The sequence below is a fragment of the Apodemus sylvaticus genome, chromosome 2, assembly GCF_947179515.1.
Source record: "Apodemus sylvaticus chromosome 2, mApoSyl1.1, whole genome shotgun sequence".
Lineage (NCBI taxonomy): Eukaryota > Metazoa > Chordata > Mammalia > Rodentia > Muridae > Apodemus > Apodemus sylvaticus.
In genome coordinates, this window is record NC_067473.1 from 178392418 (window position 1) to 178463968 (window position 71551).

General features: G+C 45.0%; 1 protein-coding gene across 3 annotated transcripts; it reads left to right on the top strand.

The window, feature by feature from the left end:
- The first annotated feature begins 9120 nt into the window (after nucleotides 1-9120).
- On the top strand, nucleotides 9121-42316 carry Aebp2 (AE binding protein 2). 3 transcript variants are annotated; one of them, XM_052175196.1, is made up of 9 exons: nucleotides 9121-9931; nucleotides 19378-19585; nucleotides 23623-23730; nucleotides 27072-27258; nucleotides 28932-29056; nucleotides 33863-33930; nucleotides 35160-35273; nucleotides 37568-37594; nucleotides 38117-39623. In XM_052175196.1, exons 1-9 carry the CDS (start codon nucleotides 9282-9284, stop codon nucleotides 38160-38162), a joined length of 1533 nt encoding a protein of 510 aa, XP_052031156.1. In that variant the 5' UTR covers nucleotides 9121-9281; the 3' UTR covers nucleotides 38163-39623. The 3 variants fall into 3 exon arrangements, with proteins under 3 accessions (XP_052031156.1, XP_052031158.1, XP_052031157.1); XM_052175197.1 differs by lacking the exon at nucleotides 38117-39623 and adding an exon at nucleotides 40572-42316 and having other exon boundaries at nucleotides 9122-9931; XM_052175198.1 differs by lacking the exons at nucleotides 37568-37594; nucleotides 38117-39623 and adding an exon at nucleotides 40572-42316.
- The last annotated feature ends 29235 nt before the right edge of the window (nucleotides 42317-71551 follow it).

Genomic DNA, 71551 nt, shown 5'->3' on the forward strand with positions numbered 1-71551 from the left:
CACGCCGTCTTCATAAACGTGCAAGAGCAGAGCAAAGCGATCCAGGAGCCGGAAAAGCAGAGCTCTCTAAAAATGCCTACTCTCCCTCCAAAATCCAGCCAGCACCTCCACTTTCGTTGCCGACTCCCTCTTTCCTCACCCCACACTAATTCCTGGTTAGAGTGAGTGAAAGGGCTCACTGTGACAGGGAGCGAGCGAAACCTGGTCGCGTAGAGCGATCCACAGAGCGCACGCTGGTGTCCAGTGCTCGCTTGACTCTTCTTCATTTTGAAGGGACGTCGGAGGAAGCACTCCTCAGGCTATTGTCCCTTTAGTAAATCCACCGAGAGCTGGGATTTCCTGACAGCCAAGTGGCACGGAAAGAAGAGATTCAACCGTTAGAGACAGACCTCACATTGTGTGTCTTCCTCCTTTATAGAAGTTTGTTCTGGCAGATGCAGCCGATTTACCTGGCCCCTCTCCCAAAGCCTCCCCGGGCCTCTGGAATACCGCTTTCCCATTAGCTCAATCGACCCCTCCCCACCCTCCAACCAAAGCTTTCTGGACTCTGCACCGGCTCTCAGCATAGAGAAGGTGTTTAGTTGTATTGATTTATTGATGAAATAACTCAGCCATTTTTAGTAATGTCTCACACTATGTAGCCCTGGCTAGCCTGAACCTTGCTAGTAGACTAGGCTGGCATGGAACTCACGGAGATCCTCCTGTCTCTACCTGGGAAGTGCTGAGATCAAAGTCATGCACCACCATGCCCAGGTAACTTCTTTTTTTTTTTTTTTAAGATTTTATTCTCTTTGATTTATTTTCTGTCTGAGTACTTTCCCTGTATATATGTATGTTATGTATGTATGTGCGCCCACATGTGTGCTTGTGCCCACACACACTGGAAGAGGAAGAGGCAATTGGAGCCCCTAGAACTGAAGTAACAGATAGCTGTGAACTGCCCAGCGTGGGTGCTAGGAACTGACCTCTGGTCCTCTGTAAGAGAAGGAAGTACTGTTAGCCACTAAGCCATTTCTCCAGCCGCAAGTGTTGAGTGAATACTTCTGGAGTAAATACAAATGCCAGTTATGGTCACAACTGACCAGCTGTCCAGGTGGCTATGCGACCAGAACTCTTCTGACTCATGACTGCATGTCTCTCTGGCTCTGGGTTGTGCTGTAGGCTCCTAATCCCCTAACAGGAGAGTCGGGAGTTTAAGAACATCCTCAGCTACACAATGAATTCTTGGCCAGCCTGGCATACTTAAGATCTTGTCTAAAACCAAACCAAACCAAACCAAACCAAAAGAATTCTGAACAGGGCCTGCCTTTAATCCCAGCACTTGGGGAGGCAGAGGCCGAAAGGTCTCTGTTAGTTTGAGGCCAGCCTGGTCTACATAGTGAGTTCCAGGATGGCCAAGGCTACACAGAGAAACCCTGTCTCAAAAACCAAAACCAAACCAAACCAAAACAAGAAATTTCAGAACTGGAAACATTCAAAAGAATATTCAAAACACTCAAAACATGACTTTTAAGCCTGGTCTACAGAGTGAGTTCCAGGACAGCCAGGGCTACACACAGAAACCCCTGTCTCGAAAAACAAAGAACAGAAGAATGGACTCTACCACTGAGCCAACTCTCCAGCACCATGAATTTTTTTTTTTGGGGGGGGGGGGATTTGAGACAGGGTTTCTCTGTATAGCCCTGGCTGTCTGTCCTGGAACTCACTCTGTAGACCAGGCTGTGTGTGTGTGTGTGTGTGTGTGTTGGGATCCTTGCTTTATTATAGTACAGTCTGTCTTAGAATTTACTATATTATCCAGTCTGATCTGGAATTTGTTACCTTCTTTTGAAAATTCAGTGCTTGCCAGGTATGGGGATACACACACCTGTGGTCTCAGCCTCTAGATGCTCAGGTATTCCAGGCCAGCCTGAGCTACATAGTGTGCCCCTGTCTCAAAATTATCATGGTTAATTTTTCTTACAGATCTGTCTTATTTTATCGTCATCATTATTGTTATTATTATTGTTTAAGACAAGAGTTTCTCTGGGTGACCTTGGGTGTTCTGAAACTTGCTCTGTAGACCAGGCTGGCCTAGAACTCAGAGATTCACCTACCTCTGCCTCCCTAAGGCCGAGATTAAAGTCATGCGCCACCACCTGGCTATTTTATTTTAATTCCATGTTTCTGTGGAGATGGGTGGGCGTGCCAGTGCGGGGGGGGGGGGGGGGGGGGGGCTGGAGGTGCAGAGACTTCCAAGGTGCCCTGCGAATGTTGTGGTCAGAGTTGTGGTCCTCCTTGGTGAGAGCGGCACGTGTTCTTAACCACTAGGCCATCTCTTCAGTCCCTGAAGGTAGTACAGGTTTTGATTTACAAAGTGATTAAAGGGTATTTCAGGGCTTAGGATATAACTCAGTAGAAATTACTTAGCAAGTCTGAAGGAAGGCCTAAAGTGAAGCCCTAGGCCTGAGAAAGAAGCCAACAAAGAGACAAAAAGCTAGACATTTGTTGAATGAAAAACTTTGAGGCAGGACATTTTTCATTTGAGAGATTAAAAAGATATATATATCTTTATATATATATTTTATATTTATATATAGTCTTTATATATAAATATATTAAGATAACATAGTTATATCTTTATACATATATATTTATATTTATATATATTTATAATGTGTGTTATATATTTTTATATGCATATATTTTAAATATTTATTTTATGTATATAAGTACACTGTAGCTGTCTTTAGACACACCAGAAGAGGGCGCCAAATCTCATTACGGATGGTTGTGAGTCACCAACCATGTGGTTGCTGGGAATTGAACTCAGGACCTTTGGGAGAGCAGGTATATATATAAAAGTTATATATATATATATATATATATATATATATATATATCACATTTATTTACTTTGTGTGTGTGGGCATGAGCTATGGCACTGGTGTGGAGGCCAGAGGACAGCTCTGGTGACCTTGTTCTCTCCTTCTACCATGTGGTACCAAACTCTGCTCTTAATCTTGGTGGCCAGCATCCCCACCCACTGAGCCATCATGTCGGCCTTGTCTGGGGTATTTTATTTTCTTCTCCTGGAGTCTTGTCATGAATTTGAGGCCAGTGTGGGCTAGGTAGTGAGTTCCAGGACAGACTGGATTCCAAAACAAGACCTTTTAGCTCAAACAGACCACAAACCCAACAAAACACTAAAAAGCAGCAGCACCTCGAGCTGGGGAAGGATACAGTTCAGCTCCTAGAGGGCTTGGCTTTTGTGCACAGAGGGCCTGGGCTCAATCCTGAGCAACCCACATGTGGCTGTGGTATTGTACAGCTCTCTACAGAGCAGGTAGGGCAGGATATCAGGAATTCTAAGTCATCCTGGGCAATATAATGAGTTCAAAGTCATGCCAGGATACAGGAGAACTTGTAAAAATAAAATAAAAATAAAAATTGGTTTGTGACTCTGTAGCTGAGGGAATCACTCGTTCAGCCCTAAAGTCAGGCTTCTCTGCTGTAATTTACATTAAAATACTTCCTTACAAACAGTATAATGTATTTATGTGTAAATTAACTTTAATCTCCCCTCTAGGGGAGGTGAGTTCCCATTAGAGTTCTATTAAGAATTCACACTCCAGGGGGGGTTAGCTGTGGTCTGAAGGGCCCTAATCAGGAGTCCAAGCTCCCCAGGTAGCTACTTAAGCATTTCAAGAATCTTTATTGAAATTTATACCACAAGGTTTACTAATTAGCAGAAATGATGTCAGAAAAATATTTTCATTGATGAAATGGATGGTGTCCCAGATCTGTGGTGCCCCAGGGAGGCTTCATCACTCTTTTGTGTGTCACTTGTGAGCGCAGGACCAGAGCGGAAGCTTCAGGAGAGCAGGCTCTTTATTGGCTTCATCCGCCGCTTACCGGGAGCAGAGAGAAGAGTTTGTGGGGCTGTGTTGCCTTTCAACCATAGCTGCTTTACCTGCCATGACTGAGGTCCTGCTTTCAGTACACAGACTAGAGGAACACACGAGTGGGGTGGTGTGTGTGCCTACACCAGTGAGGAAAGGCACTCACCAGCAAGTCTGACAGATGTGGGTTCAATCCCGAGACCCACGTGGCAGAAGGAAAGAACCAATGCCTGCAAGCTTTCCCCATGGCATGTGCAAGGACACACAGACACACAGACACAGACAGACACACACACACACACACAAATACATGTTTTTAAAAGCAATTGTATCAGGGCTGGAGAGGTGGCTCAGCAGTTAAGAGCACTTCCAGAGGTCCTGGGTTCAATTCCCAGCAACCACATGGTGGCTCACAACCATCTACAATGGGATCTGATGCCCTCTTCTGGTGTGCCTGAAGATAGCTACAGTGTACTCATACATATAAAATAAATAAATCTTTAAAACAAATAAAAAGATAAGCAAAACCAACTAAGGCAAGCCAAGCAGTAGTGGTCCACATGCCTTTACCGTTTAGGAAGCAGAGGCAGAATCAACTGAGTTCCAGGCCAGTCTGCTCTACAGAGGGAGTTGCAGGACAGCCAGTGTTACACAGAGAAACCCTGTCTCAAAACAAAAGAAAAACAAAAATGAAAAGGAAGGAAGGAAGGAAGGAAGGAAGGAAGGAAGGAAGAAAAAGGAAGAATATACTGTACTGAGTTTGCAGAAGAAGCGAGTTTGATTCTTAGCACCCAACATTGGGTGGCACACAACTTCCTATAACTCCAGCTCCAGGAGGATTCGATGCCTTCTTCTGGACTCCTTAAGCACCTGCACTCACCCAAACACCTATTTAAAATTACGGGCTGGAGAGATGGCTCAGTGGTTAAGAGTACTGACTGCTCTTCCAGAGGTCCTGACTTCAATTCCCACATGGTGGCTCACAGCCATCTGTAACAGGATATGATGCCCTCTTCTGGTGTGTCTGAAGACAGTGATAGTGTACCCACATACATAAAAAAAAAAAAATCTTAAAATTAATTACACAGTCAGGCAGTGGTGGTGCATGCCTTTAATCCCAGCACTTGGGAGGCAGAGGCAGGTGGATTTCTGAGTTTGAGGCTAGCTTGGTCTACAGAGTGGGTTCTAGGACAGCCAGAGAAACCCTGTCTCGAAAAACCAAAAAAAAAAAAAAAAGATAATCCAAAGTCATTCTCACCTACATACCAAATTCAAGGTTTTTTTTGGTGACGTAAGACTCTCAAAAAAACATTAAACAGGATTGGAGAAATGCCTCAGCAGTTAAGAGTATTAATTGGTTAATTGTTCTTCTAGAGAACCGAGGTTTGTTTCCCAGTATCCACATGGTGGCTAACGGCTGTCTGTAAATAGTTTTGGGAGACCTGATACCCTCTTTTGTCCTCTGTGAATACCACACACAAATATGATGTACATATGAGCAAAATATCAGCACACATAAAATAACACAAACAACAATAACAATAAATTGAATGACCTGATCTTTATCCTGGTATTTGGGAGGCAGAAGTAGGTAGCTTTCTGTGAACTGGATGGAGGGCAGCCTAGTCTACAGATCAAGGTTCTAGGCTAGCCTTCCAGGGCTACTTAGTAAGACTCTGATTCAAAAACAGAAAAGAAAAATTAAAGGAGACAGAGAGCCGGGTGGTGGTGGCGCACACCTGTAATCCCAGCACTCTGGGAGACAGAGGCAGGCAGATTTCTGAGTTCTAGGCCAGCCTGGTCTACAGAGTGAGCTCCAGGACAGCCAGGGCTATACAGAGAAACCCTGTCTCGAAAAAAATCCAAAAAAACCAAATAAATAAATAAATAAATAAATAAATAAATAAAGGAGACAGAGATAGGCAGACAGAACAAGAGCCAAACAGAGGGCAAACAGAGAGAAGTTCAAAACTACTCTCAGCATATAAATTCTACCCAGACATATAACCTCTTAATAGGACCTCTTAATGGGGATGAAGTTTAAAAGTAGTCAGGCTATGCTGATGAAATTCAACGTCAAATTCTAGACCTATGAAAGGTGCCATGGACTCCTTGTTCTAGCTTTACCACCTATACGATGCTGTCTCTCTTCTTGTGTGTTTCCTTTCTACGCCAAGTCACTCAGAGGATGAGGTCCTCGTGGTACTATCTTGCTCACTAGGACAGTATCCAAGCATAGAAACTGAATAAAGGGACAGAAAACCAAGGTGCAAAATATAACTGGCTGCCAATTTTAGAGAGATTTTAGAAGCGTCTAATTTGCAGTGTGGCAGGAATCCCAGCTTAGAGCTGACACATGGGTTTGTCGCTCCCTGGTCAAGCACGCCTGGGCATGTCTGGTGACCTGAGGCAAGACTGAGGCACACTGGCTGACACGGGTGGAGGCCGCTTCCTAGAACAGGACTTAGTTTAGTGAAGAGAGAACGAGAGAAGCTGTGTGAGAAAGACTTAGTCACACGATGAAGAGTCATAAATGCAGCTTGGGGTAGCTGTGACTCAAATCTGTCTCAGGTCTAGGGCCCTGAAAACCCGTGTGGGGCTCTAAAGGAAACAGAACTCATACAGGGCTGTTTCACAGAAAGCCTGGGTCACCCGGCACAGCAGCCCACCCAGGTTTCTGCTAACAGCAATACTCAGCGCAGTGATCTCCGTTTCTCCGGAGGGCGTCCTGGCTCTGCCTGTTTGGTTTGTCTCTCAGATTCTGGCAGGCAGAGTTGGTGCCTGGAACAGCAGAGTCAAGTGTGGAAAGGCCATGGGATGGAGTGTTAGGTGTGAGGGGTAGAATCAGTGGGTGTGAGGGGTAGAATCAGTGGCCCCATCAGTACTGTGCTCCGTGCATTTGAGGACAGTGCCTAAACCAAAAGTGATGCACCATTGGATAACTGATATGCATATATGCAAGAAAGTTGGGGGTCACAGAGACCAACTGTCTTCACAACGGAAGGGGCCAGACAAGGCAACCACTCTTGATCAAGAGGGCGTGCTCATGACACAGGACACACAGCAACAGGAGGTGCATTTTAACTCAGGTGGTGGCTGTGTTTCCCCTTTGGCTGGGCTCAGGAAACTGAGGAATTGGGTCACTGTTCCAAGGAGAAAAAGGTCACGGCTACAGGCCCTCTAGTTCCTAGAATAGAGCTAAGGTCATTATTTAAACAAAGGTTTATTATGTGGGGGAGGATTAAAACATTAGCATAACATTCTGATGGGGTGAGTGTGTGGGTGGGTGGGGGGTAATAAAAAGATCTGAATTTCTCCCACTGAGTTCTAATCTCTTATGTTAAACCGAGCAACAGCCAGGTACAATGATTCTATGCTTCATTTCAGTCCTGTTGTGGTGATTCTTAGTGTACAATCCAAGATGACAACACATTCCTGATCTGAAGGATGACTTTGAGACTTAGTGCTTGAGGTTAAGGCCTGGCAGTGTAGATATATGTTTATAAATCACATTGTCCTATATTATGTATTATTTTAATTCTTGCTTTTTCTTGAGGCAACTTTTTTTTTCTTGAGGATGTTTCCTTCCACTTGGGGAACACTTTCAGCGTTGACACCTTACATGTGATAGTATGTATCCAAAGGTTAAGGCTGCAACTGTACTACTACTGTATTTGTGGGGATATAGGCATTTACCTTGTGGCCCACACTAGTTGGCCTCAAAGTTGCTGTAATCCTTCTAGCCTCATACTTGAGTGCTGCGATTATTCACGTAGGCTACCTACATGTTGTTTATTCTTTTTATTTTTTTAAATTAGGGCAGTGAATTCTAGAAACATAAAGTACTCTACCTGGGAATTTCTCTCTCTCTCTCTCTTTCTCTCTCTCTCTCTCTCTCTCTCTCTCTTCTCTCTCTCTCTCTCTCTCTCTCTCTCTCTCTCTCTCTCTCTCTCTCTCTCTCTCTCTCTCTGTGTGTGTGTGTGTGTGTGTGTGTGTATAGAGAGCTACTAAGAATGCCTGAGGGAATGCTTGTTCTCCAGGAGACTGTGATCCAGTTGCAAAGCTTCCCTTAAAGTAAAAGAAAGGAACTCTTGCCTGAGGCTAGGGAGGAGCCTTTCACTAGTTAAAGTAGTAATCTCTCTTTTCTGGCTTTCTTTCCGTCACACCCTCCCTTTCTCTTTTTGAGACAGGATTTCAATGTGTGATCGCTGGTCCACCCAGAACTCACTATTTAGATCTGGCTGGCCTTGAGATCTTGGAGACCCTCCCCGCCAAGGCCCTCCAAGGGCTGGGATTAAAGGCACGCCTGTGTTAGGTCAGGTACCTGTGTGCACCACCCACGTGACTGGGTGGGAGGCCAGGAGAGGGGACCAGAGCTGCTGAGTTACAGTTGTGAGCTGCCATGGCCATGTGGGTGCTGCGAACCGAGCGCTGGGTCCTCGGGAAGAGCGGTTAACAGCGATCAACGGCCAGGCCAGCGTTCCACCCCTGAGAACTCAGCCTGCTCAGAACTTCACCCCAGATTTCCTTAGAAGTTCCAGGACTAAAACCCGCGAGGATCTCGAGCCAAAGCATTGCCCGCTTCGTCTGGGCTGCCCTCCTTGGGTCGCTGGGACATCGATTGGACTAGGTAAGCAGGCCGGGCTGAGTGCAGGTCAGGCTGAGTGCGAGTGAGAGGCCTTTGCCTCCGCGGTGTGGATGTCGGCTCCTATCCTCAAAAAAACCTATTTATCAATCCCAGCACTTGGGAGGCAGAGGCAGGAGGATTTCTAAGTTTGAGGCCAGCCTGGTCCACGGAATAAGTTCCAGGACAGCTAAGGCTATGCAGAGAAACCCTGTTTAGGAAAAACAAAAAGCTAAACAAAAAATACAACAACCTGAAAACAAAGCCAACCTAATTATTTAACTTTCTGCACATTTCTGGGGCCTGTCTTTGAGTGTGGCAAGAGCTCAGGAAGCCAGACACTTGCTGCACTTATGGCTCCCTTCTACAGGACACCTTCCCACACACACTCCGAGCTGATGGTTTTCTCTAGAGAAGCGCGGGGCTGTGAAAATCCCCACCGACTTCAGGTTTCGATGGCTTGTCCCGCCTCCACCCGGAGCGGGAAGGCGTGGGAAGGCCGCTCGAAACTCTTAAGGGGGCCGGGCTGGCCGGGGGAGTGGCCGCGGCTGGCCGCCGCGCAGGCGCGCTGCCTCCTCCGCGTGAGTGCGCGCGTTCCGGCGCGTGTCCCCGCGCGGGCTCCGTAGCGCGTGTGCCGCCTGACGCAGCCCCGCGGGCCCTCCTCCCGCTCTGCGGCGGCCGCGAGGAGTTTGGGGCGTGCGGGCGCGGGGAGGGGGGCGGGGGCGAGGAGGAGGCGGCGGCGGGCGAGAGGAGGCGGAGGAGCAGCAGGCGCCGCCATGGCCGCCGCGCTCACCGACATGGCCGACCTGGAGGAGCTCTCCCGCCTCAGTCCGCTGTCCCCCGGTAGCCCCGGGCCCGCGGCGCGCGGCCGAGCCGAGCCGCCGGAAGAAGAGGAGGAGGAGGAGGACGATGAGGCGGAGGCAGAGGCGGTGGCCGCGCTGCTGCTGAACGGCGGAGCGGGAGGCGGCGGCGCGGGGGGCGGCGAGGCGGAGACCATGTCGGAGCCGAGCCCCGAGAGCGCCAGCCAGGCGGGCGGGGACGAGGACGAGGACGAGGAGGACGACGAGGACGAGGGCAGTAGTAGCGGCGGCGCCGAGGAGGAGAGCAGCGCCGAGAGCCTGGTGGGCAGCAGCAGCGGTGGCTGCAGCGGCGACGAGACGCGCTCGCTGAGCCCGGGCGCGGCGAGCAGCAGCAGCGGCGATGGGGACGGGAAGGAGGGCCTGGAGGAGCCCAAGGGACCGCGGGGCGGCCCGGGCGGCCCGGGCAGCGGCGGCGGTAGTAGCAGCAGTAGCGTGGTGTCGAGCGGCGGTGACGAGGGCTATGGCACCGGGGGAGGCGGGAGCAGCGCGACCTCCGGGGGCCGGCGGGGCAGCCTGGAGATGTCGTCGGACGGGGAACCGCTGAGCCGCATGGACTCGGAGGACAGGTCAGTGCGCCGCCCAGGGGACTCTTCCCGGACCCGGTCGAGGGGACTCAGGGGACTCTGCGTGGATCCCGTCTAGGGAATTCCTCCCGGACCCCACCGAGGGGACCAAGGGGACTCCCCTTGGATCCTGTCTAGGGACTCCTCTTGGACCCCATTGAGTTGGCTTCCTTGCCCGAACCCCTCCCACCTCCTGGACCCGGTGGCCCAGCCGGGGGACCTTCTGGCAGAGATCTCTTGCTCTGTAGACTCCCGGGCTCCGCCGAGGGGACTTTCTTGCCACAGTCCTTTCCGTTCCTTGCCTCTGTTTCCCAGCCCCGCCCGCCTGCTTGCCTTGGGAACGTCTTCGCCAGGATCTTCCCCTACCCCTGATTCTGGGACCCCAGAACCCGGGGACTTTCCTTGGTCTCCCGCCCCCCTGATTCTTGGCCCCTCCCCCCCAGATCTCAACTTGGAAATCCCGGGCGGCCGCCGCGCCCCTCGCCTCTGAGCGGCTTCCAACTCCTCACCATCCCCCTCAACTCTCCTTTCCTCACCCTCCTTCCCTCGGCGCGCGGTTCTCCTTTCGAACCGAAGGACGACTCTATCCCGGAGACAGCCCCCCAAAAGCGGCCCAGACGCTCCAGCGGCGCTCCAGAGGCCCTTGATGTACACCTCGGTACACAAGGTTAGCTTCGTGCATCCGCTTTCGGGAACACTTGTCAGAACTGTAATTGACAAGTGTTTTCCAATATGGCTGGTCTCCTGGATCTCACAGAACTAACTTGAGCAGGGTGGAGACCCGCCAACCCTGGCTTTGCTTTACTTTAAAAAAGGACTGTTGGTCCGTTGTGTGTAATCACTGATTCCTTACAGATCCCTTACATATGTCAGTTATATCATCTCAGGGGATTTGAGTTTTGGTCATCAAATCTGAGCGACCAAGTTTAAAACACAGAAAGACCATTGTGGAAAGGAACAGTGAATTTGAATTGATGTCCTTAACAGTAACTTTGCCGAATTGGGAGTCACAAGATACAGTCATGAAGGTTAAAAAAATTAGGATGTGGTTTTAAAAAAGAAAAAACGGCATTATACAGTGATACTTTGATGTGGGAGTCACATCCCTCTTGGTGTTTTTTTTTTTTTTTTTTTTTAAAGTCACCTATGGGGGGAGGTATCTGGAGAAATCGTCCTTCTGGAGCTTGTTCTAGACAGAACATATAAGAAATGTATGTTTTTGTTGCTACTCTCATTTTTGATTGCTTTGTAAAATTTCATAATCGAAGTCGGCTTTTAATGTACTTCCAAAAGAATCTCATGCTTATTATGTTCCTAAAGTACATTAGCATTTACTTTTGACCTTTTGACCATCTGCTACTTTTTGATGATTAGAATTTATAAGCCAATAACAATTTCTCCTTGGTTGTATTGGGGGGGGGGGTTGTATGCCTAATAATATAACCCAGTTGCCCATTCTTGAATTCAGCCTTACCTACCTTAGCCTCTAGATAGAGTTCACACCCGCCACCCTCTGTGGACTTTGATTTGATTTTAAGTTAAAGCATTCTGAGGTCTTTAGGATTTCTGATTGCCCACAAAGGTGAGCATGCCACTAGTTAGTGATGATAAGGGAGCAGTCTGGAGACCCTCAGGAGTTCTTTTGACACGTTAAAACTGAGATAAGTAAGTACTTGTTCTTTCCTCCAGCAGTCTTTACAACAGGGTTTCACTTTGTAGCCCAGGATAGTCTGGGATTCTCAGAAATCCTCAGCCTCCCAAATGCAAGATCCACCATGTATCTACCACAAGAATTGTTCTTGAATGGGTTTAAAACAGACTACTCCTTAGGAAACCTTAGAAAATTCTGTGCTAAATTGTAGGTGTGGTTGGGGAAGATGATGTCTTTAAGACATCCCATGGAACAGTCTATCTTGGGGGCTGCTTTCTGCTGCTGGAAGCTGTTACTCTGCACAGTTAAACCTGTGTGCCCTCCAGAAACACTAGTAGGTTCCAACCATACAATGACGCGTGTGCTGTTAGTCACTGCATAACATTGATGACAGTCCACCAGCTCTTCTGCCTGGTGTGCACGTGTGCACATCCATGTTCGACATGTCTGCCGTTCATCCTCATGTTGATGACGCACGAGAGGGGTTATTTTAACTTCCATTAAGCAGGTGGAAACATGGAGTGTCTCACTGAGAACAGCAGTCATAGATGCAGCGGGATGTGAGGCAAGGTGCACAACCCCATTTACTTCCCCAGAAGACTTGGAATAGTTCACTTTATTTCATTTTAAGGAAGGGTTTGGTTTATTTTTGTTTATGGTTCTAGGGCAGGGGTGAGGTAGGTGGGATGGGAAGGCTCGGGACCACACAGAGCATGCAGGAAAGCATTGGGCAGGAGCAGGAAGCTGGCCGCTCACATTATGGCCCATGCTGTGAGATTGAGCATAGGAAGAGCTTGTGGGTTTCTTTTTTGGGGGAGAGGGGCACATGGTCTCTATAGTCCTGGCTGTCTTGTAACTCCGTAAGTAGACCAGGCTGTCCTCAAACTCAGAGATGGGTCTGCTTCTTTCTGCTGGACAACAGAGAACTTGGACTGGGTCACACCTGCAGTTAGACCTTTGCGATCTCTCTTGGGGAGCTGTCCACACCTTGGTGTGGGGGAGGGAAAATCAGGTCCTTCATGGCAGAGGAACGTGTGAATGCGGTGGCTTACAGCTCTGGTCTAGAATAGTTCACTTGAAATAAGTGGTACTTGTCCTAGAGTTGTCCCTCCCCCCACCCTTTCCATTACTTTCAGTGGACAGTGAATTTCTGGTTCAACAGTAGTTAAATAATTTGGTTTCATATGGTATTGGATATCCAGTTTTGACATAACTCAATGAAGAGTAATATTGTTATCAAGCCCAGATAAGGTTAAACAGTCAAGCATGCTTGCTTCCTTTTTCCTTTAATTTATTAACACTTATGTATTGGTGTGTGTGTACACCAGGAGCACTAGACAGTTCAAGGGGATTCCATAGTTCTCTCCATCTTGTATGGTCTGTATGAACTGGGGCAGTGGCTTTGCAGGAAATGCATTTACCTGCTGAGCCACTTCCCTGGCCCACTCTTTCTTAATGCTTTTAAACATTGGCGATTGTGGTGATCATTTCAGGGTAGTAGTTTTTTCACCTGCGTGAAGAATCCTTAGTGAAATTGAATTGTGGCCTTGATGGTTTTGAAATACTTCTTGTTGGCTTTGAGTTTTATGATTCAGAGTTAGATTAAGTTTGGAAGAGATCCATAATTTTTTTTTCATTCTGATTCTAGTTTAGACTGGCCTGGTATCTACGGTAACCTAGGCTAGCCTCAAGCTCATGGCAGCCTTCAGTGTCCTGAATGTTGGGATTGCAGGTGCGAGTGACTGATCGATCGAGCTGTTTAAGATCCAGATTAATCCTTGATCTTACCTTTAGAGTGCGCCAATCTCTGGATTCATAGTTGATTTCATGGAAGGGAGTTGTAAGCTTTGTACTAATGGGGAAGATATAGTAGCTTAAAGTCCTTTAAAAAGGGTTGGGGTATTCCTGTGACTGCAATATCCTTACCTTATCTTCTGAACGTCTTCTAATGGAATGGTTGGTTAGATTTTCAATGTTTTTGAAAAAAAAAAAAGCTGTGATACATACCTTTACTTTAATCCCAGCACTCTGGAAGTAGAGGCAGTATCCTGGTCTACAGAGCAAATTCCGGGACAACCAGGGTTGATACAGGAACCCTGTCTTAAATGAAAAAAGAAAACCTGTTAAACATTTGAGTCTGTTAAGCCTTAAAATTTATTCACACTTTTTAAGTATGCATATTCTCTTTATAGAAAAACAATTAGCTAGAAATACCTAGATATTAGAGTATTTGATTTAATGGTGTCCTTTACAAACATGCATTAGACTTTTGTTTTTTTGAAAGATTTTTTTTTAAATTAAATGTAGTTATGTGTGTATCTGTACTTGAGGGTTCAAGTGATTCCAGAGATCAGAGACATTGGTCCCTTGGAGCTGGAGGTCCAGGCAGCTGTGAGCCTCTTGTGGTGGGTCCTAGGAACCGAACTTTGTCTTCTGAAGAGTAGTGTTTGCCCTGGATTAATGTGAGTTATTTCTCCAGCCTTAGATTAGAAGTATTGCAGTGAAAGTGACTCATTTCTAAATTGATTAAATGATAATGTTGTACAAAGTGGTTGAGAAATAGGTTAAAGCACATTTAATAGTATTTTTAGCTAAATAGTTTTAAAGATTGTGGTTTTGTGTGTGTGTCTATGAGAGGGTGAGTGCAGCATCTGATTTTGGGGGGAGGTTTGGAAGATAGGGTGGCAACATATTTCCCACTTGATTCATCATGTATATTGACATTTGGACTTTTAATTCCAAGGTAGATTTTGCCAGAGCCCCAAGCAAGTAATTTTATTTATTATATTAAGACTGGGTTTATGTAGTCTGGCTAGCATAGAATTCCTGATCCTTGTACCACAACATGATTTCCAAACTGTTAGGATTTACAGGCAGGTCTTAGCTCAGCAAACTGGATTAATCAGAAGTGAAGATTTTGCTTGTCATTTGTTGATGGTGGGAGCCACAGTGGAGGCTCTGGTGGTGTGCTGAGCTGCGCTGCTGCAGCATAGACCACTCCTGCAGCGGCCTGCAGGAGCTGCAGCTCTGTGCTTCAAACACCCCCCCACCCCACCCCCCCACCCCCGTGATTAGTTTGCCCTCAGTGTGGATGGACTGCTGGTGTTTATAGAGTTGATCTGAGAGGGAGCAGAAGGGAAGCCACAGCTCTTTGAGCTGGATATACCTCTGATAAATGCTTTCTGTAGTGTGTGTGTGTGTGTGTGTGTGTGTGTGTGTACACGCGCATTTGTGTTTGTTCCACATGTGTGCTCGGTGCCTTTGGGAGCCCTGGGACTGCAGTTAGGATGATTTGGGGAATTAAGCCCAGATCCTATGGAAGAGTAGCCAGTATTCTTAGCAACTAAGTGGTACGTAGGTACCTCAGTAACAGCTGCTTCTGTTTCCTTTTTTGGCTCTGATAACATTTAATTGCTTTTTCACCTATGAGCAAAACAGTCTTTTAAACCCTCAAAACTCTGTGGTTTATCTGGGGAGTGTGGTGCGCCCCTGTAATTAAATCACTTGGTAGACAGAGGACGGAGGATCATCAGCCACTCCTACCCCCATCACCCCTCCAAAATGAAACCAAGTGCAAACATGCTGACCCCATTTATGACTGCTTCTCTGGCCACTGCTGTGTGAGCATGTGCTTCCTTCTCCTGGACGATCCACCTGCTGTGGCCTCTCCAGTGGTAGGGTCACAAGGATCCTTAATTTTTCTTTCACGTGTTTTTGGGGTGTGTATTTTGTTGTTGGAATCAGAGTACAACTTGTAGGAGTCTTTCCTTCTATTATGTTGGTATCTGGAATAGATAGAACTCGGGTCTAGATCCCCTGAAACTCAAGTTATAGACACCTTGTAAATGCTGGGAGTCTTAAAAAGATTTATTTATTGTTATATGTAAGTACACTGTAGCTGTCTTCAGACACACCAAAAGAGAGCCTCAAATCTCATTATGAGGTGGCTGTGAGCTACCATGTGGTTTTTGGGATTTGAACTCAGAAGAGCAGTCAGTGCTCTTAACCACTGAGCCATCTCTCCAGCCCAGGATGCTGGGAATCTTAACTGCTGTGCCAGTTCCCACCCTTCTTTTTTTTTTTTTGTGGGGACTGAGAGGGCGGGTCTCTTCTAGACCAGGCTAACCTAGAACCACCCACTTTGTACACCAGGCTGGCCTTAGACAAAGATCATTTATCATCCTGGGTTCTGTGATTACAGGCAGTTTTAAAAGAGACTCTTAAACCTTTTTTATACATTTATTTCTGTGTAGATCAGAGGACAACTTGTGGGAGTCCGTTCTCTCCAACATTTATGTGGGTTGTGGAGCTGGACTCAGGTGCCCAGGCTTTACAGTAAGTGCCTGTACCCAGCGAGCCACCCTCACTGCCCTGGCAGCTTTCCTTCCTTCCTTCCTTCCTTCCTTCCTTCCTTCCTTCCTTCCTTCCTTCCTTCCTTCCTTCCTTCCTTCCTTCCCTCCCTCCCTCCCTCCCTCTCTCTCTTTCTCCCCTCCCACCCCCCTCCCAGACAGGGTTTCTCTGTGTAGCCCTGGCTGTCCTGGAACTCACTCTGTAGACCAGGCTGGCCTCAAACTCAGAAATCCACCTGCCTCTGCCTCCCAAGTGCTGGGATTACAGGCGTGAGCCACTGTTGCTGGGCTCTTTTTTCTTTTTTAAATTTATTTTATATATGTGAGTACACTGTTGCTGTCTTCAGACACACCAGAAGAGGGCATCAGATCTCATTACAGATGGTTGGGAGCCTCCATGTGGCTGCTGGGAATTGAACTCAGGACCTCTAGAAGGACAGCCAATGCTCTTAACCCCGAGCCATCTCTCCAGCCCTATAAAAAAACAATTTTGTTTAAAAAAATTTTTTGTGTGTGTCTGTATCTGTATGGGGTCTTTGTGAGTGCAGGTGCCTGAGAGGCCAGAGACTAGAGATCCTTTGAGCTGGAATTCCAGGGGCTTGGTAGCCAGCCACCCGGTGTGAGTTCTGAGAAGGGAATTTGGGCCCTTTACACCAGCTGCCCTGCTCTTCCAGGGGTTCTAGCCTATGGAAAAAAATTTTCCAAAATAAAAGGTGACACTGTTGTGTAACGTATTAAAGTAAGGTGTTAGTCTGAACGTGATTGCTACTGTCTCTAGCTAGAGAACTGTGGGGTGTAGTAGTGCTGAAGGGTTGTCTACTCGAGAAACAGACTCAGTGTGTAGTGTGGAGTAAGAGGCCATAGAAAGCAGCCTGCTTGTTTTCCACAGACTGCATTTCATCATTGTTGCATAAAGTCCCTTTTGACCAATTTAGTGAATGCTGCTGGGTCTTGGGGAGACAAGTCCTTTGTCTTTCTCTAGAGAAGTCATTGTGAGGATAGACAGTCTTTTTTTCATCTTGATTAGAAAAACCCATTTTGGCTATTAGTTTTACTGTGATAATTGGATGTAATTAGAGCAATAACAGTAATAATTTCTTGGTTTAGGTTAATGATTTTTAATGTACTTCTAATTTTTTTATGATCAGTTCAGTGTGACAGCCATATGTTTTATTTTAAGCTATCTCTCTAGCCCTTTATCCTGAGTTTCTAATTATTTTTTGAAACAGAGTCTCACTGTGTAGCTTTGGCTAACCTGGAAGTCAAAGAGATAAACTCACCTCTGCCAACCAAGTGCAGACAGATCCTAAGGGACACAAGTCTGGCTAGAGCAGTCCCAGTCAGTGTCAGTGTCGGTGTCGTAGGTGAAGAGAGAAGCACCTGTTACCAACACGATGGGTAGAGCCAGGATCCCTTGTATGGTCTTAAGGTCATCTACAATTTGCTAAAGCAGGTTGCTTATTACTCACAAGATTTGTGATTCATGGCTCAGTTCCTTTTGTGCATGTGTGAAGAAGGCAGGTATACAGGGGTCAGAACAGCTTTGCAGGCGTTGGTTCTCTCCCTCATGGTAAGTCGTGAACATGCTAAATGAGTGTTCTCCCAAGTTATATCCCTCTCTACAGTTACCTTGTTTGGTTTTGAAATACTGTCAGATTGTAACCCAGATGACCTGTACTGAGCCATTTTGCAGTGGTTCCCCCCTCCCACCCCCCAATTTCCCTTCTTGTTTTTACTTTTTTGCTTTCTTTTTTTTGGTCCTAGAGATTGAACCAAGGTTTCATAATTAATAGGCCAGCTCTACTAATGCAATGTATTGTGGTCTGAAACTGAACTTAATTAACTTTGGTGCTGGAAATTGGGCCTTAGGCCCCTATGATGGAGGCGGCCTACCACTTTGAGAACCCACTTTGAGTCTTTTCATAACAGCATGAGGAGCCAGGTGTGACAGTGGTTCTGGAGGAGGCTCATGAATCCCAGGCTGCTCTCCGCTAGAGCAAGTTCCCTCCAGACAGCCAGCGCCAAGAAGACTATCTCAAACCAACCCCAGAAGCCAGTAGCAAGATCTCACAAGCTAAAACCGATTGACAGACATTTCGTGCTTTTGGGATAGAGATGAATTTTAAAAGTTTAATCATTCTAGCCTGGACATCATGGCAAAACTCTCAAATGATTTTTTGGGAGGTAGGGAGAGTTAACAAGATGCCTTAGCAGCTAAAAGTGCCCTCTACCATACCTGATGAAGGGCCGAACCAACCCCTGCAAGTTGTGTCTCCCCCACAAAATGAAATTTTTTTCTATTAATTTATTATCAATCTAACATTTATAGATCTAAAAACTCAAAGTTCCTAAGAAGGTACTTAAAAAACCCTAGACTACCTGGGATTTAGGGGCATTAAATTCAGCCTCATAACCAAAACCAAAGCAGGGCAGTGGTGGTGCATGCCTTTAATCCCAGCACTTGGGAGGCAGACAGAGGCAGGTGGATTTCTGAGTTCGAGGCCAGCCTGGTCTACAGAGTGAGTTTCAGGACAGCCGGAGCTACACAGAAAAACCCTGTCTCCAAAAAACCAACCAACCAAATAAACAAACAAAAACCTAAAATCAAAAAGCATGCTACAGGTACAAAATGAGTGGTGATGAGATCTTAATCTTGGTGCTGGAGAGATGGCTCAGTGGTTAAGAGCACTGACTGCTCTTGCAGAGGTCCTGAGTTCAGTTCCCAACAACCATATGGTGACTTACAACCATCTGTAATGGGATCTAATGCTCTCTTATGGAGTGTCTGAAGATAGCTACAGTGTACTTATCTATAATAATAAATAAAACCTTAAAAAAAAAGGTACCCATCTAGGAGTTAGTTTGTCTGCTTCCCAGATGTTAAAGGCCTTGAGGATTAGGAGGTGGGAAATCCAAAGAATGCTGTTTGCAGCTTATTTCGGGGGTTTAATAAGTGGAATTTTTAAAATTCCAATTTCTTGGTTTACTCAGGAGCAAGAGAAGACTTATTTAGGTTTTGGTAACTTCAGAGCCCCATCCCTCACCCCCCCCACACACTCAAGTGCGTGCGTGTGGTGGGGGTGGTTCAGCCCATGTAAAGAGATGGTTTTGTAAGGGCAGAAGGGAAGATGACTTGGAAAAGTAAAATGGAAGTTAACTTAAAAAAAAAAATCTGTTCACAGTGGATCTCGCTCTCTCAAGCTGTCTTCAGTTCTTGGTGGCCCTGCCTCTGCCCCACACCACCCAGCTTTGTATTTGATTCTCAGGCACTGTTGTAGTGTTGCCTTGTACTTTATTGCCAACTAATTTCAAAGCATAGCAATGGAATGGAGAGTTTGGTCAGTATATGTTAGTTGTCTGGAGCAGGACATTGTATGTGATTCAGTGTTTGTGAGATCATAATCGTTTTGGGGAGTCTTAACAGTGACAGCCCTTTTCTTCTCTTGTAGCATAAGCAGTACTCTGATGGACATAGACAGCACAATCTCGAGTGGACGTTCAACTCCAGCCATGATGAATGGACAGGCGAGCACCACTGCTTCAAGCAAGCACATTGCCTATAACTGTTGTTGGGACCAGTGCCAGGCGTGCTTCAACTCCAGCCCAGACCTGGCAGACCACATTCGCTCCATCCATGTAGATGGTCAGCGTGGAGGGGTTGGTTGGCCATTCTTCATTCATTGTTTGTTTGTTTTTTATTGTATTCATTTATAATTGCAAATAGGATTTTTCTTTTTCTTCATGAAAGGAATTGGTGAATTTCTCTCAAATATTGTTATTATCCCATGTGCTTGCTAGGATTACATGATAACACTTTTGAAGAAATGAGCGCTTTAAAGCTGTAGTAGAATATATGTAGTAGAGTGGACACATGTCTCCAAGGTTCTTGCACTGGAGAGGAGAGCACAGTCAATGACACACGATGAGCAGTGTCATTCGTGTGCCTCTGATGGGACTCCGGGCACCAGCCTGAGAGATGGTGCCAGGCTTGTCCATGTAGCCAGCCCATGCAATGCAGAGGGTTAGAGCCATCTTTACAGTGGCCTTTACATTTGATTTACTTCTATGTGTATGGGTGCTTTGCTTGTCTGCACGCCTAGTGAGATTTTATCCCAGAGGTGTGTGAGCGACCATTTGCGTGCTGGGAATGGAGCCCAGGGCCACTCTGGAAGAGGAGGCTGGGCTCTTAGTTGCCGAGCTCTTCTTGATCTGTCCAGCATCCCTCCTGACTTTTCCATGTGTAAGCATAGGGAGGTATATTGGAAATTAAATTACTTAACAGATTAGGAGTATAAAGAATTATGAGCAACCTGGTGTTATATAATGCTAGCACTCAGAACTTGAGATACGAGTATCTAGGCTACATGTGATTAATATCAAAGAATTTAAAAATTAAAACCACGTTTTGTATAATTAAAAAAGAGGGGGAAATCAAGCTTTTGGATCTGTACTTTTGATTCTACATAGTGACATGGATGTCTTTTTGAAGAGCAGCCTAAAGCTCTGTGATGGCTACCTTAGCCTTGACTTACTGGCACCTTTTTCTTCTGTGTTCTGGGATTATAGGCATGCACCACTATGCCAGGCGAGTGTGTTTACCATAGTTGTTTTGTCTAGTGTTCCCTAATAATACATAAGATTCTACATATCACATGAGAGTGGACTATGGATTTATTAAAAAAAAGTCAAACCATAAATATTTATAGGACCCACTGCTGAATTTGGAGGGGCAGGCCTTTAGTCCCAGCACTGGGGAAGCAGTGGCAGTTGAACTTTGTAAGTTTGAGGTCAGCATGGTCTGCATAGCAAGTTCTACCCAAGGCTGCATTTTGAGACAATGCCTTAGAAAAACAAAAACAAACAACAATAAAAACATTTTATACTTGAAGTGTTTCTAAAAATCAAGTATAAAAATATTTTCCAAGGTTAGTAGTATTTATTTGCCTCCCTGCTTGGAAGGCAGAGGCAGAAGGATGGTCTAGGTAGAGGTTCTGAGGCTCCATATGAGACCCTGCTTCAAAACCATAGTGGGTCTGGAGAGGTGTCGTAGTGATGACCAGAGCACAGCTGCTCTTCCAGAGTTCAGCCTGTGGGCTCCTAGAGAGAGCCCCAGCTCCAAGGGGATCAATCCAGGGCTCTCTCCTGCCCTCCTAAGGGTGTGTGTGCATGCGCTGCACAGACAGACGATACTCAGGCAGAACACACGAGCTCTCTAAAAAGGAGGATCAAGAAAAAATAACCTAGAACAAAGCACAGCCTCCGGTGAAGTGGCTGCAGTAGTTGTGCAACTAAAGTCTTAGGTTCCGGTTTCCTCTTCTCTTGTCTCCTCTTCTCCTCCCTGTTCATTCCTTGGTTTTTTGAGAGACAGGGTCCCTCTGAAATTCCTAGAATTTCACTCACTTTGCTAGCTGACAGTGGCACACACCTTTAATCCCAGCAGTTGGGAGGCAAAGAGAGGTGTATCAATGTGAGTTTGGGGCTAGCCTGGTCTAGGTCTAGAGGCTAGTTCTAGGACTGCCAAGGTTATTTAGAGAAGCCCTGTCTTTAAACAAAAAATAAAAGAGTAGTCAGTTAAGATTTTAGGTTAATAAAGCCAGCAGGTCTGTAAAAGTCTTGGGACATGAGAAGTTGAGTGAGACTCCTGATAGAGGTCAGCCTAAGGCCACACAGGGGGCCTATTTCAGAGTCATCCAAACAAAATTGAAATTCCCCAGTGTTCGAAAACTAGGGTTAAGTCTTGTTTTTAAATATTGTGTTGATGTATATTTTTTCCTTCTTTCCTTCCTTTTTTATTTATATATTTTAGTTTGTCAAGACTGTTGATTTGCCTGCCTCTGCCTCTGGAGATTAGGGATTAACAGTGTGCCCAGCTATGTTGATATTTCTGTTGATGTTAGTTAATTAGACAGTCCAGTCTATCATTAGCCAGTCAGGAGATTTATACTCAGGAATAGTATATGTGTGTGCATATCAAACGGTACTGAATTATTTTCTGTAATGTGTAGCATTTCATGCTTTTCTTTTCCTAGGTTTGTTTTGAGACAGGATTTCACTGTGTAGACCACACTGATTTTGACTTTTCAGATCTACCTGCTTCTGCCTCAGGAGTGCTGGCTGGGATTAAAGGCATGTGCCACTCACTGTACCCGGTAGATTTGTTTTCTTTAAGGAACCTTTTTTTTTAAAATATTTCATGCATATGAGCACACTGTAGCTGTCTTAAGACACACCAGAAGAGGGCATCAGATCCCATTACAGATAGCTATGAGCCACATTGTGGTTGCTGGGAATTGAACCCAGGACCTCTGGAATAGCAGTCAGTGCTCTTAACCACTGAGCCATCTCTCCAGCCCTTTAAGGAACCTTTTAAGTATCTGTCTAAATATGTCTGTATTACATTTATCTGCTTGTTTCTTTTGTCTGTGGGGGAGGTGGGAGTGTAGAGATCAGAGGGCAGTTTGTCAGTACTGGTTACTTCACCATGTGAGTCTGGGGATTGCATTCAGTTTACCAGGCTTGGTGGAAGTGCCCTTGCCCAGTGGTTCCCCTCACTGGTCCAGTTTCTTCTGGTGTGGTACTGAGCAAAAGGCCTTTGATTAACCCTGTGACCTTCCCGTGGCTTTGCATTAGTCTCCCACCTCAGCCTGCTGAGCAGCTGCAGCTACAAGCCTACTCTACTAGTGGCTTAAAGTAACTTTTAAAGCTTGGAGAGTGAAGGAAGCATTCTAGGATGAGTGGAGGGGAGCCAGGGAGCAGTGAGGAGAGTGTTGGAATGCAGTATCTGCCTAAATGAAGTTCTTCTGTGCAGTGTCTTGGGGGCAGTCATTTAGAAGGGCAACAGGGATGCTGCCTTGTTAGATAAGTTCTGGTTTTTGAGATCCGGTCTCATATAATCCAGGCTGGCCTCTTGGTGAGCCTCTTGCCTCTACCTCACATTTGCTGAGCTAATGTCAATGGTCAGGGCACCTAGTGTCTCCAGGTTTGTGTATTCTAGGCAAGTGCTCTACCAACCACTGGAGGACACAGCAGTCCCAGCTGACAGTCATACCGACTGCCTGCTAAGGAGCTCGGTCAGGCCCTTGTCACCAGGTTGATCTGAGAAGGTCAGAAAGCCAGAGTAGACCACAGAGTCCAAGTTAAGCCACCATGTAGTTGCTGGGATTTGAACTCAGGACCTTCGGAAGAGCAGTTGGTGCTCTTAACCACTGAGCCATCTCTCCAGCCCCTGAAAATACATCTTAATGGCAAAACAGAACAAGAATATAGAACGTTAGTAGGCATATGAGAATAGCAATACATGAGCAGATGAATGTAGCTTATATAAAGTGTAACTTTTGACTCATTCCTTGAAGTTAAAAGTTTATCTATTAGCTAATGTTTATTGAGCATTTTTGTTTTCATATTTACTTAGTATTCAGAAGTAGTAAATGTTTTCCTTATACAAATATAAGTAAGCTTGTCTTAGTGCCTGGAGATGGTCATCTTTTGTGTATCTTCATCCTTAGGGTGTATTGTTGTTCTGGAGGGGAGAGGGCCCAGCACTGAGAGTGTGGCAAAACTGTACTCTATTGGGAAACTTAGAAGGAAATGGATTTTGATTGACTGCAGTCTTTATCAGTTGAAGATTTTCATCATATTGAAATTATGAGGAGCCATAGTCTTTGAGATAAATGGTGATTGTCTTCTTTTAACAGGTATTCGTTTGCTTGTGGAAAGGTTGCAAGGTGTATAACACCCCATCAACCAGTCAGAGTTGGTTACAGCGGCACATGCTGACACACAGTGGAGACAAACCTTTCAAGGTGTGTATCTGAGGGATTCATAAAGTCACATTGTGGATGTATCTCTCCTCTGTAATCTGTAGTGTAGTTGAGGCGGTTGTGGAACTCCTTATGTAGGCCAGGCTGGCTTCAGTCTTGGCAGCCCTGCTGCCTGGCACCCAGTGTTGGGATTTCAGGTTGAGCCACTCTGCCTGGCTGACCTGGGTAATGAACGTGCTTTGGGCCTTCGAAAAATTTCCACTCAGTACTGAAGAGCAAGTGGAGGGTACTGCAAGCTTGACCACACAGAATGGGCCCTGGCACTTTCTAAAAGTGGAAAAGATGTTTTTGTTAACAATTTTGTTGATGCTTAGATTTCAAAAAAAAGCTGGGGATAAATAAAATAAAATTCAGGGTGAAGAATAGAGCAAAATCACAGTTAGATTAGGGTTTTTAAACCAGCAAATGGCCAGATAATATTGAGCCACGTAACCAATTGCACCCTGTGATGTGACTGCTGTCTCACTCACTGTCAGAGGTTTCAGCTTCATTAGTAGGTAATACTGTGATTTGGAATAAAGAAAGTACAAATCCTTATCAAACAGACAATGTTTTGGATATAAGTTTATATAAGGAATAAGTTTCTGAAGAGTTCTTTTTTTTTTTTTTTTTTTTTTTTTGGTTTTGGTTTTGGTTTTTTGAGACAGACTTTCTCTGTGTAGCCCTGGCTGTCCTGGAAGTCTGGCCCCAAACTCAGAAATTGCCAGCTTCTGCCTCCCAAGAGTTGGGATTAAAGGTGTGTACCACCACTGCCCGGCTTTCTTTCAACTTTTTTGGATTTGGTTTTTTTCAAGACAGGGTTTTCTGTATAGCCTTGGCTGTCCTGGAACTCACTCTGTAGACCAGGCTGGCCTTGAACTCAGAAATCTGCCTACTACTGCCCGGCTAATAATTTGTTCTCTAATTATGGCAAATATATGCCACAGGATTTATAGGTTTATTATAAAGAACTTGAATGGTTTTTAAAAACATACTATAGATGAGTGTCATTCAGGAAATGTCCTTTGAGTTTTGTCAAAGAATGTAGTCATTCCTGACGATTTAAGAAGAGAGTCATGAATAAATTTAAGGTACTAGGAACATTTAGAGGCAGAGGCATGAGCTTATAGGCCAAGGAAATTGGGATGAGCCAGGGGGTTGCTTGAGCCCAGGAATTCGAAGCCGCTGGACAACACACTGGACAAACACTCCTTTCCCCCTCATATCCTGACTGCTTTTTGATTGGGAAATGTTTACTTACTTATTAGGGGTTGGCGGGTGGAATTGGGGTCTTGGCATTTAACTGGCTGGCTTGAAACTTGCTGTGTAGATCAAGATGGCTTTGAACTCACAGATCTGCTTTGCCTGCCTCCCAAGGGCTGGAATTAAAGGCATGCTCTACCATACCCAGCTCCCAGTGGAGAAAGAAAGGCAAGAGAACTTCTGAGCTGTTCTGTGTCACAGAAATTTGTGTTTTCAATGTTATAATACATTCTGCATGGCAGTCGGGTCCAGCTTGATAATTAAGCACATAAACAGGATGTACTTTGATGGAGCTGCCTTTCCTGGTCTGTCCTAAGGAATCATGTAAACCAGTAAACCAGTGCTATCTAGACAGCACCTATATCAGACCTGAAGAAAGATGATCAAGGGGAACACACCTTTCCTTTTCAGGAACTGGCCTTTTAAAAAATTAGTATTTTGGGGTTTTTTGTTTGTTTGTTTGTTAGTTTTGTTTTTTTTTGTGAGGCAGACTCTGTGTAGCTGGCCTGAAACTCACTTTGTAGCAAGGCTGGCCTCAATCTTAAAGAGATAATCTTGCCTCTGCCTCTCAAGTGCTAGGATCAAAAGTATATTCCACCAGCCTCCCTAAGGTTTTGTTTTATTGTTTTTATAAATAAAACCTCACTTTGAAGTGTTTCTATTATTTCTCATTTTGGGTTGTAAATGAAGGTCTAGAAGGTTTGGATTGGTTTTTGTACAGGGCGGTTTCTTTCTTCTGCAGTGAATACCTTGCTTTGCTAACATCATTTGTGGAATGGCTGTCTTTGGTACATATACATAATTTATTTTATGTGCATTGGCGTTTCATCTGTGTGAGATTCCCTGGAACTGAAGTTTCAGATAATTGTGAGCTGCCCTGTAGGTGTTAGAAATTGAACCTTGAGCCAGGCAGTGGTGGCACACACCTGAAATCCCAGCACTTGGGAGGCAGAGGCAGGTGGATTTCTGAGTTCGAGGCCAGCCTGGTCTACAGAGTGAGTTCCAGGACAGCGCCACCACTGCCCGGCTCCGCTAGGTGCCACTTTTATTAGCACTGTATAAAGAGCTTGCTGAACGTTCCCTCTGTCATTACTTTTATATGAATCATAAGCATACAGCTGTTGATTTCCACTGCTATGTATAGACATGTCTGTGACTAACAAGATGTTTTGGGCTTACAAATGTGCATAAGGGTGTTCAACTTCCAAGATGCATTGAAAGTGCTAATTGTGGTGTGTATGCACAGTGATGGTGTAATGACAGGCCCGGTGAGGAAAGCTCTTCCACCTGAGTCACATGTAGGTACTTGGAAGGAATTTAGGATTTTCCCTGATAGCAGGCTGTGCTGAATTAGGATAGGATTTGAAGTTAGGGTTGGTACTGTCTTGGACAGAAGATCCTGGAGGCTGATAGGGTGGGGTTTGGAAGCTGTTGTTGAACTGTACCAGTTACACATTTATAGTTTATTTTCCTAGACAGAAACTAAGTAGACTGGATCTCTGAAAGTGGCCTGATAGATTGGATCTGACAGTATAATAAATACATAAGAAAGCTTTTCAAACTCTGCTTTTTAATTTCTACTAGAAAAGTAGGGAAGTATCTGAAGAGTTTGTAGTAGCTTATATTTTTAGGTGGTATTGTATGGCTTTAATCCTAGTACTCTGGAGGAAAGGCAGAGGCAGGAGGCTCCGTGAATTGAATCCATCCAACCTGGTCTAAATAACAAGATTGAGGCCAGCCAGGGCTTCATAGGGAGATCCTGTCTTAATATAAATAAAAAATCTGAGAATTGCTGCAGGCATTAGTGTGTCAGTTTCCTGTCCCTGTTATAAACATGGTTTGTTAAAAAAACATCTAAGAAGATGATGCTGTGCTTTTGTGCAATGGAGAGAGCAGTGAATTAAGTTTGGAAACAGCCAGGCCACTGCCAGTGGTACACTTGTTAGATAACTTAGTTGAGTTTTGAAGTGAATTCATGAAAGAACTGCTTTGTGAATGAGTTATACCGCGAAGCCATCCTTGGCTTCAGTTCTGCTCTCACCTCATGTAATATGCTGACGGCTTTGCTTTCTTCTTTTCAGTGTGTCGTTGGCGGCTGCAATGCCAGCTTTGCTTCTCAGGGAGGGCTAGCTCGCCACGTACCCACACACTTCAGTCAGCAGAGCTCCTCAAGAGTTTCTAGCCAGCCAAAGGCCAAAGAAGAATCTCCTTCTAAAGCTGGAATGAACAAGCGGAGGAAACTAAAGAACAAAAGACGGCGCTCATTACGTAAGTACTCACTCAGAAAGTCTCTGTGTAGTAAAAGAGCTTTAATTTAAGCAAGTCTAGTTTTACTGGTCTTAAGTTTGACTATATGGAAAGTAATAAACTGTGTCTGCCTTTCAGAATGGGAATCTATCTAGTGAGAGATGTTTATAGGTGCAGAAAGAGTATTAAGTGTGTGTGATACTAGAATATGAAATGTTCATTCTTAGAGAACTTGATAACTAGGTGGTATCTATCTAGCTTGAGTTGTCATAAATTAGAAAAATTGAAAACATGGCACTATTTGTTTCTACAAGTACTTTAGAAAAAATTTGAGCATGTCAGAAGTAAAAATAAAATAAGTTAAATGACCCAATAAAGTGTAGGATGTATGTGAACTGTGTAACAACATGAACAAAAGATTATGCTCTTAACTACTGGGTGATCTATGGGACTCCTTTGATAGTTAGGGTTAAAATAATTACACAGTAGGCTTACAGTGTTGGGAGTAGGCATTAGCCTTCACTACAGAGCCTGGCAGCCCATGCTGGACTCTGGCCCACGGAGCAGCACATCTGGTATGAGGAAACAGGTGGAGTGCAGTGAGTGAAGGAGTGAAGGACTCTTCAGGGTGAGGCAATGAGCAAGCAGGCGGGTGCGTGCTGAGCATGGAAGAAGGCAGGTGCAAGTCCGAGCCATCAGAGCTGCTCACCAAAACACCGAAATATTTCTGTCACTACAAAACTATAGTGAGCAAATGAGTTGATCACAAAGGAAAAAACATTTTAAAAGTAAATTGTTACCTACTGTTAAAGTAAAAATATCTTTACGTACTATCTTACTTGGTTTAAACATCATGACTATAAGTAACTTTTGGGAAGAGTTTATTCTAGCTTATAGTATCACTCAGGGAAGTCAGGCCAATAACCTGGATGCAGAAACAATCCTGCTGTCAGTCTGGTGCAAGTTTGATCTCTGGAGCTCACATGGTGGAATTACCAAGTCATCTCTGACCTCCATACTTGCACCAAGGCACTGGTCTGGTCGTACCTGCCTTGAATGTAAAACAGAAAAAGAGAGCTACTTAATGCTGTATTCCACCAGGGGAGCTTGCCCTCTGGTTCCCAGCGCATCACCATTTGATCTATGCACTGTTCCCATTACTAACAATGTTTGCACAAGATCTCACGTAAACCAGGCTGCATGAACTGATAGAGACCCCCCCCCCCCCCCCCAGTGTTGGGATTACAAGTGTGTGCCAACAATCTAAGCTCCTTTTTGCTTTCTTTTCAAGGCATTCTCAACCTAGCCCAGGCTGGTCTCAAAATCTTTTTTGGGGGGGGAGGGTTTCGGAGACAGGGTTTCTCTGTGTAGTCCTGGCTGTCCTGGAACTCACTCTGTAGACCAAGCTGGCCTTGAATTCAGAAATCCACCTGCCTCTGCCTCCCAAGTGCTGGGATTAAAGGCATGTGCCACCACCACCTGGCTGGCCTCAAATTCTTTATCTTCTGAAACCACTTCCTGCCAGCTCACTCTTAGAAAGTGAAGGTGGTGCACCTCAGTACCCGTAGGCACTGGGCAGGGACTAACTAGTCAGAGCCCTGTCATAAAGCTGCAGTCTCCTGTGCGTGGAAATCATTGAGCATTTAGCATACAGTTGAAGTTTTCTACACTGTCATAACTGTCTTGTGTTTCAGCGCGGCCACATGATTTCTTCGATGCACAAACACTGGACGCCATACGACATCGAGCCATATGCTTTAACCTCTCCGCTCACATAGAGAGCTTAGGGAAGGGGCACAGTGTGGTCTTTCACAGTACTGTAAGTATGCTTTTTTCTTTCAAATTATATAGACCGTTGGCTTTCACATTTATAAATTGCTCAAAATTTAGGAAGTTTTGTTAAGTCACAAAATTTGTTGTATATTCTACATGCCTATAATCCCAGCATTCTGCAGAGTGAAGCAGGAGAATCTTTAAGTTCAAGACTCGCCTGGGCTAGAGTAAGTGTAAGGCCAGCCTGGGCAACTTAGTTGCTGAAAATAGGGGTATAGCTGAGTGATAGACTACCTGGCTACCATAATGGAGGTTGTGGGGTCAATCTCTAACCCCTAGTGCCAAAAGCAAAAAAAAAAAAGTATTTGGGTGGGTCTAGGGTGGGGTGTAAATATATCATCATCAACATGAAGAAAGAGATTTTAAAAAAAGATTTATTTATGCATATGAGTGTACCGGCGCTGTCTTCAGACACACCAAAAGAGGGCATCAGATCTCATTACATACAGATGGATGGTTGGGAGCCACCACTTGGTTGCTGGGAATTGAACTTAGGACCTCTGGAAGAGCAGTCAGTATTCTTACCCACTGGGCCATTTCTCCAGCCCCAGAGGAGATTTTTAAGTGTGTTTTATTTAAAAGGTATAACCTCAGTTTTCTAGAATTGTGGCTGGCCATCACATTGTGGAGTCATTATTTCTTGGAGCTAGATTTTCACCACAGAATAGGTAGAATGTCAGTTTAGAAACACAAAACAATAAAATCAGGTGGTTAACTAGAAACTTAATTTATTGTCCTTTCTTCTTAAAAAGTAGTATTAACTTATGTGCATGTGTGTGCCTGTGTGTACATCTCTGTACCATGTGTGTCTGATGTCTGAGAAGGTCACATTCCCTGTAACTGGAGAGAACATAACTTGAGTTGCCACATGGTTGCTGGTATCCAAACTCTTCAAGGATTCTCTTTAAGGGCAGCAAGTCCTCTTGACTACTGCATCTGCCTCCAGCCTCTTTCTAGTCATTTTAAAATTGATGTAGTTTGGCATAGGTCTCTCTACATAAGGCTTCTGGCAATTTGAATTCTTGGAAAAAAATAAATGATTTTGGTGCTAGAGAGATGGCATAATGGTTTCCTGCTTGCTGCTCTTGCAAAAGACCTAACACTATGTCACACCCTCTGGTCATTTTTACACACACACACACACACACACAGAGAGAAAGAGAGAGGGGGAGGGAGAGGGAACACAAATAATTATGCATAGTCACGATATTTGTATGTGTGTACATACTATAATAATGCCTGTGAGAAGATGAGGTCAGGTCAGTGTTTTCCTCCATCTTGATATGGATTCTAGAGGTTGCATTCAGATCTCTAGGTTTATGCTGCATGCAAGTGCCCAGTTTTTGTTTTGAGAAGTGCACTAGAATTGGGATACTTTTGTTTTCTTTTTCAACAAAATGGAGGTTTGAAGTACTGTTGGCATTGAATAGATTGGCATCTATAATAAAGAGGTTTCTCGGGTTAGTTTTGAGTGATAGACATCAGAGCTGGCAGGGAGGTTAAGGAAAGTACTGTGAGAGGTGTACAGTAGTTCAGGTTCCGCTTTGCTTGAAAAAACAAGGTGGCCAGTATAAGTGGAGGGAACGAGGTAGGCGAGGCCAGCAAGGAGGATCTCCCCAGGGAGGGAGAGTGGCCAGGCAGTCACTGATCTGTCAGTGAGGCCTCCGTCCCCAGGGCATGCCGACACTCCTGAAGTCATCTACTGTACTTTACCCATGCTTCTGGGCTTCTTTATTATTATATGTAAGTACACTGTAGCTGTCTTCAGACACACCAGAAGAGGGAGTCAGATCTTATTACGGATGGTTGTGAACCACCATGTGTTTGCTGGGATTTGAACTCAGGATCTTCAGAACAACTTCAGAACAACAGTCAGTGCTCTTACCCGCTGAGACATCTCACCAGCCCTATTTTTTTCTTGTGTATATATATATATATATATATATATATATATATATATATATATATATATATATATATATATATATATATATATATATAAAACATTGGTTTCTGTGCTGACAGCAGATTGTAGGGAAGAAAAGGAAGAGGGCTCACTGACAGTGCTTCCCACAACGGCTGCCAACTCTGAGTTTGATCCCTGTGACCCATGCACCCATTCTCCTGACTCCTGTGCGTGTGTTGTGTCATGTGAGCACCCACACCTACCCTTTACAATACACAAATAAATAGAATACAAGTCTTGGCTTGCAACACCAATAACACTAACAAGAAGCTCAGTTCTGTGTCAAGTTTGATAGGAAAGGTGGCCCAAGGCCAGACTGATCCATGACTGTAACTCCGGTGCCAAGCAGTGACAGACAGGAAGATCCCTGGAGCTAGCTCACTGAGCACCCAGTCTGACCAATCTGTGAGTTACAAGCTAAGTGAGAAATTATGTCTCCAAAATACGGTACAAAAAACAGGAACGAAAACTGAAGTAGAGGGCTAGCTAGAGGACGGCTTAGTGGGGGAGAGTCCCTGCTGGAGAGCCCCGCGGCCAGAGTGCGTGTGAGCGTGTGCTTAAGGTGTGCTCGCTGTCAGCAGTGCTGCAGTGCACTCCTGCTGGCCTGGAGCTCAGAGACCCATTGGCCTCTGCCTCCCTAGTGCTGATTAAATGTGCGCTTCACCAGGAGAAACTTACTTCAAAATAAGATAATAAGATGGTGAGCAATTGGAGACCTAATTGAGTGAGTGAATTTGTGAGTGAGTGTGAGTGTGTGTGAGTGAATTTGTGAGTGTGAGTGAATTTGTATGTGTGTAAGTGTGTGAGTGTGAGTGAGTGAATTTGTGAGTGTGAGTGAGTGAATTTGTGAGTGAGTGTGTGTGTGAGTGAGTGAATTTGTGAGTGTGAGTGAGAGTGTGTGTGTGTGTGTGAGTGAGTGAGTGTACATGCGTGAACGCTTGTATGCATGTCCCCCATCATTTAGTGTTTGCTTCTTTGTTTTGTTTTGTTTTTTATGTATTTTGTGTGTAAATACTCCCAACTCAATCTCCCCATCATTTTGATGATGAAACACTTAGGCTCACTGTAGAAGAAAGAGATCCCCCTTCTCCAAAGATGGAGAAGGATCTGGGAACACTCGGACATACTTGTGTACGTTGTATGCGTGGTAATTAGGATGAGCGAGTGAACCTTTCTGTACATTAGGTTGAGCACCTGGACTAACACGCAGTGGGTATGCACTGAGGGCCTTGCTGGGAGTCCATCCCGGTGAAGCAGGGTCACCCTTGTGAGCTAGAGAGGACTGAGCCAGCTAGACAAGTCCTCATGACTTTGATGGACACCACTGCATGTTAAGTACAATTAACTCTGTAGAATAAAGTTTGAGACGGTCTACAAAGCTACCTTCAAACTCCTGCCTCAGCTTCTCAGGCCTGGGATTGTAGCTATACAGCACCACATACATACCCTGCCAGTGGCAGGGATGCTTAGTGCAAACTGTAGTGTACCTGTCCCTGTTAGTAACTGTTGTAAGAAATGATTGTGCAGCATAGGAAATGGTCAGGAAACACTTGAAACTGTTTACGAGTGCTAATGCGGCCTTAGTGACAGTCTTCTCCAGCAGAGGTCAGCAGAACCATACTCTCCAGTTGCTGCTCTGCTCCGCTGGTCTGACCTCTGCCATTTGTTGTTGTACCTCCAGATCTACTTTTGGATTTTTCCATTAATTGCCAAGTCTAATATTAATGCATTTACATAACGATAGGCTTCTATTTATAGTGGAGGAAATAATTGTTTTTTTGTTTGTTTGTTTAAAGTTCTGATATTAGTGATATGTATTGAGTAAAATATAACATTTATTTAGACATTTGGATTTTTTATTTTTTTGGTCTTTTGGATTTGGCTTTTTTGAGACAGTGTTTCTCTGTGTAGCCCTGGCTGTGGCTGTCCTGGAACTCACTCTGTGGACCAGGCTGTCCTGGAACTCAGAAATCCTCCTGCCTCTGCTTCCCAAGTGCTGGGATTACTGGTGTGTACCAGCACCGCCCGGCTATTTGGACATTTCTAACTTGAATTCAGTATCAGTGGTGTTGAGATTGCGACGACACAAACTAAAGCCCTCCCCCCCCCCCACTCTGCCCCCACCTCCCCGTGTCAGTGTGGGCTCTAGAGAGCTGTAAACACCAGGTCACCTTAGCTTTCAGACTCAGCAATGGTTTGATACACTGGCTAAATATGTGGGTGACTCTGTGTTAAACCTAAAGATGAACTGGCTCACCAGTCTAACTGTAGAAACTCAGGTAGACTGAGACCTCAGTTGTAAGGTAGATCCTTTTCTTTGCCACAGTTTGGCTCTCCTATAACCTAGGTTACTTTGTAACTGTCCATGTAGCCAAGGATAGCCTTGAACTTCTAGACCCTCTTTCCTGGGGTTATACCACCAAACCTGCTTTCTGGCTTTATTGTTTGTTTGTTCTTTGTTCTCTTGTGTATCCATCCATCTAGAGATCAGAGGTTACTTAAGAGTAGGTTCTCCCAAGTGAAAATCAGCCCTTGAAGAAAGTGCTTATAACTGCTGAGCTGTCCTGACAGCCATGAGTTGCTTTAGTGGTTTTTTTTTTTTTTAAGTTTTCTAAAAGATTTGTTTCTTTTACTTTATGAGTGTATGTGTGGGTACCCTGGCAATTCCAGTGTTGTGGGAAGAGGTTGGCATGTGCAAAGGAGAAAGGATAAGATGCTGTGCTGTCAGTGCCTTCCTGGCAGGCATGGCCACATCAGTGTAAGAGCGTAGAAAATGCTGTTTAATCATTTTTTTTGTTTTGTTTTTTCTTTTTGTAATATTACTAGGTAATAGCTAAGAGAAAGGAGGAATCGGGAAAGATAAAGCTTTTGCTTCATTGGATGCCCGAAGACATGTAAGTATTTGAAACAGTGTGTAAAAAATAAACGTGTTTTATTTTTATTAAAATCATGAGTGTAAGAATTATTTAACTTGGGCTGGAGAGATGGCTCAGCAGTTAAGAGCACTGACTGCTCTTGCAGAGATCCTGAGTTCAATTCCCAGCAACCACATGGTGGCTCACAACCATCTGTAATGGTATCTGGTGCCTTCTTCTGGTGTCTGAAGACAGCTACAGTGTACTTACTTACATAAAATAAATCTTAAAAAAAATTATTTAACTTACAGATGTGCTGTGCTTTGAGGCTGTCAAGTTGACAGCTGAGTGTTCTTGGAGGTTTTCTTTTTACTTAACTGCCTTCATTGTCTGAGGAGGCTTCTGATGAGTGCTGAGAGGAGGACCACCAGTCAGTGTGTGAGGTCAGAGGGCGGCTTGATGGCGGTCCTTCCGTAGCTGGCAACTGGTACTCTATATCCTGGGGCCTCTGGCCTCCCCAGCCACAGTTGCTTGGCCAGATTATGAACTCAGCACGATCATTTTGTGGAATGGTCTTTAGTTAGAATGCAGCTCCCCACATGGCCCCTTCTTGCTTTGGACAAGGTCTCTCTATATCACTCACTGTCTGTGAATGCATGGTATTCTTTGTTGATGCTGACTTTTGAGCAGCCAGGTTTGATTTGGCAGACCCCACCACATAGGACATCACACTGTCTAGATACCCTCATCTGCCTTCAAGGCCCCAGGCACTCGTTTCACAGACATACATGTAGGCAAACTTACATAGAAAATAAAACATACTCTTTTTATGTCATCATAGTCTGAACAATACAGATATTAATTAAAGTGCTTTGACTGCTATGTAGGATTAAATACTTTTAAATTCAGATTTTTTTAGTCACATAGGCCGATTGTCCTTTCCTTCCTTTACTGATACCTTTTCCCTTTCTCTTTCTGATCAGTCTCATAAGAGACCTTTCCTTGGCAGTTAGTGAAGAAACAAAGTGTTAGGTTATCTTTAATTTAGTTGAAAGCCTGACTGTGCAAATTCCTAGTCCATCCTATACCCCAAATGCTGCTCACTAAATGTGCACTGCTACCTCTGTCTGGCCCTTGAATAGATGTCTGCCACACCTGTCTTTGCATAAGCACATAGGTGTCCCTGTCACAGCATCAGAAAAGGAAAGACACAGGAACAGTACATCAAGATAGCTATAAATTGTTGGCTTTTCTTTTTTAATTTGTAGTCTGCCAGATGTATGGGTGAACGAAAGTGAACGACATCAGTTAAAAACTAAAGTAGTTCATTTATCAAAGCTCCCCAAAGATACTGCCTTGCTGCTGGACCCAAACATTTACAGGTAATTTACTTTGTGACAATATACTTTTCTTTTGGAATTGTTATTTTGACCTTTCTAAATTTTGGGTAAGTTGGAATTTATTTTTCAGTAGAGATGGAGTATAATAATCTTTATCTAAAATGCTGGATTTTTGTTTTGTTTTTGCCTAGACACAATTAATTGAACAACAGTTCTCATTAGAGTATTCAGAAACATAGTGCTCAAAAGGCTTCAGAGTGTAGATTTCGGTACTGGGGACAAGCAACTTGTACTAGATTTTTCTATCCAGTAGTCTCCTTGGGTGGTGCATAGGTTTTGGGGCTGCCCACGGGCTGCCATCTATCAGTGCTGCCTCACCAGCGTGTGTCAGACCTCTGTGGGACTGAAGAGAAATGGAGTGTGTTAAGTACCTCCTAGTCTCATTTCTAAGCGTGTCTGACCTGGCAGTTTTGGCCTGGTTCAGAGAAGTGCCCAGGAATTTTTCTTAGCAATAGCAGCCTCTCTGAGAACACTGTCTCTGCATAGATTATGACTGTAAGAGGGAGTTCATTTCATGCTGTGTGGCCCAATGTGTCACTCAATGTGAGCCTGAGCTCCGTACCGCAGTGTCCAGATAACAGACAGTGGCTAAGAAGGCACTCGGCTGTATTTATACTTTAGGTTAAAGTTATAATTTAATATCTTTCTTGTGAGAATGGGTTGACCAGCAGTAAGATGATACTGACAACATTCCCCAGATAGATTAGCCATCCTAAAGTTAGCTAATCTGGAGTTGGGTAGGGCAGAGTAGTAGTGATCAAACTTCAGGTGCTCATGCCAGTGAGTCAGGAGTCCTACCAAATAATTTGTGTTCTTGTCCCTAAGAGTTCCATTTGTAGTAATCGAAAGGAACCTTTAAACAGGAACCTTTGAAAGAAAGGTCCTGTTCCTAGTGTGACTCAGGTGTTTAAATTGCCGTTCAGCGTGTCAGGATTCCTGTTTGAGACAGTGTTTGAGAGCAGAGTTCTAGCATTCGTGGGCCTTGCTGTGAGGAGCACTGAGACTCTTGGGACTTCCCATACGTTCCCCTTTAAAATATGCAGTGAAACTTACTCTCTGATGAATGGGATAAGATTGAGAAGTCAAGCTAAGAGCATGGGAAGTCAGTCATGCTTTGAAAGAAGAGCGGCATTTATTTGATGGTGCCTCACTTAGCTTTGATCCTCCTGTCTATGGGAGGTAATGGAACCAGGAGAGCAGTGTTCTGGGCAAGCTTGTCTGTTCTAGAACTGTACAGTAAACACCTTCCCAGTCAGTGGGTGAGCATCCACACCTGCTCTCCATTCTCCCCCATCCCGTCTCACACATCAGCTTATTTATAGCATTTTTACATATGTTAATGAAAGTGATTTAAAAATAGCCTTCACAAGTAGATTTCATTGTTCAGAAATAGTCATAGAAACCAGGCTGGCTGGTTCAAGGTATGTGTCTTTTTGGGAAATGAGGGTGTTCTTAGGACATGGGATGCTTTTGTGTAGCCCAGGCTGTCCCGGCACTGCACATCCTGAGGCTCCTGAGTGCTCAGCCTCCAGAGATGCCATCCTCATGACACCGGGTTTGCATGTTAACTACATTAAAACAGTCAGCCAAAAAGAAAGTTATTCCCAGACCTTAATACTGAGCTTTGTCTTTGGGACTTTTCTTCTGGATGTTGGGGCGGAGGGGACTGGAGTACTGTGGATTGTAAAAAAAGCTTGATTGTTTCTTGGTGTGGGATTATTAGGCTTTAACTTGCTGTATTTTGACCAGAAAAGTTATTCTTTCCCACTTGTGTATTTTGAGGAATAATTTCTTGATTTTTATATATATATGTATGACGGTTCTATTAGAAAATGTACAGTTCACTACCAAATGGGACTACAAAGAACATTTACTTGAAATGTAAACACACATATTTAAAAATACATTTTAGAGGAGGGACTCTTGATAATAGAAACAATTATCAGACTACAGGGATTTTCTTTTTATTAAATTATGTATATTCTTCTCATCTATATTTTAGGATAATTACTTTGGCTCTCAATATATTTGTTCCTGAGACAGGTTTTTCTGTGTCGCCCCAGCTGTCCTTGAACTCCCAGGCTCTCAAGTAATCCTCCTGCCTCAGTTTTCAGCAGTTGGAACTGAAGGCACATGTCCACATTTGAAAATAACCTTTATATGATAGTCTGTCACCGTCAGTATATTCAGTTCCACAAGTACTTTTAACACTTTAAATTTTAATATTTTGAAGTGTTTGATTCAACTGAATAAAGAACTTTTCTTTTTCTTTCTAGAACAATGCCGCAGAAGAGGTTGAAGAGGTAAAACATAGATAAATACATAAAGCAAACAGCGGGGACACCTGCAGTCTTAGTCACTGACAATGGGCTTAGGGAAAGGTGCACATTAGAGTCAACCCCTTCTTCTTTTACTTTTCAGTCCAGTATTTAGAGTACTATTTATGGCTAGTGTGGACATTCTGTGAATGAAGTAGGTCTTCTGTGGAATATATTAATATATACTGTGGTCCACATGTCATGGACTGGCGGGCGCTGTGGAGACTGCGCAGACACTCTCTGGCAACTCAGTTAGCAGCTTTGGAAAGGCTTTGCATGCTCTCTGCTTAGGCTGGTTTCCTCCCCCAGAGTTTGCAGTAGTTCTATTGGAGAGACAAACACTTGCCCTTAAAGTACCAGAAGCACTATGAGATAACCATCTCAACAGTGCATATCTATTTGAAGTCCTGATAGAAAATATTTAGACAGTGGAGATTATCAAGAGATAATATACCTTTCAGTTATGATAAATAGATGTGATTGGTTGCCATTTGTGTTCTTTTGCAGAACTCTGATAAGAAAAATGTTCAATTTGTATTTAAGCAAACAGTGAACGACATTTGCAATCAACTAAAAATTCGTCTATGAATTAGGTCTGAGAATTACTGTTACAGAGTGTTGCCGTATGTCTGATGGCTCCCTTTTCAGGACTAGGGTCTCTCATGGGGTACATACAGCGTGTTAATATTTACCTACATAACTCTTTTGTCGATGGTTTTTGAAAAAAACCTCAGTTTCAAATTATTTGAATAATCTCCATATTTTCATTTAACCTCTGACTCTTTAATTTTTTTTTCCTGAGGAAAGTGGGGTTTTTTTTGAGTTTTTTAAAAATGTTAAAAAATTGTATTTTTTTTTTTAAAAAAAAATCTTCAAACTGAATCTTTTATGCACCAAAGTTGGTTTTGAAAAGGAAAATAAAATCACTTTCTTGCTTGGCAGGCAAGAAGCCATATGGAATTTTTTAAACTTTTACAAAATGTGTAACTTGTCAGTACTGTATCAAAACAAATGTTGCATAGAGATAATAGAGTGTTGCTTGTAAATAATTCAGCAGATTTGTAATATATTTTTCTATATGAAATGTACTGTAGATGTTTTCTAGAGGCATGAAAGTCAATGTATATATTATGGTAGAAATAATATTGAAGGAAATTGTAACTCACTAGTGCTGCCAGAGGGGTTGCTAACAAAGCACCTTTAACGAGAGATGTCTGTGCACACTGAAGGGACTGTGTACTACTGTTGATGTCTAAGAACAAAGCATTGGGCATCCTTCCAGAAAGTCTTAGAGGGAGGACATAGACCCATAATAGACGTGTACTGCACTCCCTCTGACAGGGACTGAAGTAGTTGTTCCTTACTGTTGGGGGCACGCACTGTAGAGCATGTGCTGGCAGTCAGACTGCAGGAAGCACTCCTCTCTCGGAGTTCTCACTCCTCACAGTGACTGGAAGACCAGCAGTTTTTTATTCTAAATTTTTTAAAGAATAGACAAAATATAAAATTAATCCTTTGGTTCCAAAATGGGAAAGGTTCCATGATGCATAGATCATTCCTCATTTGCTTAAAAAAGAAAACACACACACACACACACACACACACACACACACACACACACACACCCTGGGGAAGAGTTAGACATGGAGCAGTCGTGGAGCCTGAGCACGAGAGGGAGGCGCTGCGGATGAGCACGCAGGAGCGTCCGTCTGCAGAGTAGCAGACAGGAGTCTATTTTCAGAAAAGAGCAGTGTGCTTGTTTTTACTATTTTTTTCCTTTTGCTTAAGCACTTCATCATTTGTTTATTCTGTATCTGTGAAGTACTCTGCAATCTCCTATGTTCCTTTAAAATTTTGGTTTGTTAAAATGTTGCCAAATAGAGTGTTTGAGACATAGTTTGTACCTGTATTTTTCTTTGACTGTCTCATGTTCTTGTAAGTCATTCTTAATTGACCGATGATTGTAGACCTTGCTTGAGTATTTTTTCTAATAAAAAAAAGCAAATTACACTTAGCTTCAAATTGTAACAGTTCAATTTAATTTTAGGATGACATCTGGAAATACACATTTAACATTTTCTTTGTGTGCATAGAGAACACATAAGTTACAATCAATGTAGAAACTTTTTGATGTCAAACCATAGTGCTGGTTATTGAGTGCCACGGTCCCTTTGCTTCTGATGGACTTGGGCTTGACACGACACTTGTTAGGACACCAAGAAGACTAGTAAGTAAGCTAGTTTTATAACTTGTGTGTGCATATCTACACAAACATTCAAATGTGATTGGAAAGTTGTCTGAAACATCCATTAATGTTTCTTCTCATCCAGCTTCGATCTTCCTGTGCCTGTCTGAATATGACATTGATGTGGACCGGGGTTGTTTTCCCCCCGAGTCTGGTCCAGCCCTGGACAGTGCAGCCCACAGGCACAGCTCTCCTTCCTTTTCCTATCTGTCACTTGTCTTTTCCCTGTAGTGGCCTATTGGGGTCGTGAGACTTCAGGGGCCTGTGAGCCTGAGATAGTTAGTGTCTGCTCTGTACAGAGGTGCCCAGTCATCTCTTGTGTGGCTGGTAATGTTTTTGGAGCAGTGAACACAGGCCACAGTTTGCATTCAGCATGGCAGTGTTGACAGTGACCCTGCACGCGGGGTTGGCCTCCAGGAGATTGTTTCATACACTTTACAGAAGTGCTGCCATGGCTCCGAAGCACATGGCGCGGGTGCAACCTTTCTTGTTGTGTTTCTTAATATTGTTGAGGACCTAGCATTTTACCATGCGTACTTTGTCTTAAGGGATTGAACGAGAGTCTGTAAGTCAGATTCTGCATTTCAACCACACGTAACATTTGTTCTATCTAAAAGAATCTTGAAGTAGTAAATATTGTAAAAATTTTAAATTCTTTATTTTTCTAGTAAACCTTTTCATACATTAATGTGGTTGCACATTAATTCTGAATTTCAGATGAAAAGAAAATAAAGTGGACAATACTTAACCCTCAAGTATTTTCCCATGTGTCTCACTCATTGAACATATAAAGCCCGGTGTGCTGACTAGAGCCTGCACTCGGAGGACCAAGCAAGAGGATTTCCACGAGTTCAAGGCCTGAGTGGGATCCTGAGGCAAACACACCAAAAAGGAAAGAAGAAATACTGATAATTAGATTTTTTTTCTCTGTCACACATTAATGAAGTAGGTGCTATTGCCGTGGCTTAGCTGGGAGGGTGCTTGGCAGACGTGGTGGCCCAAGCCCTATGCCTGGGAGTCACAGGGTCTGCGGAGAGAGGGCGCAGACGCACAGTTGTCTTCCCCAAGAAGTAAATATGCAAATAATCCTCTGAAAAGGTAGAACTCATAGTTAAAAACATGTATATTTTGTTGTCCGCGTTGAACCATCTTCTCGATGCATGGTTAACGAGAGATGAGATGATATTGACTGAATATCAAAATGAGCCAATGTGGTTGAAGCAGTGTAAATAGTTTGAGTCACAGCTTTACTTCTTAAATTTTTATAATATTCCTGTATAAATCCTAAAGGTAAACCAAATTTTAGCCTCTGGATTTCTAATAGAAAGCCTGACACGTTGATGTGTCTGACAAGGCCTCAGGTTGCAGAGATGCACAAACATATGTAGTTTATTTGTAAAGAAAAAGTCAAACCATATATTATTTGAAAGCCTTTGTTTCATTTTGTTTTGTTTTGTTTTTGTTAAGCAGAGTGGCACTTTGTCAGGTTTTAATTTAAGATATTTTTCTATTTCATAAAAAGGTTAAAAATTTTGTGTATAAATATTTTTAATTGTTCAAGAATCTTATGACCTGGTGTAGGGCATTTTGCAATTCTAACACTATAGCTTTAATATAAATAACATTTGTAGAGCTTTTCTTTGTAATAAAGGTGAGAATATTTTGTAATTTCTATTTCCTTTAGAGCCTGAATAACCTTAAAATATAGGCATGAAGTGTTGTATTTTGATTTTTATATTGTTAAAATTTAAAAACAAAACTTACCTAGCTTGAATTCTTTCCCAAGTTAAGTTTGTACAGTGTCATACACAGCTCTGTAATCTGCAAAAAGGGTATAAGCAGGTTAGAGCAGATTTTCTCTAGGTCAGTATTATTTCAACTATAGCAAATTGCATGTCAGAGAGGGCGCAGGATGGTGATGTGTTTAATCTTACAATCTGTTGCCCTCACTGATGTCTCAACACAGTCTGCCGGGCTTATACTCCACATAGAATAATTGGTGAAGTGTTTGTCTTCTTAGTAAGATGCTGTGGGGAACTGCAGGGAGAGGACAGTATAGGGTTGCTTACACAAGCGATGATGTCACCTTTACATACAGATGGAATAAAGGGATAGACCTGTATGTGGATCTCAGTGGGAAGGATTGTTGATGTTGCATTCTTAATCTCAGCTGTAATGTAATTATTTTGATTTATTTAATCTCATTAAAAATAGTTTGTTTTTTGGTAGAACCCTTTAAGAACAATAAGACCAATAAGATTGCTGCGGATGGCATTTTCAGTAATCCTGTCCTGAGGACCTGCCTGGCTGTGGTTTCTCTAGAAGAAGGCTGCAGAGCCTTGCTGTCCTCCCTTATGTTCCTCAAGGATTACATTCTCTGGCTGAAGAAAACGTGTCTTTAAATCTTACAATTTTATAATGATTTCTATATGTTTCTTGTAAAGAAAATTTTCACAAATTTATCTTCTGATGCCTGTGGTTCTTGTGTGTGTAAGATGATTACATTTGGGGCTGGTCTTGAATCATGGTTTGGGATTTGTATTGGGACAAGAGCCCAGTGACACCCCCACCCCCGCCCCCATCCCTGAGTCTTCTCTTGGTTGACAGATCCAGTGTTGCTAGTTTAGCTAAGAACACCATTGGATGCTGTTCATAAATGTCCTAATGTCCTCTGTGTGGTCCTTGCCAGACAGCCTTATTGATGACCACTGGTCCAGGCATGGTGGATATCAGCTTCTGTAGACATTAGTCTCTGTTGTTTCTCAGCATATGCCTTCTCAGTCTTGTCAGTGGTCTAACTTCTGAACAGAAGGATATGGTTGGAACACAGTAACAAGTGGCTCCACATGGAGTAGGAATGAACAGTGCAGTTGAAAAACAGACATGGATCCTAAGTCAGAAATGCTGAAAACACAACATATCCATGCAGTCTTAAAAGACTGAGGAGGGAGGGGCTCAGTGGCTGAGTGGCAGCTTTTGTGGACCTTCACTTCATTTCCCAGTGCCCACTATGGGCTGCTCACAACCACCTCTCACTCTAGTTGCGCAGGATCCACTGTGGAAGCTACAGTTAGAACTGGGAGAATGCTATCTATAACCTTGTCCTTAAAAAAATGGCTAACATGCAGAGAAGCCAGTCTCCTCGTTACATTTCTGCATGTACATCATACATCCCGTTAGCTTCCCTTGGTGCCTGCCTTCCTGTCCCCGCTCTCATGCCATAGGTTCCCTTTCCTAGTCAAATGTGATTTTAGATAGTCAGCAGTTCTTTAAGCATGTTCTAAACATTTGTAATATTTTTTGTTTTGTTGAGTTGTACCAAGCCAGGATGATAATAGAGAAGAATAGACTTTCTGCTTTTCCCTTTTAGCTGTTTGTATTTGAAGTCAGTATTGAGAATGAATAGAAACTAGCTGAACTCCTGACCTAAGGGTGCTCTCACAGTTTGACTAAGTAGAGCAGATGTGAGTTGAGTGGTCTGTGTGGCCAGTCTCCATTTTGTGTTGCTGGGCCCCCTGTGCATTTGAGGCTACCTGCTAATATAACTGTACCCCAAAGTTCTTGCCTTTCTGTGACAGGTATCCACTGTGTATGTTGCTCAAGCTGACCTTGAACACCTACCTTTCCTTTCCTTTCTCATTTATGTATACCTTGCAGGCCAGAAGAGGGCACTAGATCCCATTATAGATGACTGTGAGCAACCATGTGGTTGCTGGGAATTGAACTCAGGACCTTGGAAGAGCAGACTTCCAAGCCGTTTCTCCAGCCCCCTAAACTTAGATTTCTTTGGCATCTCATCGTTCTTGAAGTAAGATGAGTTCATATGACAGGAAGTTATCTTTGATGACATGGGTTGTTGAACAGAGGAAAGTTAAATGACAGTAGGTCAGGAGAGCTCAGCTTTGCAGCCATGAAGACTATTTGGCTAAATCAGACCACCAGCACCTAACCCACAGGAGAAAACCGCGCCTGGCAGTGTGTGCTCATGATCCTTCCATTGTGGCCGGAGCCCTTCACCCAGTCTATCCCAGTCAGTGAGTTTAGGGAGGGGACCCTGGCCCAATAAATAAGGTGGGACTGAGGAGGACACTGCTGATTTTATATAGGCCTCCTACCTACGCGTGAACATAAACATGCATCCCTGTACACGCAATCATAACTGCGGAAGAGTTACACAAGGCTAAGTGAGAATCATAAAGTATAGTTAGAAGAGTATCTTTAAAAACCTAGAATGGAGGTGGGACATGGTTTGGTTGTTAAACTCATACTTTAAATGTCTTAAAAATGCAGAGAACTGCTGGGGGTTGATGCAGTGCTAGTCTGAGGACTCCAGCTTTACACTGTTAAGAATGAACAGCTGGGGAGTGTGAGTGCAGTGCACAGTGTTGGCCAGGCACTCCCCAAGTGCAGAGGAGACAGCCAGGGTCGGGACCTGTTCAACATAGAAGGCAGTGTCAGGACCTGGTCCAGATAGAAGGTGGTGCTACTTGCTTTTTTTTTTTTTTTTAACCTCTGAGATGGTTTAAAAAAAAAAAAACCTTTCTTAAAGAAGAGATCTTTCCTCTATGGGAAAGTCTGGATAGGCTTAAGGAGGAAGCCTGAGGACCCAGTGAGCAGATGGGCTATGCCCTAGTGCTTTTTATGCTTTTTATTTATTTTGGAGGCAAGTTCCCTGTAGCCGTGGCCTCACAGAGATCTGCCTGCCTTTGTCTTCAGAGAACTAGGATTAAAGTGTGTGCTGCCATGCCCAGCCTAACTTCTCCCCATTCTCCAATAAATTGGTCAGCTTATCAGCTGCCAGAGGATAAAAGAACAACTGATTAATGGCTCAAGTCCCTAGTCAAAACTGCCTTCCTTTCCTGTGTATCCAAATTGATGCCAGTTAGCATTCTGGGTCCTGTGGAATAGTTCAGAATATAGAGCAGACTAAATACCAAGTGCCAGATAGTTCTGACACACCAGAACTTGGCAAGTTCTGCCACATTCTAAGGCCAGGTCTCTGTTCTCCCCCTTTCAAGTGTAGGAAGTAAGCTCTGAGAGGGTGCAGTAGTTTCTTATATCACATTTGAAAAATTGGAGATCTCATGATACTCCATAGGGTATCTGCCTTTCTTCCTCATCCCCTTTCCCTTTCTCCTTTTCTCTCTCTCTACTTCCCTGTGTTAGTCCCGGCTCACCTGGGAATCGGAAGTTGTGTTTGTCTTTCCTTAGCCAGAGTTTACAGACATGTGATACCATACCTTTCAGTTTTTATATTGGATTAAAACAAAACAAAAAAAAAACCCTTAGGGCAAAGTAGACTACAATTAAATGTCCCTTTTTACCTTTGTGCAAAGATATTAAAAATGTCCTTAAAATAGGTCTTGCCTTCCTGTGTGGCATATTCACAATTGGCAGAGTTGTTCTCCCTAGTTCTCCATGTAGGTGGCAGAAAGTCAGCCTCAATAAAATAAGCCTGAGCCAAAAATTGCCTTTCTGCCTCCTTTGTAAGTTTGGGCATTTTTGTCCAAATTCCTTGAGGGGTAAAGTTTATCAACATGACATTGCCTGAAATAGGGAATGTCATTTGGCATGGAGTGTTTGGCTGGTAGTGATCATAAGGGAATTGCAAACATTTAATCAATACTAAGTAGCTGAAGATTTAACCTTTACTGAGCTCAGGATCCACTGAAACAGACACAGAGCTTTTAGTACCTGCTGTGGCTGGAGTTGTGAACCAGCCCTTCTCTGTTGTCTGGTAGACTTCAAAGGCTCAATTTAGCACACTTCACACCTCCAACCCTTGACAAACAATTAAACATGCTGCTGGGGTGGCAGGTGGCAGTTGACACCCGAGGGAGGCAGACAAAGTATGCAACAGTGGTGGTCCTTCGCAGGACCAGGAGGAACAGCTGGGGCTGGGATGAAGGCTGCGGTTCCCAGTCTCCTGTTACTGGGTTCCTGTTCCACGCTTCCCCTCAGGGCTTCCAGGACGGGCGGATCCTGGTTTGATTCCGAGTATTCGGAGAGCACAGATGGGCTCATTAAGATGAAGGCCCTCCTGGATCAGAGCATCCTCGCTTCTTCGTATTGCTTTATCTTCCACACAGTCCATAAGGGTTTCATGAAATAAGCAAGGTAGCATCTTTTTGGTTATTATTACTGTTTTGTTTTTTTGATTCAGGATTTCTCTGTGTAGCCCAGGATGTCCCACGACTTTGCAGACCAGACTAGCCTGGAATTCAGAGATCTGCCTGTCTATGCCTCCCAGGTGCTGGGAATAAAGGCATGTGTCACCACCATTCGGCCTGAAAGGTAGCATTTTCGAAATGTGTAAAAGGGGAAAATGCTAGTCTGGTCTGGACAAAACTTGTTCAGGTTTACCCATTAATCAGTCCGTCTTTAGATGTGGTTTAGATAGTTGATGAGGATATAGCAGGTGCTTTTGTAAGATTCATGGTGTCTTCCCAGGTCCTCAGGCATTTTACAGCCAGATGGACAGTTGTTGTTGTTGTTGCATTACGGGTTGAACTCCGGTAACCTGCCTGGAATGTTTACCCAGCAAGCAGCTGAATCCCAAGAAGGCTAGGTCTGCCTGACATAAACCAGAGGTGCTAACCCCCTTTAGCCAGGCATGGTGTCTTATGCCTATAACCCCAACATTTGGGAGGCTTAGGCAGGTGACCCATGTCCTAAGCCAGCCCTCATTGCAGAGTGATTACCCCCTAACAAAAGAACTTTTTAAAATAAGTAATCATATTTAAGTGTATTGGCACTAGGATGTGTCAAAAGACTGTCTCTCTGAGAAATTTTGTGACACAACCCTGTTAAGGAATTTTGCAGCAGACCTCTTGGCTCGGAGGGGGGGGGGGCAGTAATCCTAGATTATCTGATGATGAGACAGGAGGATATCAAGTTCAAGCCCCCCTGGCAACTTAGACCCCTTGTCACCATGAGAAAGTAAAGAAGACTGGGACCTGGCACAGTAGGAGAGTGTGTGCTGTGAGTTCAAGTCCTCATTTTCTTACGAAATATAAGTATGAGAAGTTACTGGCTGACAGTAAATGGAAACATTTTAGCGTTCTAGGCATCCCATGCATATATGAAGGATATATACCAGTAATGTATGCCTTTAAATAGAAGTCTAGTGTGGGGGCTTTTGGTTGAAGGGGCCCCCTGGAAACAAGTTGGTTCCAAACCAGAAAGAACTTGTCAGATATATCCAAAAAAAAAAAATGTCAGATAGTTTTGGAATAAATCAAAGGTCATGAACACTCAGAGGACACAAATTTGGGTCCTCAACACCCACACCGTGTAGCTCATGACTGCCTGTGTAACTCCAGTGTATGGATGCACCACCCTCTCTGGCCTGTGTGTGCACATGCAAACATACATACATAATTACATTTGTACATGATTTGCATCAACTGATATCACTTACAAGCTACAAATTCCATTTATTTCCCAAAAAACAAACCACGGAGAATCCTCAAGGGACCTGCTTTTGCTGACACGTGTGGGGTAAAGGCAGACATGCCCAGGCGTGTGTCTCTGCTTGATGTCTTTCTTTCTAACCAGTCTGATCTTCCTGTAGGAAGATGCAGAGTCTGCAGGTCTTCAGTTGTGTGTTTATGACCTTTGTCCCCCGTGTTGTAGCTAAAAGACAGCCCAGGCTCCTTCCCCGTGAGTGTTTACTACAACGAGCCGTTGAATGCAAAGAATTGCTTCTGAGTACTGCTCCAGGGTCTTAGCAGTGCGTGTGCTTCCTGGGTGGCACATGTAGCTCTCCCAGACAGACTCAGTTTCCATTCATCCCATAAAGAACATTTGTGACTTTAGCACCAAAATTTCATGCTGCTATTTCCTTAAGAGAGCAGAAAAGAAGCCATTGCACACTGCCGTCCCATTGAGGTAAAGCAGTAAAGATGTCTGATCGGCTTCTAAAGCAGTGGACAAAGACAACTCAACTCAAGATCCTAACAACTCTGCCGAATTGCTGTTGGTTCTGGGAGCTCCTTTGCTTGTTCGTGAGAGGAAATTTTGCCTTCAGAGATGATATGGGTGCAGAGTCACATATAACACGAAAGGAACAGCTCTCTTGCCAGGGAGTCACCACAGAGAGAAGGAAAGCTTTTTAAACAAGTGGTTCTCAACCTGTGTCCCGTGACCCTCTTCACTGGGGTCGCCTAAGACTGTTGGAAAACAGGTATCTGTGTTATAGCTTATATCAGTAGCAAAGTTACAGGTATGAAGTACCAACAAAAATAGTTTTATGGTTGGGTTCACCACAGCATAAATAGCTGTATTAAAGGGTTGCAGCATTAGGAAGGCTGAGAACCACTGCTCTAACGGCTTTGTGCTTCCCAACACCCATTCCCTCACCCCGCCACCATATCCAGTCCCACCTTCCCCCCTCACCATAACTGCCCGCAGTTACATCCAACGGGTTACCTGGAAGGGAAGCTGGGGATGTATGGGAAAGTGGGGTGGTGGGGGAGAGGGGGATAAGTGAGACCAAGACAATACCTACTGCTCAAGGTTTAATGGAGGACTATAAATAAATAGGCAGGGGAAAAGGCTGGAAGCTTCTTAGCAGAACCAGTTGCTCCGCAGGTGTCGAGTGTTTCTCAGGAAACTGCAGGTCCTTGAAGAACAACTGGCTTCACCTTGGTCTGAACACTCCACCCTAGGTGGAGGGGATTATGGCTGACACAGGAGTTCAGCTCAAAGGCTGTGAGAGGAACTTCACATTGGTCAATGTCAAGTTCCTGCCAGGTGGCATGGCACCCCAATAAGGCTCTCTACACCTCACCCCGCCACCATATCCAGCCCCACCTCCCCAAAGCTTCACCTTCATCCAAACACTTGTCCAACAAAAAGTAGAAAGTCGTGTTTTGAACACAGGGGTTTGGGAGGATGGATTCAGACCACAGAGTTTTGTAGCCGCAGTGAGGAATGGAAGCATGCTCTCAGCAGAGGCCCCAGCCTTTGCTGCCCAGCTCGCTGACAGCACAGCCCCATCCCCAGCGCTTTGCAAAGCCAAGTGACGCTTGAGTGTTTGGTGACGGGGATGAATTCAGGACGGAAGGGCAGAAGCTCCATCATACAAGGGGAACAAGGTACGTGGTGCTGTGAGAAATGCTTGCAAAAATTTAGTGTGCAGGCAGGGAGGGTTTGTATTTTGGTTCACGTTTGAAGATACAGTCCACCATTATGAAGAGGGCAGTGTGGCAGGGTCGTGAGGCAGCTGATCACGTGCCTACTCAGACTAGCTGCTCCATGCACTCCTACCCCGTAGTCCTTGTCCTTTTGTTCTTTTGTTTTTAATTATATATATATATATATATATATATATATATATATATATATATATATATATATATTATATGCATGCATATATATATATTAATGCATACATATATGTATATGTATAGGCTTGAGAGATTGCTCGGTGGTTAAGGGTCCTGACTGGTCTTCCAGAGGGCAGAGGTTTAATTCCCAGCACCCACATGGCAGCTAATGACTGTAACTCCAGAGGATCCAGTGCCCTCTTCCACATGGTGCACAGACATACCACAGGTAAAACACTTATACACATAAAATTTAAAGATGTAAAATACTGCCAGGCAGTGGTGCCATGCCTTTTAATCCCAGCACTCAGGATGCAGAGGCAGGCAGATCTCTTGAGTCTGAGATCAGCCTGGTCCACAGACAATTTCAAGACAGCCATGCCTATCTAGACAGAGAAACACTGACATGAAAGACAAGAAACAAAAACCAAACAAATGATTTAGAAAGTAGGTTATGCGTGCGTGTGTGTGTGTGTGTGTGTGTGTGTGTGCGTGCGTGCGCGCGCGTGCTTGGGTGCACACTCCATTCCTGCAGAAGCCTGCAGAGGTCGGTGACAGGTGGCTGTCTGTGAGGCACTGCCTGGGTGCTGGGTCTCCCCTCTAGCCCCAGCTCTCGCCTCCTCACATGCTCGGCAGGGGCATGATGTCACATATTAAAAGTGGGATTTCCCTCCTCACAGCTCTCCGGAAGCACCCTCATGTCATCATAAGGTCATGTTTCATAAGCAGTGGCCCCGTTTGCCAGTAAGCTCTTCCTTAACATTTCCTGACGCTGCTGGTACCCCAGAAGCTTTCAGCCTTCAACTTTGCACCCTCTGCGAAGACCCACCCTCCACACACCTGAGCGTTTCCCTCAGGCTGCTGACTCACCCCTGAGCGCTTCGCTTACCCATTGTTGATTTCTGACTTGAGTCCTCTTAGCGCGGGAACAAAGATGCCTGTGTGTCGTGAGTGTTGACCCTGACTGCTGGGGAGACTGCGGCCAAGGCGAAGGAACACGGCCATACCCACTGGAAACAGCAAGAGGCGCAAGGCCAGCACACCTTGGCACAGTTCCAGCAAAGCTGAGCCGAAAGTTGCAGTTGCTGTGATGTTACCTCTCACTTTAGGTTTCGGTCTCTGTGTGCTGTGTTGTTGGGCACTTTCTGCATTACATTTCATTTTATGTCCTTTCCTGAGTCTTTTTTTTTTTTTTTTTTGGTTGTTGTTGTTCAGGAAACTTACTATTCTTTCTGCTTTTAGGGGAATGACTTTATCTGACCCTGTTTGTAACGTCTTCCTTATGCCCCGGAGATTAAGATAAACACTAAGCTAGAAATTTCTAAATGAGGGCATGAGTCCAGGAATCTCCTTGGGGGGGTATATCTACCCCTAAACAAACTCAAAAAGTATAATTGGAACAGGGTAACCTTGGAGATTACTGACAATCTTTGACTGGCCAGGAGAATTGGTAACAGTTTCAAGGCCTCTTTTTTACAATATGCTTAGAGGTCTTTGAAAATGTAGTTTAAAGATAGGTGTCATACAGGGTACACCTCCAGAGGAATAGAATTCAGTAAATAAGATAGACTCACCAAAATAAGCTGTTTACTATTTTATAGCCTAGATGATGGAACAATATAGTCAAAGATAGGTATTAGTATTTGCTATTCATAAAAATACCAGTTCAGAGCCGGGCGTGGTGGCGCACACCTGTAATCCCAGCACTTGGGAGGCAGAGGCCGGCAGATTTCTGAGTTTGAGGTCAGCCTGGTCTACAGAGTTCCAGGACAGCCAGGGCTACACAGAGAAACACTGTCTCGAAAAACCAAAAATAAATAAATAAATAAATAGAAATAAAAATAAAAAAAAACCAGTTTAGATATTTTTCTATTTGTCCAGAGTGCTTTTAAAATTTCAAATACAAGCAGGCTGTCATATAATAAATGTGTTTGTTTTGACAGAAACATTCTTTTTTTTTTTTTAGATTTATTTGTTATTTTATTTATATAAGTACACTGTAGTTGTCTTCAGACACACCAGTAGAGGGCATCAGATGCCATTACAGATGGTTGTGAGCCACCATGTGGTTGCTGGGAATTGAACTGAGGTCCTCTGGAAGAGCAGACAGTGCTCCTAACCCCTGAGACATCTCTCCAGCCCTGGCAGAGACATTCTTTAGACTTGCTATTATAGGGTTAATAATAATTAAATCTGTTCTACCTGTAATTTATAATTGTGACTGAATTTGTAACCCACAAACGTAATGAAAAAACAAACACATGTCCAGAGGCAAAATGGTATAATCTGAATTTCTTGGATAATCATCAGTCTGTCTTTGCTCTATAAAACCTATAAAAATAGAGGCAACCAAGTCTGTCAGAGCTGCAAGATTCCCGACTACTGTGCCTGACCTGGTCCTTACCAACTACTTATCTCCTTTTGGGCTACCATGTCAACTGCTGAGGCTGTCCCCAGCAGAAAACCTCAACAGTTATACTGGATCAAATTTCCCCCCTAAAACTAAGGTTCCCAAATCATCCCTGGCTACAGAAACATAGTAGGATATATAGGAATGTTACTACTTTTTTCTGCCTTTTCATTTTATTTTTAAAGAATTTTACTTAGTAGTTAAGAATGGGCATTGCAGCCGGGCAGTGATGGCACACACCTTTAATCCCAGCACTTGGGAGGCAGAGGCAGGTGGATTTCTGAGTTCAAGGCCAGCCTGGTCTACAAAGTGAGTTCCAGGACAGCTAGGGCTACACAGAGAAACCCTGTCTCAAAAAAACCAAAAGTGGGCATTGCTCTTCCAGAAGACCCTTGTTCAGTTTGCGGCATCACTGTTCGATGGCTCAACATGGCCTGTAACTCCAGCCTGTTCGATATATCTGGCCCCCGAGGTCTTGTACTATTGTATGTGTGTATGGGCGATGCACATCATGGGGCAGTTTGGAGACCAGAAGACCAGTCTCAGGGAGTGGGCTCTCTCCTTTTGCCCTCAGGGGATTGAGGAAAACTCTCCTTTCTGTCTTCTGCCGAGAGCTTTATTTTATTTTTAACTGGTCATCAAAGTGGTGGCACATGCCTTTAATATGAGCACTTGGGATTTAGAGACGGGCAGATCTCTTTCAGTAAAGTCTGGTATACAAAGTGAGCCAGGGGTCAGGGTTACATAAGGACTGGATCCTGACTCAAAAGTCAAACAGAAACCATGACATTCTAGATCATAAAGCAATTACGAAATAAAGGTGGGGGCTGGAGAGGTGGCTCAGCAGTTAAGGGCATGTGCTGCTCTTGCAGAGGACTGAGATTTGGTTCCTAGCAGTCACACATCAGTTCTCAGCCATCCATGACTCCAGTTCTGGCCACCTGATGCAGTCTTCCGGCCTCCACGGGCACTGGGCACACATGTGGTGTGTAGACATAGAAGCCTGGAGGAAGCGAGCTGACTGTTGCTGTGCAAGCCTCCGTTCCTGCTCTCTGCGTCTTGACTGTGGATGTTGACCTGCTGCCTTGAGCTCCTGCTGCTGTGACTTTGCCACCTTTGAGGGAGCCTGGATATAACCTCGGGCCGGTATAAAGCCCCCTTTCCCTGAGTTGCTTTTGCCAATCTATTTTTTCACAGCGAAAGAGAAGCTAAGACACCGCGAATGGCCATCATATGACCTCTACTCCTTCCTTTGAAACTCTCCTTTTGCTGTCTCCTGCCAAGAGCTTTATTTTATTTTTAACTATTTAACAATTCGTTTGTTTGAGACAAAGTTTCTCTATCGCTCAGGCTAGCCTGAGACTCACTATACAGACCACACTGGTCTTCAACTTGTAAGCCTCCCTGCACAGTCTCTGGAGTGCTGGGATTAATTAGGGTCCTTTGCTGAGCCTTGAGCTCTCTGACTGGGTGGACTGGATGAACTTGGGATCCACCTGTCTCTGCCTCCCCAGTGCTCATGTTACCAGCATGCTCCCATGCCCAGCTTTTTACACTGGGCATTTGAACCCAGGTCATTTTTAAACAGCAAGCATCTTACCAACTTAGCCATCTAGTGTGTGTGTGTGTGTGTGTGTGTGTGTGTATACATACATAAAATTGAAAACTAGATTCTGCATATGAGAAGACACGTTTCCTGTTTCTTCTCCCATATCCTGCCTAGGAGAGAACAGGGGTGGTGTCTGGGAAAGAGATTGGAAATGGACTTTAGGACTCAGTCACTGGGTGCTCAGTCCTGCTCTTGGAGAGCAAGGAGTAAGCCGTGAGGTCAACATCGGGAACCTGGTGAGTTTCCCTGGAGGCCGACAGGAGTCTGTGGAAGGGAAGCTGATATTTCTAGATCACGGGCCCCAGCGACACGTAGTTGTTGTAGTTGTCACCGCACAGTCTGACCAGCCATACTTCTAGATGCTAACCTCTGGCCGCGGTCGCCAGCTAGTGTGTTTCAAGACCCATCAGCTCCTCCACAGGAGGCTCTTAGGATTCAGATATCTTCTACCCTGAGGGGAGCATCATTTCCCACACTTGCAAAGATCCATTCCTCCTTGTCAACTGATTGGCATATCGCATCTCCACACAGGTGAGTCCATCTGTGGTCGTTCCTCACATAGGATAAGAGCCCTCACATTTCCCCCAACTCTCCATGAACGATGAGGGTCGTGAACGCTGAAGGCAAAGTAAGAGCTCTGGGCCATATCCACACTCAAGGCCTCATGCTGGTAGGCCAGAGCTGGGGCCAGCCTTTCCCGTGAGCCTCTGTCTTCCACGTCTGGAGGACTGAACACATGAGAATTTGTAAATGTGAATGAAGGGTGTTGAAGAGGATGGGAAAGTCTTATGTACTCTAGTCCATTAAAGAAAATCAATGGGAGAAACAACATATCAGGGACTTACATCAACTGCTGGAGTATTTGAAGAATGCCTCGGGCTAATGAACTCCACTGGGAAGCTGCTGGCTTTTCTGTGGGAACGTGGGTTCCTGACTTTCAACTCTGGATGTCTGGGACATGTCTCCACCGTCACCATTCCCAAGGGATTCACAGGAATTCTGCTCTTTGATGTCAAAGATGGGGGCTGCAGTCAGGGGCTCCGTACAGTAAGAACACATGGTGGATGTGAGCATTGATTTTTATCCCCACGGAGGAGGGAAATTTTCTAGTAATAAGAGTAGCATTTCTAGTGCCAGAATCCGATCCATACGTATGGTATGGAAAGACAAGAAGCTTGGAAGCTTCTGGAAGGGAGCCCAGAGCTCAGGACCCAAGGAAACAGCCCGAGTTCTGTTGCCTGTATGCGGAAGAGAATAGATTTCTTCCCATGCTGGCTAGGAATCTGTATGGCAACAGCATCCCCGGCTCCTGGACTATCTTCAAAGCCTATCTAGCAACAAGTGTGACATTGATGCGGTGTCTCATTTCCCTCTTCACTCTGGGGACAAGGGAAATTGGCTCTATGCCTGGGCAGACCCTGACTGAGAAGCTATGCAAGGCGGTAAAGCTCAGTGTGACCAGCACCTGGTGGGCTCTGTCTTTGCTTCCAGGGAATGATATTTCTCAGTGGCTCAACTGCTTAGAGCCAGAAACAAAATACCTATCTTTCATAGATAAAAAAACCTCCTGAAAATATAGCGATAGTGGCTAAGCTTCCCTCAGTCCCACTGCCTGTACACAACGATTCACACGCACAGAGAGCTGTGTGTGATGGGTTTCATAAGTGTGTCTGCTGATGTCACAGTGATGAAGTTGCCTGATGATACTTTTCTCAGCAAGCACCACCATGGTCAAGTGACTCATGGCTGTATGAATTCACGTGCACACAGAAATGGAAGGGTAAGGTGTTACAGGAAAAAAAAGAGTGGCCAACCCCCCCCCCTTTTCTCTTTAGAAATTTAATTTGCTAGGGGGGTGGACTCCTTCACACTGTCTAGCAGGTGTGAAGCCATAATACTGAGTCTGAATCTATCTTTGAATGGCTCTGCATACACAACGGTACATTTGTACAGCTTCCCTAGCTGGGACGCTCTGTTCACAGCAGCTGTCTCATGGCCTGCACTGCGCATTTTACATTCAGAGGTGTGAGCACACAGGAGCCATCTGTGGAAAACATGCCTGGTGACTTCTGCTGTTGATAAACTACAGAAGCTGAAAGTAGAGGCCTCTCCAAACTTGAGCTGTACAAGCCTTTACTACCATGGGCTCGGGCACTCGCCAGCAACAAACACACAAGTTCTGGGGGCTGGAGAGATGGCTCAGCACTGACTGCTCTTCCAGAGGACTCAGGTTCAATTCCCTGCACACACATGGCAATTCACAACTGTCGGCAACTCCCTCACAGATATACATGCTGGCAAAACACAAATGCACATAAAACAGGTTTTGTTTTCTTTAAAGGAAGTTTTGACATTAAATGGAGGTGTAAATTCATTCCATCTTGGGATGTATGGAACACATACATACATTTTTAAAGGACATGATGGCTTCTAGTTGGGGTTGAGAATACTGCCCACTGACAGTGGATTTTGTCTTTTAAATGGACTAGAATAGATAAGATCTTACTGTTCAGGCTCTTCTGAGATAGGAGGAAAATACGGAGTTTACCTGTGTAGCTACTTCAGTTTAGTTCATGGCCAGCTTTGGGTTATATGAGACACTGTCCCAAGGGAAGGGAATAAAAAAGATGTACAGAAGTTAGGATGTTTCCCGTGGTTGTTTAGGACTGAGTTTTGATGAGGAATGATCAAGACAACTTTGTCCTCCCCGCCCTTCCCTCCCTCCCCTCCGCCACCCCTCTCTCTCTTCAAATACTTGGATCATACTAGCTTTAACCTCATGGAGATTCTGTCTCCATACCTCTGTCTCCCCAGAGCTGGGATTAAAAGTTAACTGGCCTAATTTTACCCCTTTGCTCTAAGAATTAATAATGGGCATAGGTGGTAGTGCACACCTTTAAACCCAGCATTTGGGAGGCAGAGGCAGAAGCAGGTGGGTATCCATGAGTTCAAGGCCAGCTAAAGCTATTCCAATTATCAGTCAAACATAAAATAAATAAATAAATAAATGGATCATGAGAACATCCAACATGGGGTAAACTCTCAACATATCCCTGCTAGCATGACGTAGCAACAACATTACCGTTTATCTCTCTGGTTTTACCTTACTTTTATATTCTTATTTATTTATTTTGAGACAAGGTCTGCTATGTAGATCTGGCAGGCCTGGTACTCATTGTGCTTGTCCCCTCACCACCCTTCCCCTCCCCTCCTCACCCCTCCCCTCCTCCTCTCCACCATTGGCCTGAGCTTGTCCTGCTGAGTTCTGGAGTATGCGGGCCTCCCAACTCTCCAACTCTCCTATCCACATTCTTCCTCTTCTCAGTTTGCCCGACTTCCTATGAGTGAGGAGTCTTTGACTCAAAAAATGTGAAGTTTTTAAAAAAAATACTTATCTGTATTTGTGTGTCTGTAGCTTTCCACTTTTTTTTTAAATGGAAATGGGTTTATGTAATGTGTATATGTGGTTGCTTTTTTGTGATTATAATTTTTTAATTTTTTTTTAATTTTTATTTTTTGGTTTTTCAAGACAGGATTTCTCTGTGTAGCCCTGGCTGTCCTGGAACTCACTTTGTAGACCAGGCTGGCCTCGAACTCAGAAAGCCGCCTGCCTCTGCCTCCCAAGTGCTGGGATTAAAGGCATGGCCAACACTGCCCGGCATAGCTTTCCACTTTCGCATGGGAATAAGTGGTTCTACTTGGAAACCTGTGACTGCCCAGGTTCTCACAGCATCTGGACACGCCCCCCTCATTTTGCTTATTTATGTGACCCAGCCCATGTTTACCTAAAGTGGGGAGCATCCCTGGAGCCTCACCTGATATTCCTGGCGCTTCCCCTGCAACAACTCCGGTCCAGTTGTTTACAACCTACCCTAATTGCCCGCGCGGTGTGTGGGAGGTGCTAGAGTTAACGGAAGGGGCGGGGCTCCATCTAAGATGCTGTTGAGGCTGCTGCCCTGGGGAAACCATCCTCCGTGTGGGGCTGAGGTTTGCCAGTGTCTGCCTTGTTGTCGCCATGCTCCTATAAGGAGCCCTCTCCTCAGTAAAGAGCCCCTTGTAAACTCAATGGCTCCCCAAGTCGGACTCTGTGGAACTGAACTTTGGTTTGTCCTTGGTCCCTATAAGGAGGGGGAAGATGCTTATATGCCCCTCCCTCCTCGGCCCCTCCCCCGCCCCCAGGGAAAGCATTCTGGAGACAACAGGCATTTTAATTTTCAATGTGTGTATGTATATGTATGTATATGTGTGTGTATGTGTATGTATGTATATATGTGTGTGTGTATGTGTATGTATATATATGTGTGTATGTATATATGTATGTATATGTGTATGTATATATGTGTGTGTGAGTATGTATATATGTGTGTGTGTATGTGTGAGTATGTAAATGTGTGTGTGTGTGTGTGTGTGTGTGTGTGCAACATGTGGGAGTCTCATTTCTCCTTCTTACTGTTTGTGCCCTGAGGAGCCGACTCAAGTTGTCAGGCTTGGCAGCAAGTTCCCTTAAACGGCAGAGCCATCCCCTGCCTCGCCTTTCAGCCTCTGTAAAGGGCATTTTCAGCCCCCAAAGCCCAGCTTTCAGTTATTTTGTCCAGCGGGTTTGACCTCAGCCCTAATCACTGAGTCTTGTCGGTTTTATTGTTCAGAGTCTCTGGACACCAGACGCGAACCCAGGTCCTCTGCAGAAGCCATAAGTGCTGTTGCGCACCGGCCGCCTCCTCTCCTCAGTGCCGCCCACTGCTCCCTTTATCAGACAGGATTGTGTCTCTGTTGCTGCTGCAGTGACCTCCTAGCTCATGTCCCAGCTCTTAGTTTACCCCTCTGCTGATCAGAAGGATGATCTTTAAAATTCTACCAAGTTGATCAGCTCACTTACCAACGTTATGTCCTTGAATGGACAAAGATTGAATGAATCTGTGATCAGCCCGGGAGTGGAGACGGGAAGCCTTGTTCAGTGCCAGAGATTGACAGAAGGCCGAGCGGAGTGAGGGCTGACTGCCCTGCAGATATGTTTGGAATTATTGAATTCTCATTCTGTGCAAGGGTTAAAGGGTGACCTGGGGAGGCAGCGGGGAAAGATTGATCTCGACGCTCAGGATGGAGAGCATGGGATGAAAGGAGGCTGAGATGAGAAGAGAGAAGAGCAGAATCATAACTTTTGTTTCTAACGAGTTGGCAAGCAAGAGTGGTTTTTCTCACAAATGCAAAGGAAATGATTTTCTATAAATCCCAGCCGTCTCTGTAACCATCTCCTAAAAAGATGTGAAGAAAGGGACTCTCACAGACACCACGCAGGAGGAGGGAAATCTAAAACAGGGCATGGAGTTATGTTTCCTTTTGAAGTTGGGCAGAGGAGCAAAGAAACTCAGCAAAAAGTGTGATTCACACACACACACACACACACACACAGTGTCTGTCTGTCTGTCTGACTGACTGACTCTCTTACCCACTTTTTTATGAACTTGGGATGGCTGTCTCTGACATCTGCATAAGTATTTCAAGATAAATGTGTTGGGTGTCAGTGCAGACCCAGGCTGGTCTGATGAGCAGTTCAGTGAATAAGGGTGCTTACAGCCAAGCCTGGGGTCCTGTGTCGGATGGTGGGACACAAGAAAAAACTCCTGCAAGTCGTACACACACACACACACACACACACACACAGTAGTTTTTTTTTTTTCTTAAGGGAAAAAAAGTGTGTAGACCTGACTGGAGGCACAGCATGTGGACTTCCGGTCAGTCTGCGTCCTAAATGACTAGATCTGGTTTGCTCTGTCCCAGAATCCAAGAGAAAAGTACAGTATGAAGGCTGACAGCAGATAAAAGACAGAGTTGTCATGTCTCACTCTGTTAGCCACAAAGACAGATGGACTAGTTAAGAACATAATCAAATGAAACAAAGTCCCATTTCCCCGGCTGGGTAATCTACCTGCTAGGGAACATGGAGGATTTATGGGGAGGACGGTATACATCTATTGAAACACATCTGGCTCCACTCGAGACATAAGCATTTGAAGCTGACGGCGATGGAAGGGTCAGAAAATAACCATCAGGAAACAGTGATTTCATTGCAACATAGCTAAAAATACTGCCATCAAAAGCTTACTCAACAATGCCTTTGAGTTACCTACTCTATAAAAAGAAAAAGAAGAAACCAGGAAAGGCATTTTACAGTAAATATGTATTAGGGTTGATAGAGAAAGCCCAGGAGAGTGAGATGAAAAGGAACAGTTGAACCTCTGTGTACACACGGGCTGCGGAAAGTTCTGGTAATGTCTGTGGGCTATGGGAGTGAGTGCTTTTGTGCGGCGCTGCCTGAGCTAGCTAGGAGGAAGGAAGGGCTTTGTCTAATTCGTTTTCTCAGAGCAAAGAGCCTTTTGACAGTTATCTCCCCAAGAAGGGTGATGTCTCTTTAAGCCATTAAAAGCCTTGCAGGAATGCAGTGGCGTACACACAGGCCAGCTTTGGATCCTTAGATTGCTAGGAAGGGTTTGGTTGTGTCAGGAGACCTTGACTTCTCAAATTCTACACTCTTCCATTGTCCCCTTTCCTCCCTCCTTCCCTCATTTCTTCTGCACTACTCTTTCTTTCTCTTTGCTTTTCTGATCCAAGATCTCACTGTGTAGTCCAGGATTCAAACTACAGTGATCCACTTGCCTGGTGCCCCTGCATCCTGGGATTAAACAGGCAAGGCCCCATCATACCTGGACCAAAATCTAAACCATCATTGGCAAAATAATCTGGGTCACTTTACAGTGCTGATGTGAGTATTGAATATGTGACACTTGGTAAAGTGGTCGATAAGTCCTCGGACACCACCTGTATTCATTCAGTTAACTCGTTTGAGTGTGAACTCTGCGCCTGGGGTTTTGTTTCCAAGCTCTGAAGATTTAACCGTAGATACAAATCCTATCCCTTGGAGAAATCACAACCTATGGGGATGCAGATAGGCCCAGGGGCTACAGCATGCATGGTACCTAAAGTATAAAAGAGGATCTAGACTGGGAGAGGTTCCTCTGACTGAAAGGCTCTGGATCTCCAGAGTCAGGGATTCACATGATCAAGGGTTTGGGACACGGGGCAGAATTTGTCCAGCAAGTCCAAGGCTCTAGTTTGATTCCCAGAACTGTAGGACTCATATCACATGGTGAGGCAACCACATCATAGTTCCTGTGAATATTGGCTGTTATATTCAAAACATCGATGTGGTTGTCTAGTGATGCATTCTTAGAATTTAGTCCTGCCATTAAGTGACACAGTATTGTGCTTAGGAATTGAATGCAGCAGACGTGTGTACAACTGAGTGGCTACAGATTCATAGTAGTGTGTGTGTGTGTGTGTGTGTGTGTGTGAAAGAGAGAGAGAGAGACAGAGGATATGTGTGTGTGGTGTGTGTATGAGTGTGTGGTATATAGTGTGTGTGAATGTGAGTGTGTGTGTTCATGGTGTGGTATGTGTGTGTGAGTGTATGTGCATGGTGTATGTATGTGTGTCTGAGTATATGTATGCAGTATATGTGAGTGTATGTGTGTGAGAGTGTGTGTTTAAGTGTATGTATGTGTGGTCTGTGTGTGAGTGTGTGTATGGTGTCTGTATGGTGTATGTGTGTGTGGTGTGTATGTGTGAGTGTGTGATATATGTGTGGTATGTGTGTGAATGCGAGTATATGTGTATGTGGTGTGGTATGTGTGTGAGTGCATGTATGTGATGTATGTGTATGATATGAGTGTATGTGTGTGAGTGTTTATGTGTGGTATGTGTGTATGAGTTTATGTGTGTGTATGTATGAGTGTATGTGTGTGAGTGTATGTGTGTGGTATGTGTGTATGAGTTTATGTGTGTGTATGTATGAGTGTATTGTGTGAGTGTATGTGTGGGGTATGTGTATACATGTGAATGTATATGTGAGTGGTCTGTGTGTGAGTAGGTGTGTGTGTTGCATGTGATTGTGAGTGTGTGCACAGTGTGTGTGTATATGTGTAGTTGAAGGCATGAGACACTCCAAGCACTGATCTGCCTTTGTGTACTGTAGAAAGGGATATTTAAGCTTTTCTTACATTTACGTTTTGACTTTATGTGTACGCATGTTTTCCCTGCATACATGTGTGGACATCACGTGTGTGCCTGTTGGATATCCTACAACTGGGGTTATGGATGGCTGTGAGCTTCCATGGTGTGCTGGGACTCGAACCTGAGTCCTCTACATAAGAGCAGTAAGTGCTTTTTAAATGTTGAGCCATATCTTCAGCCTCACCAGAGATTAAAAAAAAAAACAAATAAATATCCAAATGTGACTTCTGCAGAGACCAATCAGATAAAATTATCCTTTTGGGTGTATCTGGTCAGGGGTCAGGGGTCACTCTGTAGACCAGGCTGGCCTCCAACTCAGAAATCCACCTGCCTCTGCCTCCCGAGTACTAGGATTACAGGCATACGCCACCACTGCCTGGCTATATACACTTATACTTATACACACATACACTCATACACATACATCACATATACACACACACACACCATACCACATTCACAGGGGTCAAAAAATAAATTTCCAAATGTGACTTCTGCAGAGGCCAATCAGATAAAATTATGCTTTTGGGTGTATCTGTTCAGGGGTCAGGGGACAATATCAGATCAGACCAGAATCATCTCATATTGCAGGGACCACTGTATCATCTACTGGCTGATCAATAAGTATGGTGAGCTGCCATTAGTGTATTTGCACTCAAAGACAGCATTAGAAATAAAACAGTATGGGCTGGAGAGATGGCTCAGTGGTTAAGAGCGCTGACTGCTCTTCCAGAGGTCCTGAGTTCAATTCCTAGCAACCACATGGTGCTCACAACCCCTACGCTGCATAAGTGCACAGGGCCCACACTTTGCAGAAGATGAAGAAGATTCCCCTCAGTCACCGAGCATGAACAGATGCCATAGAGCTGGCTCTCCACCAGCTGGGAGCACAGAAACCAAGTTTCCCCGCAGGTGTTGGCACTGCTGGTGGGGAGGTCACAGGAAGCTGTGACTGAGGGCTGTCACTCCTGCCAGGGTCACCCTAGGAGATGAAGCCACAGCAGGCCTGGGAGATCTTCTAGGAACCTGTAAAGCGAGGGAGGCTCCACCCTTTCCTCTTCAGTCTTCCGTCATTACCTCCCATCAGTCCCTGACCCACCGGCTCAGGGAGTTGATGACATGCAGACTGCCCGTAGCATCCTAGGGCCGGAGGCTCAGGACGGGTGGAGTAAGAGAAGAAAAAGTGCCAAGCTGGACCGAGCAACCAGGGACGGCACAAAGCTGTTTGTTCCGTTTTCAATTTTATGTTGGAGACAAGGTCTTTCTCCAAGTGATCTTAAACATACGACGTTGTCACCCATGACTCTGTGTTTCTTGTCCCCCTGCCTCTGTGTCCCAAGTGTTGGGATTAAAGCTATGAACATTTAAAATGGTTTTGGGGGCTGAGTTTTGTGGCCCAAGCCTTTTTTTTTTTTTTTATTGAGTATCTTCTTCATTTACATTGCCAATGGTAAAACCTTTCCCAATTTCCCCCTCCCAAAAGCCCCCTCCCCGATTCCCTACCCCTTCTCCCTCCCCCTGCCTCCATGTATATGCCCCTCTACCCAACACACTCCCACCTCCCCCCAACTTCCTTCCCCCATCTGTTTCCCTTTGTTGGGGCCTCTATTGAGCCTTTACCTGACCAAAGACCACTCCTCCCACTGATGCCCAAAAAGGTCCTCCTCTGCCACATTTTTGGCTGGAACCATGTATACCAGTTCCATCCAGGGTTGATGATTCAGTCCCTGGGAATCTTGGGGTATCTGGGTGTCAGAAGTCATTGTTTTTCCCATGGGGCTGTAAACCCCTTCAGCTCCTCTGGACCACCCTTCAGATCCTCTGTTGGGGACCCCAAGCTCAGTCCAAGCTTGGTTGCTAGTTTCTGCTTCTGAATTCGTAAGACTCTGGCGGGGCCCCTCTGGAGACAGCCATGGCATGCTCCTTTTGGTACACGCTTCTCATCGTAGTGTCGGGGTTTGCTGACTATTTATAGGATGAATCCCCAGGTAGGGCACTCGCTGGGTGGAGTGGCCCAAGCTTTTAATGCTAGCATTTGGGAGGCAGCGGCACCCAGATTTGTGTGAATTCAAGGCCAGCCTGACCTGTGTAGTGACATGTAGGACAGCCAGGGCTACGCAGTGAGGACTTGTCTCAAAATAAAACAACAAAACCAAAAATAAAGCCAAGCTCAAAGCCTTCCAAACCCCATTTTACTTATTTAGTATACATATGTATTTGAGAGCATGAAGTTACCACAGAGCATAGAAGCCAGGGGCCAACTTGTTGAAACCGGTTCTCTTTGTGGGTCTTGGGGAGAGAACTCAGATCATCAGGATATCACTTGGCCATTGCGTGGAGTAGAGAATGGTTCCTTTCCTTTTTCCTCTCCTCTCCTCTCTCCTCCCCTCCTCTCCCCTTCCCTATCCCCTCCCCCTCCTCTCCTCTCCCTCCCCCTTCCATCCCCCTCCCTCCCCCTCCTTCCCTCCTCCCTCCTTTTCTGGGCTTTTTATAGTCAGATGCAGAGGTTTGGTTCATTTAGCTCCTCAGCTGCCAAACCAGCAGGCAGGGGCTGCGTTAGCTTCTGTCTGCCTTGTCTCTGTCTGGGATGAGCACGGTGTAGGTACCTGCTGCAGAGAACCTTGAACTTCTCATTATCTTCGTTCTTGATCTTGACAGATTTGGCGTCCTTCTGCTGGTCTCTGAGCAGTAAGTCCCAGAGTTCCTCAGTTTTCCAAGGCGATGGGCGCTTTGCTGGTGACTTCACCTGAAACTTCTCAGCCAGGAGAACAGAAAAAGCAGGAATGGCTTATTTTATCTGGTTCCAGTTTTAAGCAGACATCTCCACAGGTGTCTGCCGGCTGCTATTGGCCTAAGGTCTTGGGTTACCTTGCCTGTTCCATCCTGCGGTTTCCTAGAAATTCCAGGAATTTATCTAAGACTCTCCTGATAGACTTAATCTCACTGCAACTGCAGGCTTTAATTGTCTTATGTGCCCAGTGCTCTGTGCAACCCGGGTTCCTCTGCCCTTCGTGTAGGTGAAAGTGGAGGAGACGGACGTGGAGAAGTCCCTTCGGGTTGGCTATGATAGCAGTATAGCATGTCTGACCCCTGCTGGAGGTCGGGAAGACTGAATTCACCTGTAGCCCAGGCTATGTAATGAGACCCTTCCTCAGCAGGCAGACAGGCAAGCCCGTGGACTAGGAGAGCCAGCCGAAGGCACCGCTTTAACTGGTTCAGCAGAGAGAATGATATGGAAGCATCCGGAAGATCCCACCCCCCACCCCCCCGACAGAGGAACAGAAAAGGCTGAGGGAACCTATAACCTGTGAGGGACTGCTGTTGAGGAAAATATCCAAAACCCAAATAAAAAGAAAAATCCCAAGCCGAGAGATGGGGTGCACACGAAAGTGTCGTGCAGCAGTGGACCGGAAACTCCCTTCCACACGAAATTCCTGAGATCCCTGCACGTTCATCTTCGGGTGGGAGGAGCAGGGAGCAAAATTCTTGGAGCCGATGGGTTAAAAGTTAACTTGAGAACACACAAAGGCTACTCTCTCAGGAACAGAGTTATGGAACGAAATAATGATTGAGTAGTAGTCTTGTGCTTGGAGCGCAACGGCCAAGTGCATTTATGGTAAGGGGAGAAAACGGCCGGCCTAGACTACGAGGTAAGATTGTCATCTCAGAAAAAGAGGGAGAAGTAGAAATATGAATTAAGCAATGAAATTAAATTGTTCCAACAGAAAAGTGAATGCTCTGTGGAAACTGTGTTTTTACTGTAATACAGCACACTGAGCCGATACTGCTGCTTTTACCACTGTAGAAAGATTTCCCAGATACTAAATGCGGAAAGCAAGCCAAAACCGTGTATATATACAAATCAATGTGCGTAAAGTGGAGAGACCCCAGATTTGCAGAGACCCAACAACTCTGAAACGGTGGCAGATGGAGGCAGTAACTAGGCAAGTTGAGGACAGCCTTACCTCTGAGGGTGAAGGAGGTGGGATGAGGAATGGGCCTCGGTTGCCATGGTAACAGCCATGCCGCCCCCCCCCCCCCCCCCGTTGGTCAACCTGTGTCAGTAGCGGGGAGGAGAGTATTGCAGAATGTGACACCATTCGTATGAAGTTTAAAGGCACGTGGTGATGTGTACTGTTCTTAGCAAGACTGGAAGGGCCCCGTTCCTGTATGCCAGGTTCAGGGTGGTAGGGGATTTTGGGGGTATGGAGAGCAAAAGACGATGGTGCAGAGGTCACGGGCTCGCATTTCCAAGGCTGCGTGGATGAAGACATTTTTGTTTGTTTGTTTGTTTGCCTGAAGTACTTCACCAAAGATCAGAAAAATCAAAGCTTTTTGCCCAAAGTGTGGGCAACTCAGACTCTGAGAGCAGATGGACCAGTGAGGGGAGTCCAGGAAGCAAGATGAATGCCAAGTTAGCTTCCAGGTACCTCCCACTAGGGGCTAAGGAAGGAAGCCCGCAGAAAACCTGCCTGTGGACCAAGGGCGGCAAGGGGAAGCGAGCCTGCTGGCTTCCGTGAGTAATGTTGGCAGATGGCCGAGGACGAGCGGAGTCCTGCGGGCCGCGCTCTTACAATCTGTGGACAGATTTTCTCATTTGTTTCGACCGGAAAGGTTTTGTTTCTCCCATTTCCTATCTGATCTTTCCTCTTCATCAAGTGGGCAAGTTAACTGGAAGGGATAGAAAACAGCCCCAAAGAACTGGGAAAGTCCGAAAGGGGTAACTAAAAGTGTTCAGTGCTGGGTCAAGGTGTGGCTCATCCTGCGGTCCTAGCAATTGGGAGGCTGAGGCAGGGAGCCCAGGAGTTTGAGGATGGCCTGGGTGACAGACAATGTTTCAAAGAAAAGTGTGTATATGCCCGCGCGCGCGCGCGCGCGCGCGCGTGTGTGTGTGTGTGTACAGGAGACAAACATTCCCCCAACACACAAAGACCAGAGAGAGACAGAGACAGAAGAGAGGAGAGAGGAGAGACAGGAAGGGAAGGGGTGCACCCAATCCCACTGGTCTCCCCCTCCTTTTATACCCACCTTCCACCCTTGCAACTTTCCTCTCATCAGAGAAAAAAATAAAAGTCCCTCCACAGAAGCTGCAGTGTGTCCCAGAGTATCCCACAGTACACACCCTTTTCACTCTTCTTTGCTTGCAAACGTCCGTTGCAATAGCTCCTTGGTCTGGTACGAGGCTCTGGCTTCTGTTCTTTTGTTTTTTGTTTTTTTGTTTTTCGAGACAGGGTTTCTCTGTGTAGCCCGGGCTGTCCTGGAACTCACTCTGTAGACCAGGCTGGCCTTGAACTCAGAAATCCGCCTGCCTCTGCCTCCCAAGTGCTGGAATTAAAGGCGTGCACCACTACCACCCTACCAGCATCTTTCAATTTTGATTTTCCTATTTCGGGAACACAACCTAGGACAGAGGTTTTAAAGAATACAGGTCTCAGATCTCATTCTGGGCTCGGGATGTGTCTCAGTTGGCTCTGCAGACAAGGGTGGTATTTTTTGTTTTTGTTTTTGTTCTGCTTTTGCAGAGGATCCTGGCTTGGCTCCCAGAACCCATACGATGGCTCATAGTCACGTCCGATAGTCAAGTCCGTAACTCCAGTTCCTGGGGATCAGATGCCCTCTTCTGGCCTTTATGGGCCCCAGACATACACACAACACAAACCTTAAAAGATGAAACACAAGATGCCCAGCAAGTAAGGACCCTTGCTCCTAAGCCCTGCGGCCTGAGTTGGACCCCTGGGACTGTCATGGTGGAAGGAAATAGGGGACCACTCGGTGCCATCTTCTGACAGTCACACGTGTGCCATGTGCCCGCACTGAACAAATACATAAATGTTACAAAAACAAAAGAAAATCTGCTTTCCAACTCCCAGCGCAGTTCACCCGAGCAGCTGGACACGCCCATGCCTTATTTCTGCCCTCTGTAAAACCCTCTGTAAAACCACAACAATATCCAACCTGGCACTTGAACATCAGGGGAATTAGTCTTGGGCCGGTAGCTCAGGGTTAAGAGCACTCCCTGCTCTTCAAGGATTTGAGTTTGATTATTTCTACCACCCATGTTTGGTGGATCACAGGTGCTGCCTGTGCCCTGAACTACTCACTGCCGGGTTGGAGGTGAGGTGGTGCGGAGTCGGCTCCGGGAGCAGGTGAGAAACTACAGCAAACTCTCTGAGCACAGAGCTCCTTAGACACCCTCCACCGCGCCCTGTTGGTCTAAGCAGCAGTTCCTGATTGGCTGGCATTGTCTGCACCAGCAATCCTGGTCTCTCAGGCAGTCCTCAATTGGGTCCTCCTGCAGGAGCTGCTATTGTGGCTGTGTGCCCCGTCCCCCCACTCCCCTCCCCTGGCCTTTACATAGAGATGGCCTTGCTGTTCCTGCTGCACACAGGTGTCTGTAACTTTAGGCTATATGGAATCCTGCACCGTGTTCTGAACTCCAAGGGTACACACAGTACACGTGTGATATCCTCCACCTCCGCAAAATCTCAAAAAACATTAAAATGAGTTAGTCTAAAATTAAAATACAAAATGGAGAGACCTGAATCTTAGAACGTGTTCTCGGGTACTGTGGCACGCATGCTTTCTGCCTCTGTCCCTTTGTCTTTCTGTCTCTCTGTCTCTCTGTCTTTTTCTCTCTCTCATAAACACACATAACAAATAGAACAAAATACATAAAACAGTGAAAATTGTTTGTCATTTAAGGATTTTCTATTATTAATACTCTCAAGTCTAAGTTACTTAAATTTATTTTGTTTTTGGTTGCTGCTGCCTGAGTCAGGGCCTCACCATGTAGCCCAGGCTGCCCTGGAATTTATCATGCTCTTCTTGTCTTGAGTCAGGGCCTCACCACGTAGCCCAGGCTGGCCTAGAATTTACCATGGTCCTCCTGTCTCAGTCTCCTGAATGCAAGGATTATAGGCACAGATCACTCTACCTGGTTTGGTCTACTTAAAATCTGAAGTCTGTATTAATTGATGCAGAGAAACCATGTCTATAATGACAACCATCTATTCAGTAGGGCGATGGGACTGAGGAAAGATGTCATGGGGAGGGAGCGCAGGGCAAGGGTGGGAAGGGGACTCTGGAGGGAGGACTGGGGGGCCTGGGGTAGGGATTTCAGTCGCTGATGTAAATATAGGGCTGCCGAGGTGCTTCGTGCCTGTGTAAGCCGCCAAACATGACAACCTGGGTTGATCCTAGGACCCACATGGAGGAAGGAGAGAACTTACTTCTGGAAACTGTCCTGTGACTATCACACATGTACATCCAAATAAACTCAAATAAGTATAATTCTAAAAATAAGGGGAAAAAAGCTTTTCAGTAGAAAAGTGGTTAAGAATCCTTGCTGCTCTTTCGGCTGGAGTTTGTTTCGCTCTTTGCCCAAGGAGGAATTTCACACTTGTCTCACTGCTCCTCTTAGGACCGATGGTCTGCAGCTCCGTCTCTCCCCATGTATTGTGGTTTTGCCACGATTCAGTGATAGTGCCAGATCTGATGGAGGGGAAACCGCGGTTACCCCAGAAAGAGCAAGCTAGGGCTGACTCTCTGGGTTCAGTACTTGCTGAACAAGCCCGATGACCTCAGTTTGACCCATGGAGCCCACACAGAAAAACTGGATACCCTGGTGCATGCAATCCATGATTTTAGCGTTCCTGGGTATGTGCTGGGAGGCAGAGACACGTGCCCAGAAGCTTGCAAGCCTGCTGGCTTGATGTGCAAAGAATGGGAGGGGCAAGGGAGACCCCCAGTCACAAGGCAAATTAGAGACACCTGATTCCTGAAAGCTGTTCTCTGACCTTTATCCAGGTACTATGGCACATGTACTGGCTTTCTGCCCCTGTCTGTCTGTCTGTCTCTGTCTGTCTCCCCCCTCTTCCTCCCTCTCTTTCTTTTTCTCTCTCACACCCACTCACAAATAATAAAATAGAACAAAATAAGTACATTAATAAATAAATAACAGTGAAAGTGATTAGTAGCCCACATGGGACCAGGCACATTTGGGACTCATTTTGCAGATGGGATCGAAGCTTGCTTTGAAAAAGAAAAAAGTACAAATCCCTCCATGATGTCAGTCCAACTCATAATAAACATATTGAGAACAGGTTATCGCATAGTTCTCTGCTTCATTTACTGATAATGAGACCCAGAAGGCATATAGGTTATTGATCTGCATTTTTTTAAAGGTTCATTTAAGAAACTAAACATATGAAAATAGTATTTTTGCTTTTGAGGCAGGGTCTCATGTAGCCCAGCTGGCTTCAAACTCTCTGTAGCTGAGGATGACCCTGAACTCTTGATCCTCCTGCCTCCACATCCAGGGTGCTGGGATTGCAGAGGCACACCCCATACTGGGTTCATTTTGTGCTGGTGATCAAACCCAGGGCTTAATGCATGTTGGAGAAAGGACTTGGCCACGTGAGCTGTCTCTCCAGCTCTGAAAATAAGTTTTCAAGCACTTCCATATTGCGTTTCTTACATCTGAGTTACGTCAGTACCATTGGAATGTTTTTAATTTTAGGTGCCTATGTGACCGTGCCATTGGTCATTCAAAGCCGTGTACCATAGTGTCTAGGGTTGGCTTTGTCACTGCCACAGTGCTGGGACCAGAACCTGTCATTAATGTTCCAATCCAGGAGCATCATAGCTATCTCAAGTCTTGAAGACCAAAACTTGCAAATAAAGTTTCAGGAGGAGTCTGAGTCTTTGGACTGTTTTCCGAGTGGTAACATTTCCACCACAGCCGTTCACCTTTATCAAATGCCTAACTTGTGTCAATTGCATCCATTCTGAAGACCGTCTCACAACATCTTTCAGAGACTTCTTTGTCACGCTGACTGATTGCTGAGGCGGCATGTTTTCCTTAGCATCAACAATTTGAAAAGATTTTCTTCTCTGAGGAATTTCCTGTGCTGTCTGAGGTGTGTTTACCAGCTCTGTGGCTCTACGCTCCGATGTGGAATGCTCCTCTCATAGCCTCAGGTATTTGAACGCAACGCAACGCAACGCAACGCGTGGGCTCCGGAGAGTGGCACTGGCCGGGAAGGCTGTGGAACCTTTAGGAGGTGGAGCCTCGGTCCCTGGGGGTGGGCCTTGTTGGAATCCTGGCCCTACTTCCTGTTGTGTTCTTCTTGACTGTAAGTAAGGCGCCAACCCAAGCTCCTGCTAGCCTTTTCCACCACGATGGACTGTAACCCTCCTCAAAAGGTAGGGGGAGCAAAGCCTTCTCTGTGAGGCCGGGGAGTGTCAGGTATCTGTTCACAGCAAGAAATGTCACTCTAACAGAAATGTTACCCCTGTCTCCCTGCTCCAGTATGCTTTCTTTTTAGGACCACATTTATTTACTGTTCTGTTTCTCCAGGCTCTATTTCTCTATTTATTTCAATGATCCTACCAGACCAGTGGTTCTCAACCTTCCTGCGACTCTTTAATACACTTCTTCATATCGTGGTGACCCCAACCCTAAAACTATTTCGTTGCTACTTCGTGACTGTAATTTTGCTGCCGTTATGAATCGTAATGTAAAGATGTATATGTAGGATATCCTACATATAACCTCACAGGTGGTCGCGATGCACAGGTTGAGAACCACCTCACCAGCTCTGTCTTTATAGAGTGTCTCAGAGAAGCGATTGGCTTCTGCTGATTCCCTTCTTATTAGTCCTGAAAGCAAGAACTCTCAAGTGTTTTCTGTGCTGTGCTCTTGGACTTGAGTGAACTGCTCAGAAATTGCAGCTGCCCTTTAGGGATATTGGAGATGTGCTTCACCTCCTGGTGACTTTAACCACTGGTTAAAATGGATCACTAGTCATACAAGCAACCTCCTACCAGCACCGACATTTCTAACTCATCCCTTGGCCATTCATACTACAGGTCAAACCAGAGGAGCAATCCAAAGTTAGTGGGAAAGGCTGAATGAAAAAAAGCAGTTTCATGCTTTGGGGCAGCTGACTCCAAGTTTCACCGATGACTAGGGTGAAATGTAAGTATTAAACATTCTCTGTAGGATGATTAGGACACCCCAGTCACCACACAGCCCAGGCTGGTGAGACAGTTGGTGGCTTCAGGCACTGCCACCAAGCATGACAACCCGAGTTCAGTCTTCGGGATCTTCTGCATGGTGGAAGAAAAGAACAGGTTTCTACAAGCTGTCCTCTGATCTCCATATCTGTGTCTTCCCAACCCCAGTCAATAAATACATAAACAATTATAAGGATGGTATTTCTGCTTACCCTTTCAGAACTGACTGCATGGAGGGCGATAGCTCACTCTCTAGGAGCTCCTT

Bases quoted from the DNA above. Each gene is read 5' to 3' on its own strand.
- Aebp2 (XM_052175196.1), top strand. From the start codon at position 9,282: ATGGCCGCCGCGCTCACCGACATGGCCGACCTGGAGGAGCTCTCCCGC. The intron at 33,931-35,159 runs GTAAGTATTTGA...TTTAATTTGTAG, and splicing joins CATTGGATGCCCGAAGACAT to TCTGCCAGATGTATGGGTGA. The intron at 35,274-37,567 runs GTAATTTACTTT...TTTTCTTTCTAG, and splicing joins CTGGACCCAAACATTTACAG to AACAATGCCGCAGAAGAGGT.